Below are 70,073 nucleotides of genomic sequence, written 5' to 3'. Positions count from 1 at the left end.
TGAAAGTAAAGGGATGGAAAAAGATATTCCATGCAAATGGAAATCAAAAGAAAGCTGGAGTAGCAATTCTTATATCAGACAAAATAGACTTTAAAATAAAGACTATTAGAAGAGACAAGGAAGGACACTACATAACGATAAAGGGATCGATCCAAGAAGAAGATATAACAATTGTAAATATTTATGCACCCAACATAGGAGCACCTCAATACATAAGGCAAATACTAACAGCCATAAAAGGGGAAATCGACAGTAACACACTCATAGTAGGGGACTTTAACACCCCACTTTCACCAATGGACAGATCATCCAAAATGAAAATAAATAAGGAAACACAAGCTTTAAATGATACATTAAACGAGATGGACTTAGTTGATATTTATAGGACATTCCATCCAAAAACAACAGAATACACATTTTTCTCAAGTGCTCATGGAACATTCTCCAGGATAGATCATATCTTGGGTCACAAATCAAGCCTCGGTAATTTTAAGAAAATTGAAATTGTATCAAGTATCTTCTCCGACCACAATGCTATGAGACTAGACATCAATTACAGGAAAAGATGTGTAAAAAATACAAACACATGGAGGCTAAACAATACACTACTCAATAACGAAGTGATCACTGAAGAAATCAAAGAGGAAATTAAAAAATACCTAGAAACAAATGACAATGGAGACACGACGACCCAAAACCTATGGGACGCAGCAAAAGCAGTTCTAAGGGGGAAGTTTATAGCAATACAATCCCACCTTAAGAAACAGGAAGCATTTCGAGTAAACAACCTGACCCTGCACCTAAAGCAATTAGAGAAAGAAGAACAAAAATACCCCAAAGCTAGCAGAAGGAAAGAAATCATAAAGATCAGATCAGAAATAAATGAAAAAGAAATGAAGGAAACGATAGCAAAGATCAACCAAACTAAAAGCTGGTTCTTTGAGAAGATAAACAAAATTGACAAACCATTAGCCAGACTCATCAAGAAAAAAAGGGAGAAGACTCAAATCAATAGAATTAGAAATGAAAAAGGAGAAGTAACAACTGACACTGCAGAAATACAAAAGATTATGAGAGATTACTATAAGCAACTCTATTCCAATAAAATGGACAACCTGGAAGAAATGGACACATTCTTAGAAATGCACAACCTGCCAAGACTGACTCAGGAAGAAATAGAAAATATGAATAGACCAATCACAAGCACTGAAATTGAAACTGTGATTAAAAATCTTCCATCAAACAAAAGCCCAGGACCAGATGGCTTCACAGGTGAATTCTATCAAACATTTAGAGAAGAGCTAACACCTATCCTTCTCAAACTCTTCCAAAATATAGCAGAGGGAGGAACACTCCCAAACTCATTCTACGAGGCCGACATCACCTTGATACCAAAACCAGGCAAGGATGTCACAAAGAAAGAAAACTACAGGCCAATATCACTGATGAACATAGATGCAAAAATCCTCAACAAAATACTAGCAAACAGAATCCAACAGCACATTAAAAGGATCATACACCATGATCAAGTGGGGTTTATCCCAGGAATGCAAGGATTCTTCAATATACGCAAATCAATCAATGTAATACACCATATTAACAAGTTGAAGGAGAAAAACCATATGATCATCTCAATAGATGCAGAGAAAGCTTTCGACAAAATTCAACACCCATTTATGATAAAAACCCTGCAGAAAGTAGGTATAGAGGGATCTTTCCTCAACATAATAAAGGCCATATATGACAAACCCACAGCCAACATTGTCCTCAATGGTGAAAAACTGAAACCATTTCCACTAAGATCAGGAACAAGACAAGGCTGCCCACTCTCACCACTCTTATTCAACATAGTTTTGGAAGTTTTAGCCACAGCAATCAGAGAAGAAAAGGAAATAAAAGGAATCCAAATTGGAAAAGAAGAAGTAAAGCTGTCACTGTTTGCAGATGACATGATACTATACATAGAGAATCCTAAAGATGCTACCGAAAAACTACTAGAGCTAATCAATGAATTTGGTAAAGTAGCAGGATATAAAATTAATGTACAGAAATCTCTGGCATTCCTATACACTAATGATGAAAAATCTGAAAATGAAATCAAGAAAACACTCCCATTTACCATCGCAACAAAAAGAATAAAATATCTAGGAATAAACCTACCTAAGGAGACAAAAGACCTGTATGCAGAAAACTATAAGACACTGATGAAAGAAATTAAAGATGATACAAATAGATGGAGAGATATACCATGCTCCTGGATTGGAAGAATCAATATTGTGAAAATGACTCTACTACCGAAAGCAATCTACAGATTCAATGCAATCCCTATCAAACTACCAATGGCATTTTTCACAGAACTAGAACAAAAAATTTCAAAATTTGTTTGGAAAAACAAAAGGCCCCGAATAGCTAAAGCAATCTTGAGAACGAAAAACGGAGCTGGAGGAATCAGGCTCCCTGACTTCAGACTATACTACAAAGCTACAGTAATTAAGACAGTCTGGTACTGGCATAAAAACAGAAAGATAGATCAGTGGATCAGGATAGAAAGCCCAGAGATAAACCCACGCACATATGGCCAACTTATCTTTGATAAAGGAGGCAGGAATGTACAGTGGAGAAAGGACAGCCTCTTCAATAAGTGGTGCTGGGAAAACTGGACAGGGACATGTAAAAGTTTGAGATTAGATCATTCCCTAGCACCATACACAAAAATAAGCTCAAAATGGATTAAAGACTTAAATGTAAGGCCAGAAACTATCAAACTCTTAGAGGAAAACATAGGTAGAACACTCTATGACATAAATCACAGCAAGATCCTTTTGGACCCACCTCCTAGAGAAATGGAAATAAAAACAAAGATAAACAAATGGGACCTAATGAAACTTCAAAGCTTTTGCACAGCAAAGGAAACCATAAAGAAGACCAAAAGACAACCCTCAGAATGGGAGAAAATATTTGCAAATGAAGCAACTGACAAAGGATTAATCTCCAAAATTTATAAACAGCTCATGCAGCTCAATAGCAAAAAAACAGACAACCCAATCCAAAAATGGGCAGAAGACTTAAATAGGCATTTCTCCAAAGAAGATATACAGACTGCCAACAAACACATGAAAGAATGCTCAACATCATTAATCATTAGAGAAATGCAAATCAAAACTACAATGAGATATCATCTCACACCAGTCAGAATGGCCATCATCAAGGAATCTAGAAACAATAAATGCTGGAGAGGGTGTGGAGAAAAGGGAACACTCTTGCACTGCTGGTGGGAATGTGAATTGGTACAGCCACTATGGAGAACGGTATGGAGGTTCCTTAAAAAACTACAAATAGAACTACCATATGACCCAGCAATCCCACTACTGGGCATATACCCTGAGAAAACCATAATTCAAAAAGAGACATGTACCAAAATGTTCATTGCAGCTCTATTCACAATAGCCCGGAGCTGGAAACAACCTAAGTGTCCATCATCGGATGAATGGATAAAGAAGATGTGGCACATATATACAATGGAATATTACTCAGCCATAAAAAGAAACGAAACTGAGCTATTTGTAATGAGGTGGATAGACCTAGAGTCTGTCATACAGAGTGAAGTTAGTCAGAAAGAGAAAGACAAATACCGTATGCTAACACATATATACGGAATTTAAAAAAAATGTCATGAAGAACCTAGGGGCAAAACGAGAATAAAGACACAGACCTACTTGAGAATGGACTTGAGGATATGGGGAGGGGGAAGGGTAAGCTGTGACAAAGCGAAAGAGAGGCATGGACATATATACACTACCAAACGTAAGGTAGATAGATAGTGGGAAGCAGCCGCAGAGCACAGGGAGATCAGCTCGGTGCTTTGTGACCGCCTGGAGGGGTGGGATGGGGAGGGTGGGAGGGAGGGAGATGCATGAGGGAAGGGATGTGGGAACAGATGTATATGTATGACTGATTCACTTTGTTATAAAGCAGAAACTAATTAAAAAAAAAAAGAAATCTAGAAACAATAAATGCTGGAGAGGGTGTGGAGAAAAGGGAACACTCTTGCACTGCTGGTGGGAATGTGAATTGGTACAGCCACTATGGAGAACGGTATGGAGGTTCCTTAAAAAACTACAAATAGAACTACCATATGACCCAGCAATCCCACTACTGGGCATATACCCTGAGAAAACCATAATTCCAAAAGAGACATGTACCAAAATGTTCATTGCAGCTCTATTCACAATAGCCCGGAGCTGGAAACAACCTAAGTGTCCATCATCGGATGAATGGATAAAGAAGATGTGGCACATATATACAATGGAATATTACTCAGCCATAAAAAGAAACGAAACTGAGCTATTTGTAATGAGGTGGATAGACCTAGAGTCTGTCATACAGAGTGAAGTTAGTCAGAAAGAGAAAGACAAATACCGTATGCTAACACATATATACGGAATTTAAAAAAAAAATGTCATGAAGAACCTAGGGGCAAAACGGGAATGAAGACGCAGACCTACTTGAGAATGGACTTGAGGATATGGGGAGGGGGAAGGGTGGGCTGTGACAAGGCGAAAGAGAGGCATGGACGTGTATACACTACCAAACGTAAGGTAGATAGATAGTGGGAAGCAGCCGCAGAGCACAGGGAGATCAGCTCGGTGCTTTGTGACCGCCTGGAGGGGTGGGATGGGGAGGGTGGGAGGGAGGGAGATGCATGAGGGAAGGGATGTGGGAACAGATGTATATGTATGACTGATTCACTTTGTTATAAAGCAGAAACTAATTAAAAAAATAAATAAATAAACTTAAAAAAAAATGGAAAAAAAAAAAAAAAAACAAATACCTCAATTTCATTTCTTTTTATGGCTGAGTAATATTCCATTGTATATATGTGCCACATCTTCTTTACCCATTCATCCGATGATGGACACTTAGGTTGTTTCCATCTCTGGGCTATTGTAAATAGGGCTGCTATGAACATTTTGGTACATGTCTCTTTTTGAAATATGGTTTTCTCAGGGTATATGCCCAGTAGTGGGATTGCTGGGTCATATGGTAGTTCTATTTGTAGTTTTTTAAGGAACCTCCATACCATTCTCCATAGTGGCTCTACCAATTCACATTCCCACCAGCAGTGCAAGAGTGTTCCCTTTTTTCCACACCCTCTCCAGCATTTATTGTTTGTAGATTTTTTGATGATGGCCATTCTGACTGGTGTGAGATGATATCTCATTGTAGTTTTTTTTTTGCTAACATCTTTATTGGAGTATAATTGCTTTACAATGGTGTGTTAGTTTCTGCTTTCATTGTAGTTTTTTTTTTTTTTTTTTTTTTAAGTTTATTTATTCATTTTTTTAATTAGTTTCTGCTTTATAACAAAGTGAATCAGTCATACATATACATCTGTTCCCACATCCCTTCCCTCATGCATCTCCCTCCCTCCCACCCTCCCCATCCCACCCCTCCAGGCGGTCACAAAGCACCGAGCTGATCTCCCTGTGCTCTGCGGCTGCTTCCCACTATCTATCTACCTGACGTTTGGTACTGTATATATGTCCATGCCTCTCTCTCGCTTTGTCACAGATTACCCTTCCCCCTCCCCATATCCTCAAGTCCATTCTCAAGTAGGTCTGCGTCTTCATTCCCGTTTTGCCCCTAGGTTCTTCATGACATTTTTTTTTTAAATTCCGTATATATGTGTTAGCATACGGTATTTGTCTTTCTCTTTCTGACTAACTTCACTCTGTATGACAGACTCTAGGTCTATCCACCTCATTACAAATAGCTCAGTTTCGTTTCTTTTTATGGCTGAGTAATATTCCATTGTATATATGTGCCACATCTTCTTTATCCATTCATCCGATGATGGACACTTAGGTTGTTTCCAGCTCCGGGCTATTGTGAATAGAGCTGCAATGAACATTTTGGTACATGTCTCTTTTGGAATTATGGTTTTCTCAGGGTATATGCCCAGTAGTGGGATTGCTGGGTCATATGGTAGTTCTATTTGTAGTTTTTTAAGGAACCTCCATACCGTTCTCCATAGTGGCTGTACCAATTCACATTCCCACCAGCAGTGCAAGAGTGTTCCCTTTTCTCCACACCCTCTCCAGCATTTATTGTTTCTAGATTTCTTTTTTTTTTTTTTAATTAGTTTCTGCTTTATAACAAAGTGAATCAGTCATACATATACATCTGTTCCCACATCCCTTCCCTCATGCATCTCCCTCCCTCCCACCCTTCCCATCCCACCCCTCCAGGCGGTCACAAAGCACCGAGCTGATCTCCCTGTGCTCTGCGGCTGCTTCCCACTATCTATCTACCTTACGTTTGGTAGTGTATATATGTCCATGCCTCTCTTTCGCTTTGTCACAGCTTACCCTTCCCCCTCCCCATATCCTCAAGTCCATTCTCAAGTAGGTCTGTGTCTTTATTCTCGTTTTGCCCCTAGGTTCTTCATGACATTTTTTTTTTAAATTCCGTATATATGTGTTAGCATACGGTATTTGTCTTTCTCTTTCTGACTAACTTCACTCTGTATGACAGACTCTAGGTCTATCCACCTCATTACAAATAGCTCAGTTTCGTTTCTTTTTATGGCTGAGTAATATTCCATTGTATATATGTGCCACATCTTCTTTATCCATTCATCCGATGATGGACACTTAGGTTGTTTCCAGCTCCGGGCTATTGTGAATAGAGCTGCAATGAACATTTTGGTACATGTCTCTTTTTGAATTATGGTTTTCTCAGGGTATATGCCCAGTAGTGGGATTGCTGGGTCATATGGTAGTTCTATTTGTAGTTTTTTAAGGAACCTCCATACCGTTCTCCATAGTGGCTGTACCAATTCACATTCCCACCAGCAGTGCAAGAGTGTTCCCTTTTCTCCACACCCTCTCCAGCATTTATTGTTTCTAGATTCCTTGATGATGGCCATTCTGACTGGTGTGAGATGATATCTCATTGTAGTTTTGATTTGCATTTCTCTAATGATTAATGATGTTGAGCATTCTTTCATGTGTTTGTTGGCAGTCTGTATATCTTCTTTGGAGAAATGCCTATTTAAGTCTTCTGCCCATTTTTGGATTGGGTTGTCTGTTTTTTTGCTATTGAGCTGCATGAGCTGTTTATAAATTTTGGAGATTAATCCTTTGTCAGTTGCTTCATTTGCAAATATTTTCTCCCATTCTGAGGGTTGTCTTTTGGTCTTCTTTATGGTTTCCTTTGCTGTGCAAAAGCTTTGAAGTTTCATTAGGTCCCATTTGTTTATCTTTGTTTTTATTTCCATTTCTCTAGGAGGTGGGTCCAAAAGGATCTTGCTGTGATTTATGTCATAGAGTGTTCTACCTATGTTTTCCTCTAAGAGTTTGATAGTTTCTGGCCTTACATTTAAGTCTTTAATCCATTTTGAGCTTATTTTTGTGTATGGTGCTAGGGAATGATCTAATCTCAAACTTTTACATGTCCCTGTCCAGTTTTCCCAGCACCACTTATTGAAGAGGCTGTCCTTTCTCCACTGTACATTCCTGCCTCCTTTATCAAAGATAAGTTGGCCATATGTGCGTGGGTTTATCTCTGGGCTTTCTATCCTGATCCACTGATCTATCTTTCTGTTTTTATGCCAGTACCAGACTGTCTTAATTACTGTAGCTTTGTAGTATAGTCTGAAGTCAGGGAGCCTGATTCCTCCAGCTCCGTTTTTCGTTCTCAAGATTGCTTTAGCTATTCGGGGCCTTTTGTTTTTCCAAACAAATTTTGAAATTTTTTGTTCTAGTTCTGTGAAAAATGCCATTGGTAGTTTGATAGGGATTGCATTGAATCTGTAGATTGCTTTCGGTAGTAGAGTCATTTTCACAATATTGATTCTTCCAATCCAGGAGCATGGTATATCTCTCCATCTATTTGTATCATCTTTAATTTCTTTCATCAGTGTCTTATAGTTTTCTGTATACAGGTCTTTTGTCTCCTTAGGTAGGTTTATTCCTAGATATTTTATTCTTTTTGTTGCAATGGTAAATGGGAGTGTTTTCTTGATTTCATTTTCAGATTTTTCATCATTAGTGTACAGGAATGCCAGAGATTTCTGTACATTAATTTTATATCCTGCTACTTTACCAAATTCATTGATTAGCTCTAGTAGTTTTTCGGTAGCATCTTTAGGATTCTCTATGTATAGTATCATGTCATCTGCAAACAGTGACAGCTTTACTTCTTCTTTTCCAATTTGGATTCCTTTTATTTCCTTTTCTTCTCTGATTGCTGTGGCTAAAACTTCCAAAACTATGTTGAATAAGAGTGGTGAGAGTGGGCAGCCTTGTCTTGTTCCTGATCTTAGTGGAAATGGTTTCAGTTTTTCACCATTGAGGACAATGTTGGCTGTGGGTTTGTCATATATGGCCTTTATTATGTTGAGGAAAGATCCCTCTATACCTACTTTCTGCAGGGTTTTTATCATAAATGGGTGTTGAATTTTGTCGAAAGCTTTCTCTGCATCTATTGAGATGATCATATGGTTTTTCTCCTTCAACTTGTTAATATGGTGTATTACATTGATTGATTTGCGTATATTGAAGAATCCTTGCATTCCTGGGATAAACCCCACTTGATCGTGGTGTATGATCCTTTTAATGTGCTCTTGGATTCTGTTTGCTAGTATTTTGTTGAGGATTTTTGCATCTATGTTCATCAGTGATATTGGCCTGTAGTTTTCTTTCTTTGTGACATCCTTACCTGGTTTTGATGTCGGCCTCGTAGAATGAGTTTGGGAGTGTTCCTCCCTCTGCTATATTTTGGAAGAGTTTGAGAAGGATAGGTGTTAGCTCTTCTCTAAATGTTTGATAGAATTCACCTGTGAAGCCATCTGGTCCTGGGCTTTTGTTTGATGGAAGATTTTTAATCACAGTTTCAATTTCAGTGCTTGTGATTGGTCTATTCATATTTTCTATTTCTTCCTGAGTCAGTCTTGGCAGGTTGTGCATTTCTAAGAATGTGTCCATTTCTTCCAGGTTGTCCATTTTATTGGAATAGAGTTGCTTATAGTAATCTCTCATAATCTTTTGTATTTCTGCAGTGTCAGTTGTTACTTCTCCTTTTTCATTTCTAATTCTATTGATTTGAGTCTTCTCCCTTTTTTTCTTGATGAGTCTGGCTAATGGTTTGTCAATTTTGTTTATCTTCTCAAAGAACCAGCTTTTAGTTTGGTTGATCTTTGCTATCGTTTCCTTCATTTCTTTTTCATTTATTTCTGATCTGATCTTTATGATTTCTTTCCTTCTGCTAGCTTTGGGGTATTTTTGTTCTTCTTTCTCTAATTGCTTTAGGTGCAGGGTCAGGTTGTTTACTCGAAATGCTTCCTGTTTCTTAAGGTGGGATTGTATTGCTATAAACTTCCCCCTTAGAACTGCTTTTGCTGCGTCCCATAGGTTTTGGGTCGTCGTGTCTCCATTGTCATTTGTTTCTAGGTATTTTTTAATTTCCTCTTTGATTTCTTCAGTGATCACTTCGTTATTGAGTAGTGTATTGTTTAGCCTCCATGTGTTTGTATTTTTTACACATCTTTTCCTGTAATTGATGTCTAGTCTCATAGCATTGTGGTCGGAGAAGATACTTGATACAATTTCAATTTTCTTAAAATTACCGAGGCTTGATTTGTGACCCAAGATATGATCTATCCTGGAGAATGTTCCATGAGCACTTGAGAAAAATGTGTATTCTGTTGTTTTTGGATGGAATGTCCTATAAATATCAACTAAGTCCATCTCGTTTAATGTATCATTTAAAGCTTGTGTTTCCTTATTTATTTTCATTTTGGATGATCTGTCCATTGGTGAAAGTGGGGTGTTAAAGTCCCCTACTATGAGTGTGTTACTGTCGATTTCCCCTTTTATGGCTGTTAGTATTTGCCTTATGTATTGAGGTGCTCCTATGTTGGGTGCATAAATATTTACAATTGTTATATCTTCTTCTTGGATCGATCCCTTTATCGTTATGTAGTGTCCTTCCTTGTCTCTTCTAATAGTCTTTATTTTAAAGTCTATTTTGTCTGATATAAGAATTGCTACTCCAGCTTTCTTTTGATTTCCATTTGCATGGAATATCTTTTTCCATCCCTTTACTTTCAATCTGTATGTGTCTCTAGGTCTGAAGTGGGTCTCTTGTAGACAGCATATATATGGGTCTTGTTTTTGTATCCATTCAGCCACTCTGTGTCTTTTGGTGGGAGCATTTAGTCCATTTACATTTAAGGTAATTATCGATATGTATGTTCCTATTCCCATTTCCTTAATTGCTTTGGGTTCGTTATTGTAGGTATATTCCTTCTGTTGTGTTTCTTGCCTAGAGAAGTTCCTTTAGCATTTGTTGTAAAGCTGGTTTGGTGGTGCTGAACTCTCTCAGCTTTTGCTTGTCTGTAAACGTTTTAATTTCTCCATCAAATCTGAGTGAGATCCTTGCTGGGTAGAGTAATCTTGGTTGCAGGTTTTTCTCCTTCATCACTTTAATTATGTCCTGCCACTCCCTTCTGGCTTGTAGAGTTTCTGCTGAGAGATCAGCTGTTATCCTGATGGGGATTCCCTTGTGTGTTGTTTGTTGTTTTTGCCTTGCTGCTTTTAATATGATTTCTTTGTGTTTAATTTTTGACAGTTTGATTAATATGTGTCTTGGCGTATTTCTCCTTGGATTTATTCTGTATGGGACTCTCTGTGCCTCCTGGACTTGATTAACTATTTCCTTTCCCATATTAGGGAAGTTTTCAACTATAATCTCTTCAAATATTTTCTCAGTCCCTTTCTTTTTTTCTTCTTCTTCTGGAACCCCTATAATTCGAATATTGGTGTGTTTAATGTTGTCCCAGAGGTCTCTGAGACTGTCCTCTGTTCTTTTCATTCTTTTTTCTTTATTTTGCTCTGCAGCAGTTATTTCCACTATTTTATCTTCCACCTCACTTATCCGTTCTTCTGCCTCAGTTATTCTGCTATTGATCCCATCTAGAGTATTTTTTATTTCATGTATTGTGTTTTTAATCGATGCTTGATTCATCTTTAGTTCTTCTAGGTCCTTGTTAACTGTTTCTTGCATTTTGTCTATTCTATTTCCAAGATTTTGGATCTGGGAAATAGAATCTTGGATCATCTTTACCATCATTATTCTGAATTCTTTTTCAGGTAGACTGCCTATTACCTCTTCATTTGTTAGGTCTGGTGGGTTTTTATCTTGCTCCTTCTCCTGCTGTGTGTTTTTCTGTCTTCTCATTTTGCTTATGTTACTGTGTTTGGGGTCTCCTTTTTGCAGGCTGCAGGTTCGTAGTTCCCGTTGTTTTTGGTGTCTGTCCCCAGGGGCTAAGGTTGGTTTAGTGGGTTGTGTAGGCTTCCTGGTGGAGGGGACTAGTGCCTGTGTTCTGGTGGATGAGGCTGGATCTTGTCTTTCTGGTGGGCAGGTCCACGTCTGGTGGTGTGTTTTGGGGTGTCTGCGGACTTTTTATGATTTTAGGCCACCTCTCTGCTAATGGGTGGCGTTGTGTTCCTGTCTTGCTAGTTGTTTGGCATAGGGTGTCCAGCACTGTAGCTTGCTGGTCGTTGAGTGAAGCTGGGTGCTGGTGTTGAGATGGAGATCTCTGGAAGATTTTTGCCGTTTGATATTATGTGGAGCTGGGAGGTCTCTTGTGGACCAGTGTCCTGAAGTTGGCTCTCCCACCTCAGAGGCACAGCACTGACTCCTGGCTCCTCAAGTTGGGATGATTTGTTGTCTATTCATGTATTCCACAGATGCAGGGTACATCAAGTTGATTGTGGAGCTTTAATCCGCTGCTTCTGAGGCTGCTGGGAGAGGTTTCCCTTTCTCTTCTTTGTTCTCACAGCTCCTGGGTCTCAGCTTTGGATATGGCCCCGCCTCTGCGTGTGGGTCGCCGGAGGGCGTCTGTTCTTCGCTCAGACAGGACAGGGTTAAAGGAGCAGCCTCTTCGGGGACTCTGGATCACTCAGGCCGGGCGGGAGGGAGGGGCACGGAGTGCGGGGCGAGCCTGCAGCGGCAGAGGTCGGCGTGACGTTGCACCAGCCCGAGGCGCGCCGTGCGTTCTCCCAGGGAAGCCGCCCCCAGACCCCGGGACCCCGGCAGTGGCGGGCTGCACAGGCTCCCGGAAGGGCGGTGCGGACAGTGACCTGCGCTCGCACACAGGCTTCTTGGCGGCGGCGGCAGCAGCCCCAGCGTCCCACGCCCGTCACTGGGCTCCGCGCCCCCAGCCGCGACTCGCGCCCGTTTGTGGAGCCCCTCCAAGCAGCGCTCTCAATCCCCTCTCCTCACGCACCAGGAAACCAATAGGGAAGAAAAAGTCTCTTGCCTCTTCGGCAGCTCCAGAGCCCTCCCGGACTCCCTCCCGGCTAGCTGTGGCGCATCAGCCCCCCTCAGGCTGAGCTCTCGCCGCCAGCCCCAGTCCTCTCCCCGCGCCCCGACTGAAGCCCGAGCCTCAGCTTCCAGCGCCGCCCGCCCCGGCGGGCGAGCAGACAAGCCTCTCGGGCTGGCCAGCGCCGCCCGGCACCAATCCTCTGTGCGGGAATCTCTCCGCCCTGCCCCACCCAAGTATGTGGGGAGTTTCTTGCCTTTTGGGAGGTCTGGGGTCTTCTGCCAGCGTTCAGTAGGTGTTCTGTAGGAGTTGTTCCACGTGTAGCTGTATTTCTGGTGTATCCGTGGGGAGGAAGGTGATCTCCGCGTCTTACTCTTCCGCCATCTTCTAGTCTTTTCTAATGTAGCAGTTTCTTTGACTTTTTTTGTTTTGCTTTAATAAGTCTTAGGCAAATCATCTACATACACATCTCACTCAGAGAATATATGTCCATACAACCTAAAGCAATCTACAGATCCAGTGCAATCCCTATCAGAATTCCAATGACATTTTTTACATAAATAAAAAAAGAATCCTAAAATTCATATGGAACTGCAATAGACTTCAAAAGCCACAGCAATCCTGAGAAAGAAGAACAAAGCTAGAGGCAACACTTTTCCTGATTTCAAATCATACTACAAAGCTATAGTAATCAAAATAGTATAGTACTGGCATGAAAACAGACACATAGACCAATGCAACAGAATCAAGAGCCAAGAAATAAATTCACACACATACAGGCAACTAATAGACAGGGATCCAAGAATACTCAACAGAGAAAAGATAGTCTCTTCAGTAAATGGTGTTGGGAAAACTGGATACCCACATGCAAAACAAAGAAACTGGACCCCTATCTTACACCATTTGTAAAAATTAACTTGAAATGGATTAAAGACTTAAATGTAAGACCTCAAACTAAAACTCCTAGAAGAGAACATAAAGAGAAAGCTCCTTAACATTGGTCTTGGTGATGGTTTTTTGGGTATGACAACAAAACCACAAGCAACAAAAACAAAAAGCAACCAATGGGACTACATCAAACTAAAAAGCTCCTGGAGAGCAAAAGAAACAATCAACAAAATGAAAAGGCAACCTAGGAATGGGAAAAAATATTTGCAAACCACATGTATGATAAGAGGTTAATATCCAAAATCTATAAGGAATTCACACAACTCCATAGCAAAAAAAACCCCAAATAATCTGATTCTAAAATAGGCAAGGCAGGGGACTTCCCCGGTGGTCCAGTGGTTAAGACTCCATGCTTCTAATGCAGGGGGCACGGGTTTGATCAGGGTCAGGGAACTAAGGTCCCGCATGCCATGCAGTGTGGATAAAGAAATAAAATAAAATAGGCATAGCAAGACTAGGAAACAGCTAAGTATCCATCAACAGGTGAATGGATAAAGGAAATTTGAGAGAGATATATATAATGGAATTTTATTCAGCCACATAAAAAGAAGGAAATCTGCCATTTGTGACAACACAGATAGACCTTGAGGGCATTATGCTAAGTGCATTAAGTCAGACGGCGAAACAAAAATACTTATGAGATCACTTATATGTGGACTCTTTAAAAAAAAGAAAAAAAACTCACAGATACATAGAACAGATTGGTGGTTGCCAGAGGTGGGAGGTGGGTGAAATAGCTGAAAGTGGTCAAAAGGTACAAACTTCAAGTTATAAGATAAATAAGTCCTGGAGATGTAATGTGTTGTGAAGTGACTATAGCTAACAATATTATTGTATATTTGAAAGTTACTAAGAGAATAGATCTTAAAAGCTGTCGTCACAAGAAAAAAATATTTTGTAACTACGGGTGGTGATGTATGAAAAGCCATGGAAGAAGCTTAAATGCATATTGCTAGTTGAAAGAAACCAGTCTGAAAAGACTACACGCTGGATGATTCCAACCATATGACATTCTGGGAAACGCAAAACTATGAAAACAAGAGGACATGTGGCCCCAGTGGACATCACTGTCTCTCCTTTCAGGAGCCTCCAGATGCTGGAGACCTTCCCTCCTGAGATCCAGATCTTCATGAAGGACTCCAGCAGCCAGAGCAAGCCTCATGCAATTGACCCTGATGACTCCATCCATGACTTGAAAGAGAAGATTGAAGAGGCTGGAGGACCTTACATGGAGGATCAGATACTCAGGTTCCGGGGCCAGAAACTGTGGAATCAATAGCTTCTCAGACCTACACATCAAGGACTGTGACACCATCATGCTCGTTAAGAGAGGCCCCACATCCCCATAAGTGCCCAAGATCAGGCTGTTCATTTTGTAGACTTCTATGGTCCTCTCCTCCTAGCTCACCCCTTTCTACCCAGACCACTGTGCTCTTTCTGAAGCATAAATAGAAACAGAATCCTCTCCTGCTTAAAATCCTCCAATGGCTCCTATTACCTACAGAATCAAGTTCAAGTTCCTTTGCTTGGCATTCAGGGTTCTTGACCATTTAGCTCTTGCTGACCTCTCAGTCTCTCCTCCTCACTCTCAAAACACACCAGACGTGGCCAAACACTTGCAATTCCAGAACACTGAATGCTGGCTCACAACTCTATGACTTTGAGTCAACTGTCCTTCTCCCCCATTTTGTCATCTTTCAAAGCTCAAACCTCTAAGTTATTGACTCTCAAAAGTATGGACCCCAGACCAGCAGAATCAGCATCATCTGGGAACCTCTTCAAAAAAAAATTCTCAGCAACTACACCAGAATTACCTGAGTTAGGTTCTCTGGTAGTGGAACTCAGCAATCTGTGTCTTAACAAGCCTTCCAAGTAATTCTGAGCAAATATGGAAGTTCCAGGGAGTTAACACCTCAGGGGGTAAGCCTGGGCCCATTGAAAGACAGGAACCAGCGAGTGCATACTCCCCTCCTCCACCTCTCAGGTGGATAATTTTGAGGCACGTTCCTCAAAAATTTTTGAGGCATTTGCTCCTTACCCATTGCTCCTTAGACAGTCCCCAGTGGGATCAAAGCTCAGCTGCCCACAGTAGTGATCAATTTCATGATATTTCTTGGACTGGTTTTTCCTCCTTCTCAATCCCCCACACCTGTCCCTTGGGATCATTTCCCAAAATGAGTCTCATGCAAATCCTTGTCTCAGGCTCTGCATTTAGAGGAACACAACCTAAGAGAAAACCCATCTTTATGTACCTTCCTCCTTCCTAAAACCTAGCCCACACCCTTCCTAACCACTAGCTCTTCCCCCACCCCCATAAAAATGTGCCCAACTGGTTGGCATTTCTACAAACCATAAAGCCAATACACAATTGACTGCATGTTCCCTTTTTAAATCTTTTTTTGTTCTTTCTTTGGCCACGCTGCGAGGCTTGCAGGATCCTAAATACCAGACCAGGGATTGAACCCCAGTCCCCAGCAGTGAAAGCCCAGAGTCCCAACCACTGGACCACCAAGGAATTCCCCCTTTTTAAATCTTGAAAGCTGCTGAACTCCCAGATATTTCATGAAAATGAATAATGAAAATGAATCAAAACTAATATGTAAGGTCTATTGAGGAAAGTGGTGGCTACCAGTGGGGAGAAGGAAGGGGGGAGGGCCAAAATAGGAGGAGGGGATTAAGAGGTACAAACTACTGTGTATAAAATAGATAAGCTATAAGGATATACTATACAGCACAGGGAATAGAGCCAATATTTTATAATAACTATTTTTTTCAAAGATTTATTTACTATTTATTTATTTATTTTACTTATTTTTGGCTGTGTTGGGTCTTAGTTGCAAGATGCAGAATCTTCATTGAAGCATGAGGGATCTTTCATTGCAGCGCATGGGCTCTTCATCGTGGTGTGTGTGCTTTTCTCTAGTTGTGGCCTGCAGGCTCCAGGGCTCACGGGCTCAGTAGCTGTGGCGCACGGGCTTAGTTGTCCTGCGGCCTGTGGGATCTTAGTTCCCCGACCAGAGATCGAACCTGTGTCCCCTGAATTGGAAGCAGATTTTTTACCACTGGATCACCAGGGAAATCCCTATAATAACTTTAAATGGATTATAACATGTAAAAATATTGAATCACTATGTTGTACACCTGAAACCGATATAGTGCTGTAAATCAATTATACTTGAAAAAAAATGTTTTCAACTAAGATGTAAGGTCTGAATGTTTATTGTTTCAATAACTTGTATATTGCCTTGAAGCTCATTATCTGTCATTATAAACATAGGGCAAATGTTTGGAATCGCACTTTATAGTCGACTTTGGTTTGTGAAATTGCCACTGCTCTTTAAACAGTTATAATATAGGACTGTTTAAGGACCAGGCACTACCAAACTCTGAAAATATGGAGACTTTTAGAATTTATGTAATTAAAAATGTGATTCTTTCCATTTGGGGTTAGCCAGTTGGAAAGTTTAAATTAAAACGTGTCATGATTGAGGGTTTTTTTTCCCCCAAATGGTATTTAAGACAACAAACACCCTCCACCCCACCACTTCCTCCATCTAACAGCTGGTCTTTCTCCGCCCTTTCACGACAAAGTTCTTGAAAGTGTTATCTACACTCCTGGTCTCCACCCTCCTCACCCAACTTACTCTTCAACCCCGCCCCTAAGATCTGGCTTCTGCTCCCAGCTCTCCCTTACATTTCACCAACAATGATCACCAGTAGCCTCTTGGGTGCTTCTCAGACCTATATTCCTGAACTTATCAGAAGCATTAGACAATGTGGAAAACTTTTTTAAGCTCTCTAGCTTAATCAGCTACCCTTCTAGACCTCTCTGCTTTCCATTCTTCCTTGTATCTTCCTCCCTTTGTTAATTGTACCCTCCATCTGTTATCCAGGTACCCAAGCCACAGAGCTGATAGCCATCCTGTCTTTTCCCTCACCTCCTACTTGTAGTCACCAAGTCCTGTTCACCCTTTCTCCAAGGTAGACCTAGAATCCAATCCCTTCTCCAGTCCAGTCCAGGTCACCTTCCCTCTCACCTGGACCACTGTACAGTGTCCTGACACATCTCCCTATATCTATCCCTGCCCCCTGCAATCCATCCTCCCCACAGAAGCAGCCAGACCAATCTTTCCAGAATGGTAATTTCACCTCTGGTCGCTCCTCTGATTTGCCACTGCCCTCAGGACAAATTCAGCACAGATTCACCTGATATTTGACCCAGTGGATCACTTTCTCTTTCCTAGAACAATGTTTCCACTTGGCTATCAAAACGCACTCCTGATTTTTCTTCCACCTCCCTGGCTACTCCCACTCATTCTTGTTTGCTGGATGCTTGCCTCTCCCCAATCACTTAATATTAAGTGTTTCAGGGCCCAGTCGTTGGTCCTTTTCTTGTCTTGCTCTATACTCACTCACTTGGTGATCTCATCCAGCCTTATGGCTTTAAATATGTCTATGCTGGTAATTTGTATCTCAACCCCAGATTTCCTCCCTGAAATCCACTCAAATATGCAACTCCCTACCCCACTTGGATCTCACTAGACACTCAAGTTAACTTCCAAAACTGAGCTCCCGATCTTCATGCCTACACTGTGCCCTTGCCCAGTCTTTCCCTTCTCAGTTAAGGACAATTCCATCCTTCCAGTTGCTAAGGCCAAAAGCCTTAGAGTGGTCCTTGACTCTAATCTTTCTCTCACATCACACTCTATCCATTAGCAAGACCTTTTTATACTCAAAATATAGCCAGTGAAATGATATGATGTCTGGGATTCACTTCCAAATAATACAGGAGGGGAGATGTGGATGGAGATATCATTGAAACAAGATTGTCTATAGGCTGGGACTCCCTGGCAGTCCAGTCATTACGACTCTGCGCTTCTACTGCAGGGGGCACAGGTTCGATCCCAAGTTGGGGAACTAAGATCCCGCATGCCGGGTGGCCAATAAAAATAAAAATGGGCAGAGGACCTGAAAAAACATTTTAAAAACTGTCTACAGGTTGATGATTGTTGAAGATGGGGGATGGTACATGGAGGTTCATTATATTTTCTACTTTTGTTCATGTTTGAAATTTTCCGTAATAAGAAAATTGAATCATACGCTTCTCCCTACCTTCCACTGCTACCATTCTGACCCAAGGTGCCACATCTCTTGTCTGGACTGTTGCAGTAGCTTCTTAACTGAATTCCTGCTTCTGCTCTCACCTCTACTCCCCACTGCCTGCTTTTAATCTAATCTTCCCACCAACAGTTAGTGTGATACTGTTAAAATGAAAGTACAACCATGTCCCTCTTCTGCTTGGAACTCCCCAGTGGCTCCCCATTTCAATCAGAGTAAAAGTCCAAGTCTTATTAGTCTTCAAAATCCTACACAATTTACCCCCCACCCTTGTACTCAAAACTCATCCCCTCCCACTCTCCCCCCTTGATCATTCCATTCCAGTCACACTGCTATTCCTCAATCCCACCAGGCACACTGCCTCCACAGGGCCTTTGCACTTGCTGTTCCTTCTCCCATTCTTTTTTTTTTTTAATATTTATTTATTTTTTTTTTGGCTGAGCCGGATCTTAGTTGCGGCACATGGGATCTTTCGTTGCAGCGTGTGGACTTCTTAGTTGCCACTTACAGACTCTTAGTTGAGGCATGCGTGTGGGATCTAGTTCCCCGACCAGGGATCGAACCTGGGCCCCCTGCATTGGGAGAGTGGAGTCTTACGCACTAGACCACCAGGGAAGTCCCACCTTCTCTCATTCTTCCCTCTGACATACATACAGCTCGCTCTTCACCTCCTTCATGTCTTTGCTCAAATGTCTCCTTTTCAGACCTTCCCTAACCACCTTCTTTGAGACTGAACCCCTAAACATTGCCACTTCTCACTCCCCACACGTAGTCGGTACCTTTTAACCTCTTTCCCTGCTTTATTTTCCTGATTAGCACTTATCACCATCTTAATTACTATAATGTTACTTATTTATCCTGTTTATTATGTCTCCACCATTAGAGTGTAAGCCCTCTGCAGTCCAAGAATTTTGCCTATTCACTGTTGTATCCCCAGGACACCTGCCTGGCACATAGCAGGCACTAAACAAATGTTCGTTGAATGAACGGCATTCCGAGTTTCAAACCCTGCCCACTTGTCCAGGCACAGCTCTCACCTGTCCCCTCCCTGCCCTCCATGCCAACGTGGATCTGACAGCCGAGTCCTGGCACATACCAGGATGATTCACACTCCTCAGCCTTATCCTGTCTTGTGCCCTCTGTCTCCTGGCTGCATTCCCAGTCTTTTAAGACTCATCTCAAGCAGGTGTCCACTGACACCACAGGTGACCCGGAAAAAACTCTTCTGCCTGAATTTCCACCAGGTTTCTGTGCCCTCTTTTCTCCTAGTACACAGGACACTGGACTTCCTGTGTCTCCTCTGTCTCCCTCACTGCTCTGGGAGCCCCTGGGGCAGCAACCACATCTTATGTTTTCTTCTTAGCACAATGTCTGGCACCCAGCCAGCACTCACTAGATGTACAGTGAACGAATAATAATACTTGCATTTACTTAATGTTTTCTCTGCTAAATGTTCTCACGCTTAATCCACACAACCTATGGGGTAGGTATTATTCTTAAACCCATTTTAAGGATTATTTATGTCTGGCAAAGGGCAGACTGGAATTCCAGAGTTTGTTCTGCGGGACCCTAGAATCCCCACTGTTCAGCCCAACCTCCAGCGAGTCCCTGCTCTTACTGAGCCTGTTTCGGGTGACAAGGTTGTGGGGATGGGATTGGTGGATACCATCCAACTCCCGTCTCTGGGGGAGTTACCTTTCCCGGGGCCATCCTCAAGCCAATCTCAGTTTCCAAGTTGTAAAAGGGAAACTAAGAGTTGAGAAACGAAACCTACAACAGAAAGCGTGACTAAAAGCCCCGCCTGTTAAGGTGGTTTCACCCAGTGTCCCTTGGTGCCCCAGCCACAGCAAACAGCCTCCAGGAAGAGGATCCCCTGGTCAGCCAGACGCGCCTTGTTTCCTCTCCACTCTGGTCCTTTATTCCACAGGGTGCTGGAGGTCAGCTGAGGAGGAGTCCCCTTAAAGAAGAGTGTGTGTGCCAGGAGCTGGGTAGGTGTGTGGGTATATATCTAGCCACCAGTGGTACTCTCAAGACAGAGATGGCAGTGCCCCCGGAGCTGTTTGTCACCCCAGCTTCCGGACTGAACTCCTTCGTGGCTCACTGTCTGCATCCCAGCCAGGAGTGGAAAAAAGAGGTGCTGGAGACAGTGCAGACCGTGGAACAGTTCCTGAGCGAGCAGAGCTTCCAGGGGGAGCATGGGCTGGACCAGGAGTTCTGGGTGCTGAAGGTGGTCAAGGTGAGACTGGTTCCCTCCATCCCCAGGCCAGGGCTGGGCAAAATGCAGCTTGTGGGTCTACATCCCTGAGGATGCTGGAACCTCTTGCCTCATTATCCCTAGCCCCTGCTACTGACATCTCAAGACATTCCATCCCAGTGCACTGCTGCCTTGAGCAGAGCAAGTCCAGTAAGGAAGCTAATAATAATAGTGCACTTTTTTGGATGCACTAGCCTAACCGCTTAACATGTATTATGTCTAATTTGTGTACCCTGTGAGGTAAGTACTATTCTTTTCCCATTTTACTGATGAGCAGAATGGAAACAGTGATTTAAGATCCATAATGACCAAATGCAATGCAAGGTCTCTGATTGGATTTTGGTGTGAATGGGCCATCTGTAAAATATAATTTGGGAACAATTGGGAAAATTTCAATATGACCAGAATATTAAATAATATATATAAGGGAATTGGTTTTTTTAATATTTATTTATTTTATTTATTTATTTTCTTGGCTGCATCAGGTCTTAGTTGTGGCAATGCGGGATCTTTTGTTGCAGCATGCAGGCTCGGGCTTCTCTCTAGTTGTGGCATGTGTGTTTTCTCTCTCTAGTTGTGGCTCGTGAGCTCCAGAGTGTGTGGGCTCTGTAGTTTGCGGCACGCAGCCTCTCTAGTTGAGGTGTGGGAGCTCAGTAGTTGTGGCACGTGGGCTTAGTTGCCCTGCGGCATGTGAGATCTTAGATCCCCCACCAGGGATCGAACCCGAGTCCCCTGCACTGGAAGGTGGATTCTTTACCACTGGACCACCAGGGAAGTCCCAGGGAATTGTTTTTTTGAGACATAATAGTTTTGTGGTTATGGGGGAATCCTCTGTTGGACACAAATGCTAAAGTATTTAGGGACAATAGTCCTTAGTGTCTGTAAGTTACTTTAAAGTGGCTTAGTTGAAGCAAATATGGCAAAGAGTTTAGACTTGTTGAATCTGACTGGGTGGATGTATAAGTGTTCATTGTATTCTCTTTCTATTTTTCTGTTTAAAATTTTTGATAATGGAAAATTTTTTTAATGGAAGCTCAGAGAGGTGAGATCACTTGCCCAAGGTCACACAGCTAGTGGTGAAGCTGGGACTTCAACCAGGATCTATCTTACTCCACTCCAGGCTGAGCTTTATTCCCCCAAGCCCTTCCTGCAGCTGTGTCATGTCACCTCCTGTCCTAGCTAAGATAATAATGCAAGAGGGTCAAAACTAGAAAGGTGTGATGAGAAAAACAACTTTTGAGGAAAACAATTTTGTTTTTCTGAGTGGCTGCCTAGGCATTTTACAGTATGGTGACCCTACTAACACCAAAAGTTCAGAGTCTGGACTTTTAGATAGGTTTCGGTATCCCCACAGGTTCCTGCTTTCCTTTCCGGGTGGAACCTTTTAAAATAACCACTTAGTGGGCTTCCCTGGTGGTCCAGTGGTTAAGACTCTGAGCTTCCACTGCAGCGGGCACGGGTTCGATCCCTGGTCAGGAAAGTTCATGCCGCACCGTGTGGCCAAAATACATAAATAAATAAAATTTTTTAAAAATTTAGAGCTAAGAAGGTTAAAAAAATTTTTTTTAATTAAAAAAAATAACCACTTAGAGTTATGCCTGTGAAAAGTTAGTAACCTCTGCCCCAATCACCTTGTAAGTAAGTACTAGGTGCTTGCTACCTTGCTCTATCTCCTGCTGGTTTGTGACCTGGGGCGGAGAACTGCGCTTCCCCCGGCTCACTGCATCCCTTTGCTTCTGGGATCTGTAAATAATAAATCTTTTTTTTTTATTTTTTAAAATTAATTTTTGTTGTTGGAGTATAGCTGCTTTACAATGTTGTGTTAGTCTCTGCTGTACAGCAAAGTGAATCCGTTATACGTATACATATATCCCCTCCTTTTTAGATTTCTTTCTCATTCAGGTCACCACAGAGCATTGAGCAGAGTTCCCTGTGCTATACAGTAGGTTCTCATTAGTTATCTGTTTTTGAAAGTAATAATGACTCTGCTCTCTTTGTGTGGGTGTATTGAAACTGCACCTTTCCTCCAAATGACCCCATGGGTTTCATTTCCCCACAGAGGGAGTGTGGATGCTGAGGGAGCTACCTGCCCACCGTGTGTGGGCGGCTTGTGCCCCCTGGCCAATGAGAAATTAACACTTTATTTGGGCTTTAAACCCTCCCCCCACCACTGAAAATCTGGTGAGCTGTGCTGGTCCACATGAGTGAATGCTTGTCCTTGGGTTTGAATAGGTTTGGACTGAAGCAAGTCATGAAGCCTGTTCTAGACCGCTCTTCCCTCTCTGCCTGTATCTTACCAGTGGAAAAGGTGGGATGGGCAGTGCAGTCACAGCCTTCAGTGGGATGTGCTCTTCATCTGCACCCAGGGTGCCATTCCCAGCCCTCTCACATGGGGCAGAAACGCTGAGTCCGAATGCAGGTGGAGAAACAAAATGGAAAAGGAAGAGGAAAGAAAAGATGGAGGAATCCTGCACAGAAGCAGGGCCTGTCACATAGACTTGGGTCACAGGGAAGAAAGAGGTAGAACCACCACACCTGGTGTTCTGACCCTCTCTCTGACTGTGACTATCACTCCTGGCTGTGAGTCCATGGCGAGTTGATTAACCCTCAACTGCCTTCCTTTTCTCATCTGTACAATGGGGATAATTATACTAGTCCCCCCACCTCAATTAATGGGGGTGAGGATTAAAAGACACTGTGTGTATAAAGGGCTTTCAGTGGTGCCAGGCACAGCAAGGGCTCAACTGGCGGCAGCTGGGTCATCATCAATGTTCCTTGACTCCACCCACCAGTGGAGGTAGCCGACCTGAGGTCTGATGCATCCCTGGCAATTCCACCTCCCAACCTGGAGTGAGAAAGAGAGAAGGCCAGAGAGTTGGGGGACTTAGTATTCCAGAGGCCACAGCACTGGAGAGCAAGTTTAGGATCTCAGAACATCAGAAAGACCCTTTCAAAATCATCCAGCTCAGGCTCCTTCAATTCAGATGGGGAAGCTGAACTCCAGGCAGGAGAAGAGATGATCTACGTCAAGTAGAGCAGAAGGAAGAGAGATATATTGCTGACTTCCTGTGTGCCAGGCACCACGGCAAGCCCTTGGCACACATTGTCTTATCAAATCCTCCCAATCACCCAGTGACTCATGTGCCGTCATTACTCTGAGGTTCCAGATGAGGGACAGCGTTCAGAAGGATCATGCAACTGAGAAACAGGGGCGTGAGGTGAGGTCAAGGTCAGGCTGCCCCGTTCCCCAGCCCTTGGTTCTCATTCACCAGGCAATCCTATGCCCCCCTTTTTATTTTTATTTTATTTTTTAGGTATTAGTTTCTTCATTTATTTATTTATTTAGGCTGTGCCAGGTCTGAGTTGCCACAGGCGGGATCTTAGTTGTGGCATGCAGACTTCTTAGCTGCGGCATGCATGCAGGACCTAGTTCCCCAACCAGGGATCAAACCTGGGCACCCTGCATTGGGGGGGTGGAGTATTACCCACTGGACCACCAGGGAAGTCCCTGTGCCCCCCTTTTTAATGTCATGATATTATTCAGACATCCGCCCCCCCCCAAGAATCCTCCAACCACCACCCTGTGGAGGATGACTGTTCCCTTGGAGTGGGGATCACTCTGCAGATAAGGCTGAGTCTCGGAAGCGAGGCAGTGGAGTAAATAAGAAGCGTGGGCTGTGGAGTCTGGCTGCCTGGTTGGAAGTGCCCACTGTGTGACCCTGGACGAGAGGCTTGCCTCTCGACATCCCCGCTTTCTCCCCTGTAAAGAAGGGATGTTAATGCTCCACACCCGGACTTCCCTGGTGGCACAGTGATTAAGAATCCGCCTGCGAATGCAGGGGACACGGATTCGATCTCTGGTCAGGGAAGATCCCACATGCTGCGGAGCAACTAAGCCCGTGCGCCACAGCTACTGAGCCTGTGCTCTAGAGGCCCCAAGCCACAACTACTGAAACCAGTGCGCCTAGAGCCCGTGCTCCGCAACAAGAGAAGCCACTGCAATGAGAAGCCCGCGCACTGCAATGAAGAGTAGCCCCCGCTCACCACAACTAGAGAAAGCCCGCGCGCAGCAAAGACCCAATGCAGCCAAAATTAAATAAATAAATAAACAAATTATTTTATAAAAAGGAAATACTCACCGCCCATCCCTCAGGGCGGTGGCGATCATCCGTGGAAAGAGCCTCAGGGATTGCCTGGTCCAGGCAGTGGCCTCGGGGTGATGGGACTCTGTGCTCTGCAGGTGGGCTCCTTCGGGAACGGCACAGTGCTCAGGGACAGCTCAGAGGTGGAGCTGGTGATGCTCCTGAGCGGTTTCCACAGCTTCCAGGAGGAGGCCAGGCACCACCACGACATTCTGATCCTGCTATGTGAAAAGCTCAGGTATTGCCAGGACATCCTGAGCCTCCAGCTCCAGGACCTGAGGCTGGTCCAGGGAGTCCCCTCTGCTGTCGCCTTCACCATCCAGTCCTGGGAGACTGCAGAGCCCATCACTGTCACCATCGTGCCAGCCTACGGGATCCTGGGTAAGGGGAAGCCCACCAGACTCACACGACCGCCCTCCCGGGGGACCCGCAGCTTCCTCACCTCTCCTTCGTGGCCACGTGCAGACACCTGTATTCACCCATTCAACCCATGTCCTGTGCTGGGTGCTGGGTGACCACAGTGCCTGGGACTGATTCAACTCTGGCTGTCCTGTGGCTCAACTTAGGAAACAGATTTATCAAAGAATCACACAGATAAATATATGATTGGAGAGGACGTGAGAGCCATGGAGGGGAAGGCGTAAGAGCAACCCCAGGCGCTTCTGGAACATTTACCATGGGGGTGGGGCCTGTCATTGTCTGTGCTTTCCTGGAAGCAAAGCCTGAGACAGGGATGTGAGGATAAGCAGTCCCAGGAGATGCTGGTGGGGAAGCAGGGGAGTGAGACGGAAGGGGGGGAGCACGACAAGGTGCAGGTTGAACTAGTCACCGTGCTGAGCAGCTGGGCTTGTGCCCTGCAGAGCTCTGGAAGAAGTGCAGAGCACGTCTCCCAAGTGGGTTGTTGAGTGTTTCATCCACCAGCTTCCCATCAGCCATCGGCTGAGGGCTGCTTCCCGGGAGCACCGATGACACTAGTAACGGTATCAGCTACAAGCCCAGATGATCCAGCTTTCATCTGGTGCACCGGCTCCTCTTAACTAGAGTGGCTGCTGGGAGTTGCTCCATGGAGAAAGTGTCAGAATTGGGATCCCATCTGAGCCAGAAAGAGACAGTGGGAGGCATTAGTGGTAGTGATGTATGCCCCACCCTTCAGCAAACGTGCTCTCTGAACCCAGCTTTCTTATATGGAACTGGTCCTTCCCTATAGTGACGGACGCTTCATATAAATTGCTGAGAGAGCCAAAACAGACATTAAGGGAAACTGAGGGTGACAGGCACATCAAGAGAGGACAATAGTCCTTGAGTAGCCTGAGGAATAGAAAACCCACTTTAAAAAAAATGTATTTTATTGAAGTCTAGTTGATTTACAATGTTGTGTTAATTTCTGCTGTACAGCAAAGTGAGTCAGTTATCCATATATACACCATTATGTTTTATCACAGCATATTGAATCCAGTTCCCTGTGCTGTACAGTAGGACCTTGTTGTTTCTCCATCCTATGTATAATAGTTTGCATCTGCTAATCCCAGACTCCCAATCCATCCCTCCCCCCCCACCCTCCCCCTTTGGTAACCTGAAGTCTGTTCTCTATGCCTGTGAGTCTGTTTCTGGAAAACTCACTTTTGATTCTCCAGAAGGACAATCAAGAAGGCAAACTGTTAGTCTCTTAAGCTATGTGGTCCCAGGTCTCCCTAGAGAGATACTCCAATAATTACCAGTTTCTCCCCCATGGACTAGTCAGCAACCTGGGGCTTCCTGAGCCCTCACTCTCTCCTCTTTGCCTCCTCTCTCCTCAGAGCCTTCTGTTCCCAACTCTAATCCCTCCCCAGAGGTCTATGTGAGTCTGATTAAGGCCCGCAGTTCCCCTGGACATTTCTCCCCATCCTTCAGCGAGCTGCAGAGAAACTTCGTGAAACACCGGCCCACCAAGCTGAAGAGCCTCCTGCGGCTGGTAAAACACTGGTACCTGGAGGTGAGGAGGCTGCCAGGCTGGGGGCAGGAGCGGAAGATGGAGGAGGGAAGGGAAGAAAAAGGCAGGAACCATATCTGTCATCTCGGGAAACTGCACCAAGAGGCAGTGGAGGTGGGGTGCGAGAGAAGGCTCACCTTTTTTTTTGCGGTACGCGGGCCTCTCGCTGCTGTGGCCTCTACTGTTGCGGAGCACAGGCACCGGACGCGCAGGCTCAGCGGCCATGGCTCACAGGCCCAGCCACTCCGCGGCATGTGGGATCTTCCCGGACCGGGGCACGAACCCGTGTCCCCTGCATCGGCAGGCGGACTCTCAACCACTGCGCCACCAGGGAAGCCCAAGGCTCACCGTTTAAAATGTAAACCTGGCAGAAGATGCAGATGAAGAAGGAGGAAGGAGAGGAGGGGGAGGAGAAAGAAACAGAGGAGGAAGGAGAGAAATAAGGAACGTACTGTATTTCAAAGAACGAGTGCTTGTAATGGTCCAGCTACAGTCCAGTGCTGGCTAAGGTCAACTTCTCTGGGCTGTCTGGACATTAATCTCAGCTGATTAAGGACTAACAAGAGGAAAAATTTGTTTAATTCCACACTGCACCAATTCCCCCTCCAAATGATTGAGTTCCTGAGTATCATGATCATTACTGAATGAGTACATCCACAGCAGCTACTTTTTAGATTTCACATATGATGTCTGCATGGTACCAGGTATATTTCAAGCTACCCAGATGAACATGTCATCTGAACTTATGAAAGGAAGACTCAGAAACAAACAAAAAATGAGAAAGAAAGAAAAAAGATGCTTACTTATTTTTTTTTAAATGGTAAGGGTCAGATTTTAGAAAGACCAATCCAGTCCAAAAAGAAAAAAAAAGTATTTAAAGATAAAAATCAGGATATTACCAAAGTTAGTTTATAGTTAGTATGTTTGGTGGAAAAGCAGTCATTTTCTTACATGATTATCACTTCTGCCAAGGTTGTGATGTATCTTCAGATGTTAGCATCACCAAAGCCAAGAATGAAATTGGTTTTTTTGGTCAGTCAGTCACTTAAGAGGCATTGATCCAAGGTTTTGTGGATTTGGAGAGCTAGAACTCAACAAAATGATCTTTTTGCTTTGTTTGTCTGTCTGTCTAAGTGTACAAAGTGTTTTCTTCCTGTATATGACTTGCACATTTATAGTAATGTCCACAGAACAACGTATCAGCTTTACTTCTATAGCCCTTTCTTTGTTCAAGTCTCTGCCACTAAGGGACTTCCCTGGCGGTGCAGTGGTTAAGACTCCATACTTCCACTGCAGGAGGCACAGGTTTGATTCCTGGTCAGGGAACCAAGATCCCCGTGTGGCCAAAAACAAACAAACAAGCAAACAAAAAAACCCCAAAAGTCTCTGCCTCTGAGACAAGAATTTGTCTGCATATGGTTTTTTGAAACAGTTTTTTGATTCAGTATTATTATTTATTTGTTTGTTTGTTTGTTTGTTTGTTTGTTTTTGCCTGTGTTGGGTCTTCGTTGCTGCGCCCAGGCTTTCTCTAGTTGCAGCGAGCGGGGGCTACTCCTCATTGCGGTGCGCAGGCTTCTGATTGCGGTGGCTTCTCTTGTTGCGGAGCACAGGCTCTAGGCACGTGGGCTTCAGTAGTTGTGGCTCATGGGCTCTAGAGCGCAGACTCAGTAGTTGTGGCGCACGGGCTTAGTTGCTCCGCGGCATGTGTGATCTTCCCTGACCAGGGCTCAAACCCGTGTCCCCTGCAGGCGGATTCTTAACCACTGGGTCACCAGGGAAGTCCCTGATTCAGTATTATTGATTTGATGTTTTCTTTTATTTGAGAACTTTTATTTAGCTAAGTGTTACAAGATGTGTTTGTTGATACTTAAGGACACAAAGAGATCATATTGTATGTTAAACAAAACTAGAATCCCGTGATGCTAAAAAGGTTGATAGTTCATCTTTGTCTGGAAACGTAACATCACAGGAGTTGTCGTTCACTTTCATGGTTCAAAATTATTTTATGATTCTTACCAACTCATCTACTGGGGTCAGGGACCAAGGAACATGTAAGTGAGCTTCTCTGGGTTCTATCCACCAAATCTTAACTGTAAGAATGTCACTGATCTCAGAGATGCCCAAGTTTGTGCATGCTCATGACAAACCAAAAAGTGTTATTTTGACTATCTATAATTCTGGGCTTTCATAAGCCTTGCAACAGTATCAGTTTCCAAGGGGAACTTATGAGCATCATTTCCGCATGTGAAGAGATGTCCTTGATTTCTTTTGTGTTTTAATTTACCAACAAGCTGATGTTTATGTTCTATCTTTTGAAATATTTAATTCAATGCCATTTTGGGAAAAAGATGGGGCTTTCCCCAGTGTTTTGGCTGAGCTGTCTTTTTTTTGTGTGTGTGGTACGCAGGCCTCTCACTGTTGTGGCCTCTCCCGTTGCGGGGCACAGGCTCCGGACACGCAGGCCCAGCGGCCATGGCTCACGGGCCTAGCCACTCTGCAGCATGTGGGATCTTCCCGGACCAGGGCACGAACCCATGTCCCCTGCATCGGCAGGCAGACTCTCAACCACTGTGCCATCAGGGAAGCCCTTGGCTGAGCTTTTGACATAAGTGTTTTGTTTGGTTGTTTTTTTGTTTTGTTTTGGAGGTTTTTTTGTCTTTTACCATTTTAAGTGTACAAGTCAGTGGCATTAATTACATTCACAGTGTTGTGTAAATATCACCATTATTTCCAGAACTTTTTTTTATCATCCAAAACAGAAACTATACCTGTTAAACAATAACCTCCCATTCTACCCTCCCTCCAGCCCTGTAATCTCTATTCTACTTTCTATCTCTAAGAACTTGACCGCTCTAGGGACCTCTTATAAGTGGAGTCATACAATATTTGTCCTTTTCTGTCTGATCCTTTTTTTCCTTTTTGGCTGTGCCACGCGGCACGCGGGATCTTAGTTCCCCTAACAGGGATGGAACCGTGCCCCCTGCAGTGAAAGGACAAGTCCTACCCACTGGACCACCAGGGAATTCCCTGTGTCTGATTATTAACCGTGGGATTATCATACCTAATTGGATGAGATTTCTGAGATGAATACAAGTTTACATATACATTTGATTTATTCTTTTTTTTTAATTAATTAATTATTTATTTATTTTTGCCTGTGTTGGGTCTTCGTTGCTACCCGCGGGCTTTCTCTAGTTGCGGCGAGCTGGGGCTACTCTTCGTTGCGGTGCGTGGGCTTCTCATTGCGGTGGCCTCTCTTATTGCGGAGCACGGGCTCTAGGTGCGCGGGCTTCAGTAGTTGTGGCTTACAGGCTCAGTAGTTGTGGCGCACAGGCTTAGCTGCTATGCGGCACGTGGGATCTTCCTGGACCAGGGCTCCAACGCGTGTCCCCTGCATTGGCAGGCGGATTCTTAACCACTGAGCCACCAGGAAAGTTCCAATTTATTCTTGATTTATCTAAGTCTAGCATGGTAGGAAGGAGGACAGATTTTTTGAATGTATGTAAACGCTACATATTCCTGAAAAGGAACTTAATAAAGACACTTTGTGAATATTAAGCCATCATTCTGAATAGTTTTATAAGTAAGGCCAATTTATATATGCTATTATTTTACAGAATAATTATCTTTGTTTTCCTGAGGATTTGTTAGCTCATAATCTATAGTAGGAATTTTTATAGGGATTTTTTTTATTCTGAGGTATCAGTTGGAATCATATATCATTTACAGAATGTATCTTAGTTTGCATATGTATTTCCGTATATTGAGGGTAGGAGAGTAAGAAAGAAAGGTTTTTTTTTTTCTCTCTCATATAGTCATCAATAGAACATTAACCTGAGTAATTAATTCTCATTTTGTTAAGCAATCTGCTCTTAAGAAGTTGCCTACTTCTGAAATAAAAGATTCTGGTGAAATTCTGACTCAGTCCCCTTTGGTGGCCATATGAGTCTTTATCCACGAATTTATTACACTTCATAAATTTCCCATAGTGGAGTTGGGAGGAAGAGATTTGCTGGCAGATAGATTATATTGTAATCAAACCATTCTTTTATGAAATCCTTTTTTTTTCATTTACATACATAAAAACAACAAGAATTGGCAGCTGTGATTTTACTATTTTAATTACGGGTCCAAAATAAACACAGCATAAAATCTAACAGTCCCTCAGCTCCTAATTTTACAGGGCTGTCTTCCAGGAATCATATGTGTGTGCGTGCACACACTGCACCCCTACCCCCCAATATCTGAGTGGTTTAAATTCATAATGGCATACAAGACAACAATAACAGGGCTCCCAGGAGATATCTGAATTCTCAAGACAAACAGACCAAAAGAGAGCAAGAGAGAGAGAGAAACACAAAATACAATCAAATTCTCATCGACTGGGCTTCCCTGGTGGCGCAGTGGTTGAGAGTCCGCTTGCCGATGCAGGGGATACGGGTTCGTGCCCCGGTCCAGGAAGATCCCATATGCCGCAGAGTGGCTGGGCCCGTGAGCCATGGCCACTGAGCCTGCATGTCCGGAGCCTGTTGCTCCGCAACAGGAGAGGCCACAACAGTGAGAGGCCCGCGTACCGCAAAAAAAAAAAAAAAAAAAAAAAAGAAATTTTCACTTCCTAGCTCAATGTTAGAGAGGTTCTTTAGACAGGAGGTGACTGGTATCCGTTAAGATGCTTTCTTTTGCAAGTAACAGAAAAACAGAAAAACCAACTCAAACTGGCTTAACCAATAAAGAGAATTATCAGCTCATGTGTGAAAACCCACAGCAGTGGAGAGGAGGCTTCAGGCACTGTTTGATGAATGCTCCAGCTCAGTTTCTCTATAATACTCTCAGCGTCTCTCAATTCTATATGTCACCTTGGTCCACAGGCTGGCTTCCCTCATGGTGGCAAAATGGCCACATCTGTTCCTGCCCTCACATCCACATAGAAGAGAGGATTTCTCTTCTTTCAACCACTGAACAAAAGAATGAGGCTTGACTCAAATTAAGCCAACTTAGATTACAAAGCTTCTCTTGAACCAATCACTTGGCAAGGGGAATAGGTTTATACTGGTGACCCTGTCCAGTCAGGGCCAAGCCTGGAGATGAGGATTGGGTCAATCCTGTCCAAACAGCATGGCTACTATACAATGGGGAAGGAAGAAACGCCTGTTAGAGAGGCAACCTCAGTGTTCACCATGGATTCTCAGCTATTACCTAGTTCTATAGTCCCCCAACACACGCATACTATTTTTTTTTTTTTTTTTTTTTTTTTTTTTTTTGCTGTACGCGGGCCTCTCACTGCTGTGGCCTCTCCCGTTGCGGAGCACAGGCTCCGGACACACAGGCTCCGCGGCCATGGCTCGCGGGCCCAGCCGCTGCGCGGCATGTGGGATCTTCCGGGATAGGGGCACGAACCCGTGTCCCCTGCATCGGCAGGCGGACTCTCAACCACTGCGCCACCAGGGAAGCCCTATTTTTTTTCTCTTTAGCTAAGAAGAGTTTTCTTTAAAAGAAATCTTTCAGAAGCCTAAATAGATTAAAATGGAGCTGCTTAGGCTGGGGTGCTGATTACAGAGGTCAACCTGCTCACTCCTTGGGACACCCCTTTATCCCTCCATTTCCGGGAGTTATGTCAAGCACAGTTTGAAACCAACTGGAGTAACCTAGCTGCTTAATTCTAAAATGGAGAAACCCATTTAGGGCCAGAGAGGGAAAGTGACTTGGCCAAGACTATGCAGCCAGTAGGTAGCAGAGCTGGGACCACAACTTGGATTTTTCTAGTTTCTGGTTCAATGTCATCCTTATAAGGAATCTTGGGGTCTTGCTCTCTCTTCCCATGTCTTTCAACAGTGTGTGAAATCCTGCTGCCTTAGGGCCAAGCTACCCCCTCTCTATGCCCTTGAGCTACTGACCATCTACGCCTGGGAAGTGGGTACTCAGGAGAAGGAATGTTTCGGGTTGGACAGCGGCCTGGCCACCGTGATGAGACTGCTTCAGCAGTATGAGTTACTCTGTATCTACTGGACCTACTACTACACGTTCCAGAACCCGATCATTGAGGACTTTGTTAGAAAACAGCTCAAAAAAGAGAGGTACTAGATCACTGCATGCCAACCACATCTCAAAGAGAAAAGAAAGAGAATTAAGGGAAACACACTTGATATCTCAAGTTGACTGCCTTTCAAAATTGCAAGGAACTTAGGGGCTATAAGCCTTTTCCTTGTTCCTCGAGCCACCACCCCACACTACCTTAGCCCTCTTGCCCTCAGAAGACCATTTCAGAAAAACTAAGCTACCTTAGCTTTTTAGTGACAGCACGGGAAACTGGAAAGAACCGGGGAGACCCAAGTGTAAGCCCAGCTCCACCATTTTCTCATCTCTGTGAGTCTCCATTCCTCATCTGTAAAACAGGAGTAATTGGCACCAAACATGCAGGACTGTTGGGAGAGTCAGATAAAATATTTGTAAAGGGCCTACAGTATCTAGCCTATGGTAGATGCCAGATAAATGTTGTAGCACATGCTGCCTGTACCCATTCGTATCCCCTGGGCCTTTACCGTTTCCAGGAAGGCTGGTTCAACCTCCAGCTGTCAGCACCTGCGTCCCGTTGCCTGTGGGTTTTCAGCTTCCCCCAGTGACTGGTGGAAGTTGGTGTATAAATACCCCAGCTCCCTCCCATCTCAGATGGAGGGACTCTCTTTGGGACACATGTTCTCTACTACTTCCCAGAGTCCACCCTGGGCGACTAACCCCCAGTTGCTCACAGTGGTAATCACCTTGACACATACACTTTACTGGCATCCTTCCCTTCCCTGTCTCACTTTCCCACTCTCTTATTGGTGCTTCCTGGTATCTTCTTCCAAATAAATGACTTTCACTCAAATCCTGATCTTAGGATCTGCCTCTGGGGGAATGCAGCCTGGGACAACTCTTTACATTAGAAGTTTTAGGTCAATGCAAGCAATATCTCAAGATTATTATTCCCTTATGTGAGAGTTGGGTCATTTTTAAAAGGGAGAAAAACCTGGCCTCCTAATGAAAAGAGGATTTATTGTAAGGATGCCCAGAAAATTGACCTTGGAAAACCACTGGGACCTGAGGCAAATCTATAGACTCCCCCTCTCTCTGTTGCTCACTCTCATTGCCCACATGCTCCCTTTCCTCTCACTGCTTCTCTCTCCACACCTGTTCAGCTCCCCTCTTACTCCTAGTTGATGAGGAACCTCCATCATTCCTGGTCCAAAATCCAGAGGGAATCAGTCTGATCACTGGGCACAGGGCCTGCATATCAGGTCACCTGGTGGGTCACTTTGGGTCAGGTGACCCCACCCCATAGGACAGCGTGTTATTACTCTGAATGAGGCAGGACCATTCAGGGAGTCAGGGATGTTGGGAGTTGAGAGCATGGAGCCTAAGGTGTATAGTTCATGTCAGTAGCCTGCTATCACATTGTGTCACTTAGATAAAATCTCAGCTCCCACCTAAGTCAAAAGCTCCTGGAGTACAAGGGCCAGGTCTTGATCATGGGCTTGCCATCCAACACGTGTGGTCACCCCAAGCAACCCAAATAGGCTATTAGACCCCCTTCAAGCCAATATTCTTTAAAGTATTTATTCAACATTTACCTAGAGGAGAGATGCTTGGAGACAGCCCAACCTCTCCTCTGTTGAGGCAGAGGAGATGGGTAAGAATCCCATCTTCAGGTTGGGAGAACCTAGGGAGGTCTGTGCCTCAGTTTCCTCATCTGTAAAATGGGGGGAAATCATCGTCACCATCCTCATCATCATAGTCCCTACCTTATAGAATTGTTGTAGGGATTAAAATAAGTTAATTTACATAGGGTTTGAGCCCGTGCCTCAATAAACATCAGTAAATAGTGGTGGTGGTGTTACTGTCATCCAAAGCGATTCAGCAGCTCTGGCCTTGAACTCACGTATGTAGCCTGGTCAGCAAAATGAAAGCTCTGAACTTGAGGCCCACCTGACTGAGTGGGCCGCTGTTACTGTTCCAGCATGCCTTTGGGGCTCTCACTCTCCGTACACCTCAAAAATTCCTTGCAAACACCTAAAGTACTCTGCCCAAGAGGAATTCTTGGAAACAGAACCCTCTCCATTATGTTACTCTCCGGCAAAGTTTTTGGCCCCTCCTAGACTGACAGTCCTGGGCTCTGGACATAGCAGATGCTCAGATGATTGCCAAGAAGGTTTCTTTCTGGCTTGCGGGCCTCCAAACCAGAAAGAACCTGGGCACCTTCTCTCTGTGTTGCAGGCCTATCATCCTGGATCCAGCTGACCCCACCCACAATGTGGCAAAAGGCTACAGATGGGACATAGTCGCTCAGAGGGCCTGCCAGTGTCTGAAACAGGACTGTTGCTATGACAACTACGAGAACCCAGTCCCCAGCTGGAACGTGAAGGTAATGGCTCCTCTCTGGGCTGCCAGGGGCTTGAAGCTCAGAATGAGATAACTGCATAGTATTTACTTCTGTGTCGATGGAGCCAAGAGGACTTTAGTGTCAGTTTGAGGCCTGGCTGCACCACCTACCAGCTCTGTGAACTTAGGGAAATTATTCAACTGTCTGAGCTTCAGATTCCTTATCTTCAAATTCTTGTTTTCCTGTTTTTTCTTCTTCCCATAACCTACCAAAGAATCACTGGGATTCTTTGCTCTCAATCATTCTCTGCATAAGCTGAGCCCAGGCAAGTCAATTCAATCAGCTGTTTTGTGCCAGCACCAGGCTTGGGGTTGATGCGGGGTGACCAAGGGGGCAACAATGGTTCAGAAATAAGACATGGTCACAACCCTTAAGAAACTTGCCAGATGGAAGCAAACTTGCACAAAACTGCTAAATAGAATTACCAGAGAAGATACTCAGAAAACAAAAAACTGCCATATAATATTATAATGTGATGCCGAACCCACATACAGGTAAAGAACATAATAATCTATTTTATTCACATTGTGCTTCACGATTTGCATAGCACTTGTTCAGGGACAAGTCTGTAAAATAGAAAGGTCAAGTAGTATTATTATCTTTTTCATTACTATCCCCATTTTACAGATGGAGATTGAGGCTCAGAGAGGTAAAGTGAATTAACCAAGGTCACACTGCTAAGAAGCAGCAGAGCCAGAATTCACACCCAGGTCTTTGTGGGGCTGTGGAATTGGAAAATAAATGTCATCATCATAAGTCACCAAGGAAGATTTCTTGAAGAAATTAAGGCATGAGGTGGGCCCTAAAAGCTAAGGACGGATGTAGACACTCAGAACAAAGGGTTCTCCATCCAGGGAGAGGGTCAGGGTAAGGGATGAGGGGCAAGGGACTAAAGTTGTGTGCAAAAGACTGAGGTGCTTAGAGCAGAAGGCAGAAGCCGAATCAGAGGCTCCCTAATAAGGAGCAGAGATTAAAAACTGGGGGCCCACCAGCCATATGAGGCCCACAGATGGGCTGAAAAGTATATGCCTTTGGATTTTTCCTGAATATAAAAACCATCATGAAAAGATCTTTATCTTGACAAATCAGAAGACTTGGCAATGCTGGGCCTATATTCCTTCTTAAAAGGATCAGCTAGAGGTCGGCCCACCATTCCCCTCCCCCAGCACCTTCCAGATGTTGCTCTTCAGACATCTGGGGCTCTCAGGCCCTTGAGTGTGGCCTCCGGTGGTGAAGAACAGACTTTGGAGTCTGGCTGACCTCCGTTCAAATACCCGCTCTTGTGGGCAGAAGACCTAAATAGACATTTCTCCAAAGAAGACATACACGTGGCCAACAAATACATGAAAAGATGTTCAACATCACTAATCATTAGAGAAATGCAAATCAAAACCACAATGAGGTATCACCTCATGCCAGTCAGAATGGCCATCATCAAAAAATCTAGAAACAGGGCTTCTCTGGTGGCGCAGTGGTTGGGAGTCCGCCTGCCGATGCGGGGGACGCGGGTTCGTGCCCTGGCCTGGGAGGATCCCACATGCCGCATGGCCGCTGAGCCTGCGCGTCCGGAGCCTGTGCTCCGGAACAGGAGGGGCCACAACAGTGAGAGGCCCGCGTACCACAAAAAAAAAAAAAAAAAGAAAAGAAAAAAAATCTAGAAACAATAGATGCTGGAGAGGGTGTGGAGAAAAGGGAACCCTCTTGCTCTGTCAGTGGGAATGTAAATTGATACAGCCACTATGGAGAACTGTATGGAGGTTCCTTAAAAAACTAAAAATAGAACTACCATATGACCCAGCAATCTCACTACTGGGCATATGCCCTGAGAAAACCATAATTCAAAAAGATACATGTACTATAATATTCACTGCTGCACTATTTACAATAGCCAGGACATGGAAGCAACCTAAATGTCCACCAATAGATGAATGCATAAAGAAGACGTGTCACATATATACAGTGGAATATTACTCAGCCATCAAAAGGAACGAAATTGAGTTATTTGTAGTGAGGCAGATGGGCCTAGAGTCCGTCATACAGAGTGAAGTAAGTCAGAAAGAGAAAATCAAATACTGTATGCTAACACATATATATGGAATATGAAAAGGCAGTATTGATGAACCTAGTGGCAGGGCAGGAATAAAGACGCAGACGTAGAAAACAGACTTGAGGACATGGGGGGTGGGGAAGGGGAAGCTGGGATGAAGCGAGAGAGTAGCATTGACATATATACACTACCAAATGTAAAACAGATAGCTAGTGGGAAGCTGCTGCATAGCAAAGGGAGATCAACTGGATGCTTTGTGACAACCTAGAGGGGTGGGATAGGGAGGGTGGGAGGGAGACGCAAGAGGGAGGGGATATGAGGATGTATGTATACGTATAGCTGATTCACTTTGTCGTACAGCGGAAACTAACACAACATTGTAAAGCAATTAGACTCCAATAAAGATGTGGAAGAAAAAAAACAAATACCTGCTCTGCTCCTCACTACTTTTGTGATGGTCAATAAATGGCGTAACCCTGCTCAGCCACAGTTTCCTCATCTGTAAAATGGGCTAATAGCAGAACCAACCTCATAGGGCTGCTGTGAGAATAAAATACATTAAGAAGAGGTTGAACGGCACCCAGCACAGGGCCTGGAAGGTGATTGGCACCCCCTAAATGTTTGCAGCTGCTGCTGTCGTTGTAAAGATGAGGACAGGTAAAGGGCACTTTTGTACTCAGACAGAGGGGTGTGGACTTAACCCCTCTTTGTTCTCTCCCTTCCAGGGGGCACGAGACATCCAAGTGACAGTGGAGCAGTGGGGTTTCTCGGATTTCATCATCATGGTGAACCCTTATGACTCCATAAAGAAGGTTAAAAGGAAGATCCAACGGAACCTGGGCTCCACATCCCTACAGCGTCTGTCCTTCCAGGAGCCCGGCGGGGAGCGACAGCTCCTCAGTAGCCAGTACTCCTTGGCTGATTACAGGGTTTTCTCCAACACTCGCATCTGTCTGCTGCAGACCATTGCCCCTGAGATCCAGGTCTTTGTGAAGAATCCCAATGGTGGGAGCCACGCCTATGCCATTTACCCCAATAGCCTTGTCCTGAACCTGAAGCTGCAGATTGAAGTCAAGGAGGGGCTGCTCAGAGAGGAGCAACAGCTAGAGTTCCAAGGCCAAGTCCTGCAGGATGGGTGGAGCTTGAGGAGCTATGGTGTCCAAGACAGCACCACCCTCACGCTGAAGAAAGAAGAAAAGAAGAAGAAACCAGCTAGTTCCTCTGAAAGACCTCTCTGTGCATTTCTGCCATTTAATCCAGACCCCATCAGTTCCACCTAACCTTGCCAGTAGACAGATGACGAGGGATATGAGAGACTAGATATACAAACGAACAATGGTTAGACCATATTCGAAATAGAACTCTGACCCACAAGCTCTGCAGCCACCAGCCCGAAGCCAAACCACAATCCCTGCATCAATCAACCCCAAACCATCGGGATTTGGTCAATAACTGCCAGCTTCCTTATTCCCTCCCTTCCAATTTAGGATCGATGAAAGAAAGCCAAACAAGCTCCCTAACCAATCACATAGGACAGCCTGCTTCTGCTTAGCCCACCTCCAGCTTCCCCATGCAGACAACCTCAGTCAGGGTATGCCTGAAGCCTTCTCTTTTTCCAACTATAAAGCTGTCCCACCGCCCTGCTTGCATTGGAGTCTCTGCCAAAGGCAAGGGATAATGGCTGATTCCCTGCTATAGCAAGTTGGGAATAAATAATCTTTGTTTGTTCTCTTTTGGATGGTCTTCATTTCTTTCCACAGATGCTAAGGCTGTCCTGGCATTATTGCTTAAACATTTGAGCCTCTCAACTCTGGAAAGTGAGGACTGTAGGGAAACTGAGATGAAGAAAAGCAAAGTCTGGGAGAGCGAGGATGATGTGGTGTTAAAAGTCCCCTTGGAGTTCCCTGGTGGCACAGTGGTTAAGAATCTGTCTGCCAATGCAGGGGACACAGGTTCGAGCCCTGGTTTGGGAAGATCCCACATGCCGCGGAGCACCTAAACCCATGCGCCACAACAAGAGAAGCCACCACAATGAGAAGCCCGCACACTGCAACAAAGACCCAACGCAACCAAAAGTAAAAATATAATAAATTTTTTAAAATCCCCTCAACTTATTTACAAAACAGAAGTAGAGTCACGGATGTAGAAAATAAACTTATGGCTACCAGAGGAAGGTGGGTAGGGTGGTGAGGGATAAATTGGGAGATTGGGACTGACATATACACACTACTATATATAAAGTAGATGACTAATAAGAACCTGCTGTATAGCACAGGGAATTCTACTCAATACTCTGTAATGGCCTATATGGGAAAATAATCTAAAACGAAAAAAAAAGAGTGGATATATGTATATGTATAACTGATTCACTTTGCTATACACCTGAAACTAACACATTATAAATCAACTATACTCCAATATAAAAAAACAAACAAACAAAAAAATTCCCTGAACTCCTGCAATACACACACAAACAGTACCTAATGGTCCAAGGATGTAAGGAAAGTAATAGCATCTTTAGCATCAAAGGACATCATGTGATCAGGTTTACTCCAATCAACCCATTACAAAGTTTGCTTTTCCCCCCTCCTCTTTGCCCCACTTTCTAATGGACTACTCACCGTAAGGGGGAAAAATGTACTTTATAATTGGTTCTCAGTAGTCTCTGGGCAATATATCAATAGCAGCCTGTTTCCCACCTCTTTTTGCCTTCAGGGGTGGAAAGAGTGCCTCCTTTCCGTGGAGCAGACAGGTGAGTCCATCCCACACCCTTTGTATCCTTTATAAAGCCTAGTATAGCCCACATTGTAGGTAGTAGACCAATTCTTGTTTAATAGAATGATGAATAAGTTACCTTCCTCTCTTACGTAATAGGAAAGCTGAGGCCAGAGAGTTTATTTTTTTTAAATTTTGACACACTCAGCTTCAAAAATAAAACACAAAGAAAAGCATTCCAAAGACAAAAGTGATTTTGTTCATATTTTATATTGGAATATCTTAACTGTGGAGATTCTAATGTGTCAGTCTTGGGGGGATCTTAGAAGTCAGTATTTTAAAGTTTCCCAAATGTTTCCCATGTGCAGGTTGAGTGAAGTCCTGAGCTAGAAAACCGCAGAATGTTTCCCAAACCATATTGTGCAACAGAATCACCTAGGATAGTGCCTCTCAAACTTTAATGTGCACACAAATCACTTGGAGATCCTGTTTAAATGCAAGTTCTGATTCAGGAGGTCTGGGCTGAAGCCAAGATTCTGCATTTTCTAACAAGCTCTGGAGTTTGCCGGTGCTGCTGGTTCACGGATTATACACTGAGTAGCAGCAAGGCCCTAGGATGTTGGAGGAAATAAAGATTCCTGAGTCCCACTCTCGGAGATTCTGATTCGCCTAGTTTTTAGTGAGACTCAACAATCTGCATTTTAAAAAGTTCCCTAAGGTTCTTCTGATGCCCAGACGGATTTACCAAAACCTGGGAACCAATCCTGGCTCATTAACCCCTTGTGTGACCCTAAGCAATTCTGTCCTCTGTATAGGTCTCATTTTCCTCCTCAAGGATAGATAAGTTGATTTCTTAGGCCCTTCCAGCTTTCACGTTTAAGGAAACCCCCAAAACAGTTTAGGGCCAATGGCGGCCTGAGTCTGAGAACTACAATCCCCACAATGCCCTGTGCTGCTCCGCTCCCTTGTGGGATCTTGGAAGAAGATCGCTCCTGGAGGCGCTCCCCACAATCCTTTGCGGTGCTTCAAGGTGGCGGCGCCCACTGGTGCCATGAGCGATCTGGAGAGTAGCAGCTGCAGCAGCGATGCGGAGGAGCTGGAGCGGTGCCGCGAGGCGGCGATGCCGGCCTGGGGCTTGGAGCAGCGCCCGAGGGGCCCGGAGAAGCCAAGAGTCGGTAGGGAACTATGTTCGGGGAGTCTGGCCGAAGGGCGCAAGATCTTCCCCTGCGGCCTGAGAGGACGGATGGTGAGGAGGGAGTTCCTGGAATTCGACTTCTTTCCCCGAGGAGGCTCTAGGGTCTGGGTGGGGTTCAGAGTCAAAGCGCGGACAAGTTCAGCAGGGAGGGTTGTTCCATTATCCCCGTCAGAGAAACCAAGGCACCTGAATGTCTCTTGACTTTGCTTCCCTGGGTCCACCCTAACTGTCGCACCCTGGGCAGCTCACCACATCTCCGAGGTGACTGCGACCCTTACTGGATTTTCGCATCCAGCCTTTCCCCGCCTCCAACACTTTCTCAAGTGCCCTGGGGCTGCCAGCGAGCTGTGTCCTACACGTCTCTCTGACTGTGACTCCCTAGTGCTCTGGGAATAAATCCAAAACCCCTTAACTTAAGGGTACCTAATCCCGGACAGAATCCAGAGGGTCCGTGAATGTGAATGGGAAAAATATTTCATCTTTACTTTCATTAATCTCTCTTTGAAATTTAGCATCTCTTTCCATCATGCATGTGAACAACAAGCCACAGTAGTTTTGGTAATACCTGTTACTTTATCTTAACAAAAGTCGCAGATTTTCAAATCCCATTACAGATATATCAAAAATATTTTATTCACAATAAAATGTTGAAAAAAAATCATTTCCGCTCATCCCTGCTTTAAAATTACAGTAATTTTTAGACCCATCAGTAGATCTTATTTAATACATTAATGAAGAAGCACATGTATTAATAATATCCCAAATTTGGCTTTTTACTATTAACGATAACTGAATTTCAGTATCATTGGTTTTCTTTGTAATCCTATGTGTTACATTTTTTGCATCTAAAACATTCTGAGAAGGGATCCAGGCTTTACCAGACAGCCAGAGCAGGCCATGGCAAAGAACCCCTGCTTTTGTTGAAAATGACTTACAAGCCCTTTGGTAATCCATTCCTTGCCTGCCTGTCCCTTTTTGCCTTCCTGCCATACTGCACACTTCCCGTAGGTAGGCTGCAGACCATACTGTGCCCTCTCATCTGTGGGCACCATAACTGCAGTTTTCTCTTCATTTTCTACAGGCAGAAATGCCTTTCCATCCCCATCACTTACTAGCAGTAAGAAATTTGGGCAAGGTACTTAAATCTCACTGTACTTAAATTTCCTCATCTGTGAAGTGGGGTTAATGGTAGTACCTACCCCGTAAGGTTGAGAAGGAACTGAGATGATGTATCTGCAGTGCTTGGTGCATATTAAAGGCCCAATAAATAGCAGCAATTATGTGATCGGTCTCTTTTCATGGACTGCTTTCCCCCTCCTGTCTGACTCCCACTCATCCTTTAATACTACAGCTGAGACACCATCTCTTTGGGAAAGCTGGGTTACACGCCTTCTCTCCACCATCATCATACTTTGTGTGATTCGCTTCAAATATAATGCTTTCCTTTCTTCTACAATTGCCTCTTTATTTATCCTTTCTTTTTTCCTTTCATCCCTGCATCCCCAGCACCTAGAGTCAACTCTGGCCTGTACTTGATCCACAAATATTTATTGAGCGAGAGGTTACATGACGTGAACTTCACGAGGGCTGGTATCCCTTCACCATGGTATCCCCAGGGCCTACACAGTGGTCAGGAAAATAGTTCTTAAATAAATGAACTTGCCGGAAAGGCACCTCTAATGAGTGTGGAGGCTGAGACCCCAGCCAGACTCCCAGTCCAGTGATCAACATAACTGAGCCCCCTTCTTCTCTCTCTTCCACAGCACTTAGCACACAGCCAAGCACATAGTAAGCACTCAATAAATGCTGGAATCAAATTACACTTGCTTGTCCAGCACGGTGGTTAGGGGGGGACCTCTGGAGCCAGGTGGCCTGGGTCCTCATCCCAACTCTGTCGCTTATTAGCTGTTTGACCCTGGCTAAGCTATTTTACATCTCCTTGCCTCAGTTTCCTCTTCTGCAAAATGGGGATAATGGTAACCCCCACCCCATTGGGTCATTGGAAAGATTCAATGAGTTATACATGTAAATCACATAAAATAGTGCTCGGCACACAACTGATGCTATAGTCGTTTCTTCTATAAATGCTTTGGTGTTCGTTATTTTCACAGGTGCTGCAAATACTCAGTTGCCAACCACCCAGCCGAGCCTCAGGTACTGTGCACTTCGGGTTCACGTTTCACGCATTCGTTCATTGATATTGCTCCCCTGCTGTGTGCCAGAGGCTATTAGACCCTGGGATGTCAGTGCAAACCAGACACATGTCTTCCCCGCCCTCCTGGGGGCAGCTTCTGAGCTGGCAGGAAGTGAGGTCCTTTTCGTGTGTGTTGTAGACACAATGTGGATGAGCACGAACAAGACGGCAACGAGCTGCAGACCACCCCTGAATTCCGAGCACACGTAGCTAAGATGCTGGGAGCCCTGCTGGACAGGTAACCTGCCCTTATTCATGAATATGAAGAGTAAGGGCTCCCATGGCCTGGAAGCTCAGAGTGTGTAAGTTGGCATCGCGGCAAGCATGTGGCATCTGTCACCTCATCACTTTTCATAATCACTCTACCACGAAGGTCCTGTCATTGTCCTTCTTCTCTAGGTGTGGCAGCAGGCTCCCCTCTGTGAGAGGAAGCATTTGCTTGAAGTCACAGGGAGGAAGGAGCAGAGTGGCTTTGACTCCAAAGGCCCTGCTCTTAACCACTGTGCAGTCCTGCCACCACGAGAGGAAGAGGGGAACCCGAGCTCATTCCCACTGCAAGAGGGCAAAGGACCGACTGAATTCCTATTTCTTGGGTGCTTTCTGTATGCCAGGCACTGTGAGAATACAATCTGTAAAGATCCAGGTCAGCGTTCCCAAAATAGGTGCCCAGAAATGCGAGTCCAGGGTGTGGCTCTTGACAAAAGGGGTCCAACAGCAAAGAGGTGGAGAAATGCTCCACTCTGCATACCCCCGTGCCTGGGAGATTTAGATTCCTAATAGTGTATTCAAGGCCCTGAGAAGTCCTGCAGTAAAGAGACCTGTGTAACTTGGTTTAGCCCAGCATCTTGCGAATTCATTTGGCCACAATGCCTGTGTTCCATGGATGACTGATGGTGTGTCATGGGACGTGTTCTGGGATACGCTGCTCTACATCCATCCCCACTTGACAGAGCCCTCGCAGGGTTTTTGTCGTTGTTGTTGTTTTTTAATATTTATTTATTTATTTATTTGGTGGCACCAGGTCTTAGTTGCCACTCCAGGGCTCCTTAGTTGTGACATGCAAACTCTTAGTTGCAGCGTGCCTGTGGGATCTAGTTCCCTGACCAGGGATCGAACCCAGGCCCCCTGCCTTGGGAACGGGGCGTCTTATCCACTGTGCCACCAGTGAAGTTCCCAGCCTAGCATGTTTTGAAAAGGAGATTGAGGGTGTTCAGGCCATAGTCCTTCAATTTGAAGTAGTCATTGAAAAAGGACAAATAAGCCTTCCCAAAGTGCATACCAGCTGCTCTTCCCAGACAGAATGTTGGGCCAGGCCTCAGCAGCCTGCACCCCCATGGCGTTAGTGCCAGTCCCCCAACCTGGGAGTGTGTTAAACATGTTTAGGAAGGTCAATTAGCATCTCAACCCATGGGAGCGGTTTTTCTCCATATGACCGTTCGGCTTCAGGGTGACCAGGGCCTCCCTGGCATTGCAGTGATCCACAACGGATGCTTCCCTAGGTGGGAGTCCAGCAGGATGCGGGTTACACGCGTTCAGTATATTCCCTGCAGCGTTCCCATATTTCTCTCCAAAGAAGTGATACTCCAGTTGGTCCCTTGTGTTAGATCAGGGTTTCTCATCTTGGCCCTATGGACATTTTGGACTGGATCGTCCGTGGTTGTGCGGGGCTATACCATGCACGTAGGATGGTTCGCAACATCCTTGGCCTCTACCCATGTGATCCTAGTAGCGTCTCTCCACCAGCTGTGACAACCAACTGTGTCTCCAGACATTGCCTGGTGTCCCCCTGTGGACCGACGTTGAACCACTGGGTTAGATACTACCCGGGTCAGGGGCGGCGCCCAGTTGGGCCAGACCGCGTCTCCGCTCCCTCTCCCCAGACCGCGTCCCACACGGGACTTCGGGGAGGCCTCTGGCACCTACAGAAGGCAGTTAGGAGAAGCACCCAGTGCATTGCTGTGTTCGCTGCGAGGATGTTGCTGAGAGCGTCGGTCTCTGCAGTGCGAGGTGACTGCCCCGACAGCGTTCCCCCAAGACCTTCCTGGTCTCGTCAGTTCTCCCCACTCTCTCTGTGCTTCTAGAGGAAGGGGGTCCTGTGAAGCTCATTGCTTATCTTGACAACAGTAGTCGTCTTCAGCGTCGTTGTAGCTGCTGTTTACTGAGCACTGGCTTGCAGCCAGGCTCTGTGCTCAGGGCTTGGTATCCACGGTCTCATTTAATTCTTGTGACAGCCCTCGGAAGCGGGGACTCTTATTACTCGCAGTGTAGAGACGGGTAACACAGGCTCAGAGAGATGAAATCCCTTGTTAGTAAGTGACAAAATCAGGATTCAAAACCCAGGTCTGAAGTCTGAAAAAGGTCGGTGGGTTGTAGCAAAGTCAGTTTCCCGGTTGTGATAATGGACCCTAGTTACACGCAGTGTCACCAGGGGGAGAAACGGGGTGGGGGGAGGAGTCCGTGGATCTCCCCGTATTATTTCTTGGCACTGTAAGTCAATCTACAATTAGCTCAAGTTTTTAAAAATTTAAAAAAACCAAACAACCACAAAAAAACAGGTCTGCCCTGCTCTAGGAGCTGACCTCTGAACTGTTTTTTTCTAGACTGGTCATATTTCCCTTTTCGTGCTCGCTGCCAGGAAGTTCAGAACAAAATGTGTAGCCTCTGTCTAGCAAGTGTGTAGGGCTTCCTGGCCACACTTCTGGCTCTTTCTGTCCTTCCTGCTCTTGTTTTCTCTTTGCCTTATTTGAAATTGCACTCATTTTGTTGTACTGTGAGTATCTTCAAAACTTCTTCAGCACTTTCTGGAATAAAGTAGGGTTTAAACCAGTGTGGCACCGCAGTTTGAGCTGGCACTGTGGACATTTGCGTCCCCATCAGGCCGGGGTGCTCTCCGCCTTTGCACTTAGTATCGCATTACCCTACCCCCTCCACTTAAAGGGAGAAATGCAAGTTTTAATTAAAAAGAATGTCCGTTGTTACCCAGAATCTCATCTTAAATCCTCCATCTCTTCCCTTAGCTCCATTACCATCTCAGAAGCAGTGAAGGAGCCAAGAAAGGCTGAGGTACCGAGAGGCGTCCTGGAGGATGATGGTGAGCAGTTATACTTTCCTTTATTAAGAGCCTCCCATGAGTCTGGAGCTGGGAAATACGTTTTTGGCATTTTATCTTCTTTCATCCCTGCAGCCCCTGTACGAGGCATGTATTATGGTGATCCTGTTCACAGGGGAGAATCGTGAAGGGACTGGGGCTCTGAGGAATGCAGACACTGGCCCGAGGTGACCCTAAGCAGGAGCGCCTAGCCACTGCACCCTGCAGCCTCTCCCACATGAGTCTCTGTCCCCTGCCCAACTCATTAGCCACTCTGCGAGCTGCCTTAGGCGGGAGGCTCAGCTGCTGACTCCCTGAAGCCTCTGAGGGCTTGCTGACTTGATTCGGCAGCTGGCATCCCCTCAAGCACCCCATCCTCTCGCTGCAGCAGGTAGCAAGTGTGCCTCTCGTCCCACGAGGCACCGTTTTATAGTTAGACGGGAGCGCTGCCCACTGGACTGGGAGCCCCTTGAGGCAGAGACAGGGCAGCCTCGGCCCCTGGGGTGCCCCTGGCGGTGCTGACTCCGCCCCTGTGGGTTGCAGGCTTCCGCCTTTTCTTCACGTCCATCCCTGGAGGCCCTGAGAAGGAAGCTGCTCCCCAGCCCTGCCGGAAACGGTTGCCTTCCAGCTCCAGGTGAGATGGCACACCCACCCCTCAAGTTCCCTCGTTGTTGCCTGTGTTCTGTCTTGGCCAGTCCCCCCTGCCCCCCAAATAGCCAGGCCAACTCCAGGCAGGTCCAGGCTCAGAAGGAGCCCTGTCAGTAGCTGGAGAAATAGTACCTCAGTGGGAGGGGGAAGAGTTTCCACTGGGCATTGGCTTTGGATGTTTACTGCTTTCCGAGCACCCATCTTGTGCCTGACACTGCACTCCTGGGACATCCCTGTGAGGCCTGGGCTCTGTTAAGATCCCCATTTTATAGGTGAAGACACTGAGGGTCAGAGAGGTTAAGTCACAATGTGAGGTCACACAGCCGTGAAGCAGAGAAGCCAGTATTGGAACCCAGCTCTGCCTCACTGCCAAGCCTGAGTTCTCCAGCCGCCACCCTCTGTCCATGGCCTCTCTCTGGTGGTTTGGACTGAGGCAGTGAGAGGCGGCTTTGGGGCCCCATCCCGACTCCAGCTGACCTGGCCTGCCCTCCCATTGCAGCAGCGAGGACGGCGACGAGGAGTTGCAGCGCTGCCGGGAGGCAGCTGTGTCAGCCTCTGACATCGTCCAGGAGTCCGCCATCCACGGCCCTGGCAACATGGAGAAAAAGGCAAAGAAGAAGAAAAGGAAGTGGAAAAAGAAAGCCAAGGAGGACAGCACCAACCTTGCCCCCGCGGCCACCACCGCAAGCAAGGCCGCATCTGGGGAGCAGGGAAAGGAGTCCGCCGGGCTCAACAGAGACCAGGCGCCGTTTGGGACCAAAAAGAAGAAAAGGAAGAAGAAGGCAAAGAGGGCCAGTGAGACCTCCCCACCCCCATCAGCAAAGAGCGCAGCAGCCGTGCCTGCAAACTGAGCCCCACCTGTGAGCATGGGGCCCAGCTCAGGCAGCTATGGGGGACAAGGCATGTCCAGGCCCCGCCTCCCTCTCCAAGCACAAGGACTTGGCTAGCAAGTCTAGACTTCGCCCATGACTGGGGCTGGCCCAAGGGTCGGGGCAAAGAAGCGGTTGTAGGGTGAGCAAGGCCTGCCCTTCTGTGCTCCCACTGGGGCTGGGGCAGACCCGTGGTACCAGAACATTCTGTGGTCTCAGGAAGAAGGAGGGGCCTCCCAGTTACTGAAGGCTGATGGCCAAGTGGTAGAGCTTCCGCCGCCTCAGCCTGGTGTGGGAGGCGACCTGAAGAAAACGAGGGAGGGCGTCCCCGAGATGCCAAGCCCCAGGAGGAGTTTTGTGCATCTCCCTCCAAGCCACACAGACCTGATACAACATTGTCTGGAAAAGGAGAGAGATCCCTGCCTCCACCTGGTTTTCCAGAATTTTCTTTCTTCACATTGTGAATACACCATGCATGATCATGTCTCTGAGCCAACCAGATAATTGAAAATAAATTGTCGAGGGACCCAGAATGTAACAGAGAGATTTGGGTGCTGCCCTCGTGTCCGTGCTGCATCATGATGAGCCACTGTAAGTAAGCATCACACAGGAGGGGTCCTGCCTACACCCCCAGAAGTGTTCCCCTACCCCGGCGTCAAGACTTCAGGAAGTGTCACAGCACTCATGGCCTGGGGGATTCATGGACCCATGTATCCTGCAAGAAGGAGCAGAAGTTCAAGGTGAAGGTGAAGTGCTGGCTTCGTTGCCTGGCCTTGGAGATTTGGCAAAGCAAAGAAGACAGAGGTGGGATGTGAGAGTGTGTGTGCCGGCCCCATCCCTCCTTGGGCTCCTGGTCCCCTTCCACCGCCCTCTGCCTGCCCAATCCCATCTGGGCGATGTGTGGACAAGCAAGATGTTTCAACATGTTCCTCATTTACTTTACTAAAAGTTAAATAAATGTACAGGCTCTCCCTTAGCCGGCTGCAAGCTGCAGGGGATGCCAGTTCTCCCCTGGCTCCTTCCTCAGTCCAGGATGGAGGCAGTCCACTAGGGCTGGGTTATCTGCAGCAGCCCCAGGGAGATGAGCCCTGGGTTGGCACGGCTCCCTTGTCCCTCAGGACCTCAGCCTCCCCGGGGTGGGGGGCTGTGAACGCCTCCCGTCAGCTAGCTGGGCTCCAAGCTTCCAGGCGGCAACCTCTCCTCTGGTCTCGCCTCTCTTCTCCCTCTGGGCCCCTCAGCTCTGCCAGCTGCCCGGCCTTACCGCCTTCTGAGCTCAGCAGCTTCTCCCCCAAAGCAGGGAAGAGTCTGCTGCCCCCCTACCTTGACTTGGCACCAGGCACAGAGTCACGGGTCTCCCATAGGAGCAGGGACAACACCTAGGCCTGCGGGGGTGGGGGGCTTTCCAGTAGAGGCGAGATGCCAGGCTGGCATCAGAAGGTGTGATGCGCAGGGGGACAGATGTCCAAGAAAACGGGAGGTCATGGCGGCCGGGGAGAGGGATGGCTCGGGACGAGGGAAGCTGGAGAGGCCTGTTTTCCCCAGGCCCTGGCACAGAGGAACCACTCAGGCGATGCTTATGTGAGGGAAGACAGGTGGGTCCAAATGGGTGTGCGGGTTAAAAGCAGGAAGGGGGGCTGGGTGGAGTGGCCTGATTGGGGCACAGGTGACAGAATGGGGCCACGTTGACCTATGACCTCTCTCCCAGCTACACAGGCTGGTGTCCTGAGAAGTGTGGCCGGCAGTTCCCTGCGGGGTGCCAGGGATCTCCACAGGCCCGGCCTGGGGGTACCAGAGTCCAAGGCTGCCCCCTTCTGTTCCAAGTGACAAGATTTACCCTGAGCAGCAGGGACAGTCCCTCCCGAGTCCCACCAGGAACAGGCTCTGCTTCCGAGCTCTGCATGGTTCCCTCTTGTGCATTGAAGCAGCCCTCCTCGGGTTGGGGCGCCTCAGAACACCCCCCTTTTCTGAGGGGAACGGGGTGGGGACTGAGGCACAGTTTTCCAGGGAAGAGCAGCAGCCTGGGGGCAGTGAAAGTTTTGCAGGCTCAGATGTCTTGGTCACCCCTCCAGCAGGCTGTGTAAGCTCCAGGGCCCATCCCCTGGGGAGGCCGTGTCCATGGTTACTGGGAGGAAGAGGCCATCTGCGTGGAGATGAAGGTCTCAATGACGCTGTGGTTGGACGGCAGCAGGTGACCGTGGCCATTGGTGGAGTCGGAGCTCTGGTACAACACCAGGCTGCTGGAGGACACTGCAGAGGCAGAGGAGGCGGCTGGCTGCCTGCCACGCCCGTCCCGACCCCTTCCCCCGACCCCTCCCCCCCCACCATCCCTAAGGGGTACTCGGGATGGGAAAGTGGCACCTCGCCACCTCCTGAATCTCAGCAGGTGACCGGACCCCAGAGTCACACCTCTGCCCTCGCGCCTTGTTAAACCTCTCCCCCCACCGCCAGGCTCCAGGGCCACGAGGGAGTGGCCTTCCCAGCACATTTTAGTGGGAACATCACAGAAGCGCTGGTGAGCCGGCGTCTTGGTTAGTTTTATGCGTCAGCTCGGCTGCCTTTTAGTACCCAGTCACTGAGCCAAACCCCAGTGCAGGCGTTGCTGTGCAGGTATTTTGTAATGTGGTTAACACCTACGTCAGTTGACGTTAAGTAGAGGAGAGTTCCCTTGGTAATGTGGGTGGCCCTCATCCAATCAGTTGAAGACCTCAAGAGCAAAGGCTGAGGTTTCCTGGAGAAGGAGACTGCAGCATCACCTCCTACCCTGAAGCTCTCAGACTCGCCAGCCCTCACAGTCGTATCAGCCAATTCCTTAAATATATGTGTGTGTGTGTGTATTCCTATTGGTTCTGTGTCTCAGGAGAACCCTCAAGAGAGTATGAATGGGCTTTGAGTTTGGACCTGGGTTCAGGTCCTGGCCCCACTACCTAGTGGCTGTTGGAAGCACCACCAAGTCCCTCTCCTCCTTGAGTGCTTTCTCATCTGTAAAACGGGGATGCCGACACACACCTCATGGGTAGGGCACAGAGCCTGGACCACGGAGCCCTCAGTGACTGTCCCTCTAGCCACCAGGGCTGGATGGAGGATGCTGAAGCTCACACTTAGCAAGTGGCTGCCCTGGGTCTCAGAGCCCGGCAGCCTGCCTCCAAAGTGCCTGCTCTTCACCCTGACTTTGTGGGCTGCAGACTCAGGTCTTCAGGGAATGGAAATGTGTGGGTTGGGTGGGTCGTGGTGGGCTGGAGAGCCCACACTCTGTGGTTGCCATGGGGCAACACGAGTCCTTCCGACTTTGCAAGAGGAGCCAGAAGTCTATGAAAACTCTTAATTTTTAACTGTTGGCAACAAATTCAAAAAAATGCTAAACCCTGAGCTAAAGCAACACATCCATGAGTCACTTCTGGTCCCCAGCAAGCCCAGTTCTCGCCTCCTGATCACCCCCTACCACCTCTTCCGGTTATCTTTTCCTCAACTGGGTTAATAGATGTTCCTGTGAGACAGGCCCATTTCCTGTGGTTTCACACCCCCCTCGGCTCACGACGGGAGCACAGCTGCCCCTTCGCATTTACCCCCTCCCTGCCCCCTGTCTGCTGCCCACAACTTCCTCCCCAGCTATGGGGACGGCAGGGCTGGGGCAGGGAAAGGCCACTCACCAGTGGGGCTGGCGCTGAGCCGATGGGTGGGCTGCAGGTGCTGGATGCCAGCAGGGTCCTGGCTGGGGATGTGGATGGTGGCGGCCTGGGATGCTGGTGTGTGAAGCCCGGACTCACTGGAGGCCTCAGCGTCTGAGGTGAAGACCTGGCAGAAGGGCAGCTCTTGAGCCCCCAGGGTGTGCACTGGGGCAGGACCCAGGGAGGGGCCGGGGCAGGCCTGGGCCTTACCTGCTTGGTGGGCGTGAGGCTGGCCAGGGCGCTCAGGTTGCTGGTGTCGGTGATGAGCATGGTCTGCGGAAGCAGGCCAGTGTGGGTGTACTGGGCCACCTCGGGCTTGTGGCTGTAGAGGGCTGGCCGGGAGGCGGGGAGGAGAGAGGAGGACACAGACTTGGCACCTGGGCTGGGCTGGACCCCTCCCAGGAGGGCCTCAAGGTGGGGGGCTCGGGGGAAATGGGGCGTGGGCCTGGTGAGCAGCCCAGTGGGGCAGTGGCTGGGGACTCGGGGCTGATTTCCAAAACTGGGAGCTCCAGGTAGAGGGGTTGGACGCTCTCCCCAACCGCAGGGGCCTGCTCCGCCTGTCTCGGTGGAGAGGAGCCTGGGCGAGGCCAGGAACCCAAACCCAGCTCCTGCGGTCACCTCGAGAGGACAGGTGAAGGGCAACGGGACGCACAGGTGCTGTTAGGGCACTAAGTACCGGCCTTGGAGGGAAAGGCCAGGGCTCCTGTTAGGGGTTGAGGAGGGGGCAGCATTTCTGCATCTCCAGGACCCCTCTCCACAGTGTAACCCAGAATTTCACCTGCAGTCTCCAGCCCCACAAATATACACACAGATGCCAGTAGAAAACAACGTAAATCACGTATTCTCACATGGACCCAGATGAAAACACAACCACCCACATACATGCATAAATGGTGCCCTCCACCAAATACACAGATGTTCATGTCCACAAGCCCTTATCCAAGAGTCCAAGTTCCAGAAAGGTCTGAAAGCCAACAGGTTTTTGTCTGGTTGGCACTAGAGCTCATTTGGTGGCAAAATCTGACCTGAACCTGATGTGAGGCTGGGTCTTTATTAACCCACTTCGTGGAATTCTACATTTTGCTGCAGGAATCATGGTGTTTGATGACAGGGTGTTGCCCCAAGCCCTGCTGGGAGTGTTGTGTCATTCATGGTGTATGCACCACATTACCTTTCTAAAAGCTGAGAAATACATATGGCCCCAAGGGCACACGTGGGTGTGCACACACAAACACCCACTCACACAAACCCACGTGCGTGCACACGCAGCCACACGGATTCACACACAAACGTATTCCAGCCCACAGACGCTCACCTGAGCACCCGCAGAGCCCCCGTCACAGAAGCACTCACACTTGTATCAGACACACACACACAGACCACAGCATCTGCTAAGCCGCCCCCTTCCCCTGGGCTCAACGACAGCCAGCCTCTCCCACCACCTCTCCCAGCAGGGGGGCCGAGGGGTGCTCACCATGGGGGCTCTGCAGCTGGGCCATGGTGGCCATGAAGGGGCTCTGGGCCACGTGGCTCTGCACGGAGGGCATGAGCGGCTGCTGGTAGGAAGGGTGCAGAGGCTGCGAGAACTGGACGGGCTGCAGGGTAGTCAGGCTGCTGCCCATGCTGTTGATGACCGGCACGCTCTGTGCCTGCGTGGAGGCCAGGCCTGGAGCGGGAGGGGCAGGAGTCAGCCAGACCTCCTGCCGCCTCCATGGCCTCCCCAGGCGCAGCCCTGACCCCCAGGGGCACCATCCCTCTCTCCTAGGGCCAGTGGGTTGGAGGAGGGGACAAGGTAATCAGGAAACAGCCTTGTACTAGGAACCTTCACTAAGTTACAGCCCTGGCAAGTTAACTCCCCCTTGAGCTGCTAGCTCGTCATAAGGGCAGGGGGGGTGTCAAACTAGGGTCCCTGGAGCCCGGGGATTCCACAGCAATGCAAAGGCCCTGGGGCTTAACTCTCTGTACCCAGCTCCCAGCAGCTCCCTGTCTGTCTTAAATATTGAGTTTCTGCATAATAGTTCTGAATAAAGTTTTTCTGGGCTTTTTAAAAAAAAAAAACTGAAACCGAAAACCTAGAAAACTTCAGTCCCCCTTGCTCTGCTCTGGTTTCCCATAGCTGTTTTCCCTTTTAAGGTACTACATAACTTATGAATTGGATTGGCCAAAAAGTTGGTTCGGGGTTTTCTGTAAGCTGTTAGGAAAAACCTGAACCAACTTTTTGGCCAACCCATACTCTGCTTATTGTCTGCCTCCCCACTTGGGTGGCTGAGATTTGGGGCTGTTCGGTCCACTTGTGTATCACCGGTGGAGCACAGAGTGGGCACTCAATAAATACATGAAGGAATGAGTTCCAGTGGCTCGTCCTGCTCCTGGATTCTGTGGGAGCCCCATGAGCCCCTCACCCAGATGCCCCCATCCACCCCACCAGCTTACCAATGACCAGGGTGGAGGCGCCCGTGTTGGTGAACGTGGGGCCCAGGGAGGCAGGCTCACCAGGCCCTATGGCCATGACCCCGGGAAGCGAGGCCATGATGAGGTTCTGGGGCTGCTGGTTGAGGCCCGGGGATGTCTGCTCCAGGCTGTGCAGTGCTGTCAGGGTGCTGACAGGGGGCAGGGGGCCCCCAGTGGCCGAGACCTTGGAGGGGAAGCCAAACTGAGTCAGGTGGGGTCCCACCCTACCTGCCTGGGGACTGCTCCAGAATCTCCCAGCCAAGGGGAGATTGGCCGGGGGTGGGGGATGGGGCGGGACACTCACCAATTTGGCTTCTGTGCTCAGCAGACTGTGACTGGGCTCCAGGCCCGTGGGGGACACTTGATGCAGGGGTGCAGACACTGTCACCAAGGGACCACCACTGCTTGAGGGCACTTCCGCCCCCTCACTGGTTGCAGGCTGTCCATAGCGCACTCCTGGAGCGGGAGCAGTGTCCAGCCTCAGCACCCCACTTCTCTGCCCGCCTCCATGGCCCCCATCATTCCAAACTGCATTGGTTTGCGCAGACCCCTCACCCCATCTTTATGCAGCCAGCAGACTTTGCTTGAGTGTCCACTTCCTGCCAGGCCCTGTGCTGGTTGCTTCCAACTCCTTGAACACAAGTAGGTGCTCAATAAAAGACAACTGAGCCAGGGTCTTTCCTGGCGGTCCAGTGGTTAAGACTCTGTGCTCCCACTGCAGGGGGCATGGGGTTTGATCCCTGGTCGGGGTAAGATCCCGCATGCCGTGCAGTGCAGTGTGGCCAAAAAAAAGACAACTGAGCCAAACTGAATTGACGGTAATGAAATTAAACCACAGCAAACTGAGTTGAATAGAATGAACTGGAATTAGTTGAATGAAACTGAGTATCATTGAATCAAACCAGAAATGAATTGAAACTGATTGAGTCGAATTGGATTGAAATTGAACTGATACAAAATTAACTGAATTTCCTTGAAATACATTTAGTTAAACTGAATCAATTGGGAATTGGGTTGGATCAAACTATTCCAAATTTAAATGAATTAAATTGGATTATAATGAGTTGAACTGAATTGAGTTGAACTGAGCTGAAATGAATTGAGTTGGTTTGATCTGGAATGAGTTGAAGTAACTGAAATCAAGTGAGGGTGGAGTGAATGGAGTGGATGGAATGGAGTACAGTGGGCGAAGCTGAGTGGTGAATGGAATGGAGAGGGGTGGAGTGGATAGAGCAGTACAAATAGAGTGGAGTTGGAGCCGTAAGGAAGTGCTAAGAGGTTTGGGTGGCTGCTGCCACTGGGCTGGTGCTCCCCAACTCTCCCACCCACCCCCATATTCCCTCTACCCACCATCCCAATCCCCCTGCCCACATGGCACTCACCGTGGACCTTACCGGGGGAGAGGGCCGGTGGGGGCAGGCCAGGGGAGCCATGGGCAGGCAGCGCAGGGCCTGGGCCAGGCCCTGGTGGCGGCCCGCTGTACGTGTCCATGGCCAGCTTGTGCCGAAAGGCTTCTTCCTTGCGCCGATTGGCAAACCAGTTGTAGACGCGCACCTCTGTGACGAGGTTGGAGCCCAGCCCCTGCGCCTGTGACGGTGACACCCCCCTCTGGATGCACTCCGCCCTGCAGAAATGGCCACTCATGAGCCTCTGGATCAGGCACAGAAGAACCCTCCCCTGGGGCTGGGGGGAGGGTTCTGAGAAGTAGGGCTCTCTACCTGAGTATTTGCTGAGGCTGGCAAACCTGGGTTCTGAGCCCAGTCTGCTGTGCAACCTTGAGCAAGTGACTTAGCCTCTCTTAATCTCTTTAGTTATAGAGTGAGCCCAGTAAGTGTAGGGTTGTAGTGAGGATTAGTGAGACGAGCAGCCACTCAAGGGCTGCTTGGGTTGGTGCGGGGTGGGTGCCAGGAATGGAGCTAGGTGTCAGACACTGAACAGGAGCTGAGAACGCCTGGGCCAACAGCAGGAGCTCTCAAAACCTGGGGAGCTTCCCTTGCCTTCCCCCAGCCCAGACCAAACCAGCCCTGCTGACCACCAGCCATTCTACCTGTTACACTCCTCCACCAGCGCCTCCCGCTCCTCCTTGCTGGGGTTCTTCTGCCTCTCGTAGGCCTGGAACAGGATCTGCTGGGATGCTGGGCCCCATTTGAAACGGTTTCTCCGACCCTTCTTGGTTGGTAGCTCATCGCCCGTGGGCTCTTCAATCAGCCCACCCTGCCCTGCGTGGGTGAACTCTGTGGGCACAGAGAGCCATTAGCAAAACACTGGCCAATCCCACCTTCCAGCATTGGTTCACCATGCTGGAACTGGTTCACCTAACCATTCCCGTGGTTCTTTCTCATTCCTAGGATGCTGAGCCAGAGGAGCTTACAGCTAGAACTTAGAAATCATCTAATCCAGTGATGACAGACACACAGCACACACACCACCCCTTTCCTAACCTGTGTCCAAGGGAGACATCACTAATCAACCCCTGCATACTTTGCTACTGGGCCAAGATACAATCTCACAGTCCTCAATACAAGGCTCCAGGTAAGCATCAGCATTTGTTCACATTTGACACATATGCCATCCCATTTTATAGTTGAGGCAGCTGAGGATCAGGGAGGTTAAGTATTTTTCCAGAGTCGCACAGTAGAGCAGAAACTTGAACTGTATCTCCTGAGTAGATTCTGTGCTATTTTCAACATTCCAGACTTGAAAATCAAACTTAAAGTATAAGTATTAGCCAGGAGAGAAGAGACCCAGGCACTTTCTCAGCTGGTTCTTTGGTAGGAGGCCAGTTAATGGCGCCTCCAAATAACAGAACAGCTAGCAGCCCTTCAAAGAGCAGGGGAAATATGTATATAGCCAGTATATACATACAGTACCCCTGGAAGGTTACGAATGAGACCGGGAATGCCAGTGGCTGCCTTAGGAGGAGGACACCTAATTTTTATTGTAAAATCTTTACTTTCTTCTATTTTTTTTTTATAAATTCGGTGTGTATTACCTTGAAAACCTGGATAATTATAAAAGAAACATCAAAAACATTTTTTTTTTACACTTAGGCTCAAAAGTGTGGAAGTGCACTTAGGATTTTGTGGGGTATGAGGCCCGGGTAGTGAAACCCAGCATTCCCGGAATAACAGTGCACCTAGCTCCTCCCAGGTTTGCAGTGGAGGATTCCCGAAGCACACACCTCACCTCTGAGCCTCTAATCCTGCCCGCGCTTCTGCCTGAAACCCCATCCCTGCATCTTCATGGGTCAAAATTCAACTCACAGTTTAAGACTTAGTCAAAAGATCATACTTCATACTGATGCCCCTGCCTCCCTGAGGAAGAGATTATTCTCTCCTCCTCCACCAGCTCAACACTTGGAAACACTTTCTGTAGTGCCCTGCCCCGGGCCTGGCGCACGGTGAGTGCTCCATAAACACTAGCTTTTGTTGTTGGCGTTATCACATTATAATACTTGTCTCACCGAATCATAATGATTTGTTCTCCTGCTTCCCCTCTACCCAGGGAGCTCTTGGAAGGCAGGGGCCCAGTTCACCCACCCAAAGAGGATGCCCAAGACCAACCCTCCTCCCCTCCCCCAGAGCGCCTTGCGCAGAACAGCTGATACATGCTGGTTGAATCCTCCCGACTTCCTCTCAGTCTGCCTGTCCGAGGAATGGGGTGGAAGGCTTCCAGCTCCCACCCTCGAGCTGCAGGTAGTCCCAGGCCCTGCCAGGAAGACAGGGCTGCAGTCGGTTATTACTTACGCTGGGCCACCTCTCGCTGCTTGCGGACGTACCAGGTGTACAGGGCGGCTCGCTTCTGCGTCTTCATGGGGGTGCCCTTGTTGAGGTGCTGGGACAGGTGGGATTGGTTGAGGCCGGTGGTGTCGACCACCTCCCGCTGCGGGATGTTGTGCTGCTGCAGGTAGGACTTGACCATCTTAGCCACACGCCATGGGTCCTCCCTGGCGGGGGGCGGGGGGACAAGGACAGGCTGCTCAGCCCAGGGTGGGTGCTGGGAGCCCTGTCCACCCGGGGGGTGAGGATGGTAGATGGAAGCAAGCGTGGAGCCCAGGAGCCTGTACCTAGACTCAGGGACAGGAGGTATGGGCACTCATGCCAGGACACAAGGACATGGGGACAGAGACTTGCAGACACATATACGTGGCAGACATGTGGACACAGGCCCCAACCAGTCCCACACAGACATAGGAACAGATAAATCTTTCGAAACACGACACACAGAGACATGGACACAGATGTAGACACAAAGAGACTCCCCCTGGAAGCTGCACAAGCCAGATGGGGAGGGTGCTCATCTTTGTGCCTCCTTTAAAGATCCCCCGCCATTCTACCTAGAAATGTTATTTGTGGCTGTGTCTTAACCACTGTGAGAGACTATAAACACCTGGAGGGCAGGAACTGTCTAGTTCTCGGCACCCAAAATAGGCCTGACATAGAGTATGCCCTTGGTGAATGCATGAATGAATGAGTGGATGGATGGATGGATGGATGGATGAGTGGGTAATGGGATGGTCAGTGAATTGATGGTGGATGGTGGGTGAGAGGATGGATAGATGGGATGTTGATGGGTAGATGTTAGATGGATGGGTGGATGGGTGGGTGGATGGGTGGGTGGATGGATGGATAGATGAGAGAGATCTACTGGAAAAAATTGGGGTCTGAAAACAAGGAGAGAAACATGATTCTCCCACTTTACATCCAGGGCCACTGAGGCTCAGAGCACTGTGTCACTTGTATCTCTTGCCAAAGGTCACAGGGTCAGCCCAGTAGAGTCCCACCCCAGCTGAAAGGATTTGGTTCTAAGTCAGTCTGTCAGATAAAAATCACATAGCATCAAAACGCCTCCTGAAAATCTGCACTAAACCCTAGATGGTGGCGCAGCCAGTCTCCCCACAGCACTGAGGCGGGTGGCTAATTTCTCAACAGAGTCCCAGGTGAAGGGGTTAGGGGTTGGCATCCCAAGGCCTTGTAAGAAAAATGAGCGTGTCTGAGCACGGAATCCCACTCTGTGGGCTCAATTCTCTCACTCGAGGGATTCAAGGGGACCTGAGGCCACCAGTGGCTCGATCTCCTGTTCTCTGCTCACTGTGGGGAATGGAAGGGGTCAGGTTGCCTGTACAATATAAATTCTTCTCTCTCCCTCTTCTGCTGTGTCTCAACCCTCCTCTCTTCCCTTCATCCTCTCTTGAGCTTCTATTACAACCATGTGTCAGATACAACAGTGCTGAAACAGGCAGAGCTGGGATTTAAACCCAGGTCTGTGCGATCCCAAGCCTGTGTTCCCACAGCCTTGATGCAGCAGTTTGCTTCTAGAATTGAGGCATATGTGACAAATGGCGTGTGTAAGAAGTGATTCATCTCCATGTCGTTTGCCACAGCCAAAGATTGGAAACAACCTAAGCATCCAGCAAAAGGATGCTGATTAACCAAATTGCAGTGCCTCTGTACAATGCAGCCATAAAAACCCACTGAGAAAGCTCTGTACAAGCCTAGATGGAACAGTTTGTGTGGTAGGTCTACTGTGCTATGTGTGTAAAATTTTAAGTGGGATAAAAGATTTCTATGTATTTGCTTTGTTCACATGAAATACCAGAAGTATACAGAATGAACTGGAGTCACTGATTGGATGCTGGGGACAGGATGAGAGGGGAGGGTTTTCTCTGTTACTCTTCTGTACTTCATAAATTATGTATCAATAATATAGTATCATATAATATACTACATATACATATATAATGTTTAAAAGTGACTTGTGAAAAAAAGAAAAGAAAAGAAACCCCCCAGTGCTCTGAAGCCCACCCCACACTGCCTTCTCCCCTGCCCCTTCTCTCTTTCCTCAAAACACCAGCCTCGCCTGCGTCCTTGACAATGCCCTTCTGAGACATGAGGGCACAGAGCCTTTCATCCACTTTGGCCCTCTGACTTCCTCCTTTTTCTTTTATCAGCAGTCCCCATACAGGCAGGGAGGAATGGAAGGTGGGGACAGATATAGTTAATCAGCAGTCGGTCCAGCAAAGTCCCATTTGTGTAGAAATAATAGCCATGAGAATTCATGTTTCTTGAGTATTTATGGTGAGCCAGGTAAGGGCTGGTCATTTAAATCTTACAATAGCCCTGGGAAGTATGCCCATTTCACAGGTGAGAAGACTGAGGCTCAGAAAGGTGAACACTTGTCCAAGGTGACTTTGCTGGGACTCAAGAATATTTCACTTTCCTGAACCCCCCAACCTCTCCCCAAGCCCTATCTCCCTGCTTTGCTAGGAGCCTCTCCTCCCCACCTCCCCCCGGTCCCCGGGTGCCAGTCAGAGCTGGGAGGGAAGGGCAGGACAAAGTCCAGCCTTGTGCTCCGTGGCAAACATGTTTATCTGACTCCGGGGCTGGGCTGCCCGATGGCCTCCCTCCTCCCCCAACTGCAGTCATCACCCTCCTGAGAGATCCTCCCTCCCTGTCTGTTCTCCAGAGAGAAGGAGCCCAGTCTTCCTTCAACAGGGCCTCTCCTGGCTCAAATTAAAGACTTACTGTCTGTCTCTGTCCTTCTGACCCCATGTGTCTCTATCTGTCTCTGTTTCTCTCACTCTCTCTCCTTCCGTCTCTGTGTCTCTCTGTTTTCTGCTCTCTTTCTCTCCCCCCACCCCCACAGTCTCCAAGAACATGGCTCTTTTCAGGACATTTTCCCCAATGCAGAACTAAGAGGCCAGATCTCCAGGCATCTCCTGCTTTCACTCTACTGGGTTTGAGAGTTGAACCAACCTGGGTTCAGATCCCACCACTGCGGCCTCGCGCCCAATGTGCACGTGGCCCGCATCTCCCCTGTAACACAGCGGCAAATTCACGCCTGCCTCCCTGTTCTCTATTGGAAGAACTGAATGAGTTTCTAATAGGAGTGAAATGCTGAGGACAGGGCCAGGCACACAGTAAGTGCTCAGTAAGTGGAACAATATTGTTACCATCATCATCATCATCATCAGCGACCTAGTCCTGGGACGTCCAGCCCTACAGCAGAGGGAAGAGGGTCCAGGAAAGGTGAAGGTCTGCCCACATCCCCCTCCTCCCGCCTCCTGCCAGTTCTAGGGTCAGTCAGAGGTTCGAGGCCTTGGGCCTCTTGCTCCCTGGCCCATGGGGTTTCAGTGGGTCCAAGGCTGCAGAGCTGGGAGACCAACATGAAGGCCACTCATCCGGAGGGGGAGCCGAGTTCTCAGTGTGAATCCCAGCTCTGCCACTCACTCTCCGGGTGGCCCTGGGAAGTTTCTTAACTTCTGTCTGCCTCAGTTTCCTCAACTGTGATAGGGAGCTAATAATATTTCATAGGTTGTCAGGAGGAGAAAACGAGCTTAATGCACTTGTAAGCGCTTCGTGAGTCCTCGAGCACTACGCGGAAGTGGTCGATGGTGACATTAACAGCAAGAATGACCCAGGAGGGTAAAGAGGGAGATAAATGTATCAAGGACAGGCATGCCACTTCAGGGTGCTGTGCAAAGTGTGGGATTAGGAGGACCTGGGTCCAAGTCCTGGCCTTACTTCTTTGTAAGAGTTACTTTGGGCAGGTCACTTTGCCTCTCTGAGCTTTAGTTTGCTCATCTGTAAGATGGGACCACTGATAATAGCAACTGTTCGTTGCATTCACATGCTTACCCTGTGGGTAAGCGTTATGATCAGCTCTGCCTTGCAGAGAACACTGGGACTCAGAAAAGTGAAATTGCCTGCCTGCGCAGAGCTGGGGTTCAAGCCCAGGTAAGCTGGCCTCAGGGATGTCAGATTGCCCCACCTTGGACACTGTCTTCCTGGGTCTCAGTGCCTTGGTGCTGCCCAATGGAGAGGACCAGAGACCCTCAAGATTGAGTTTGAGCTGCTCAGGGACAGGAGGGCCCAGGAGGACACTGAGGAAGGAGCCCTGGGAACGTGTTACTCCCTTGGCCATTGCAGCAGACATCCCCAGGGCTCAGAGATGCCTAGTCCCTCATTCATTCATGCTGTGTGTCAGCACTGGGCTGGATATCAGGGGTCTGAGTGGTGAACAAGCCTCTGGAAGAGCTTCTGTTGTCATAGCAGGAGATAGAAAACAGACAAATAAGGTAATAATAAGTAATGATAAGTTTCAGGGGAAAGTCAATGAAAGTAGTGGAAGAGGGAGTGACTGTGGTGGCATTTGAGCAAAAAGAGGAGAAGGAATTGACCGTGGGAAGATCTGGAAAGGTTTCGGGGAGAAGGTACAACACATGCAAAGGCCCTGAGGTGGGAATCAGCAAAGTGTAGTGTAACTGGAGGAAAGTGAGGGAGGGAGAGAGGTCCCTCAGGAAGAGATCAGGGAATCAGGGCAGGGAGTTTGAATTTTACTCATTGTCCAGGTAGGGAAACAGAGGCAGGAGGAGAAGACACTTGCCCAAGGTCACACTTGGTCACACTTGGCTTCCACGGGAAGCCCTGCCTCTTTACCATCCTTTCCAGCCTCAACCTCCCCCACGGGCCAGGCCTTCATGGGGGTCCCCTACCCCTCTGCAGCCTGTGCCCTGAGGCCCAAGGCCCCACTCTTTCCCCTCGGGGCGTTTTCAGATCCCTTTTGTTACCTGAACAATAAGTAACCCAGGTAGTTAGTTATAAACCCCGCAGGAACAAGGAGCTGGTTGATAATTTATAGCAACATCTCAAATTTAAATGGAAAGTAAATAGCATGCTGTTAGCATTAAAGAAAACCCAATCGGGGCGGGAGGCAAGCACTCCAGCCTCCTCGCAGCTTGGGGCGCCTCGCTCTCTCCCCAGCCCATTCTCCCAGCTGCGCGTCAGCCCCTCTCCCCTCCCGGCTCGTCCGCTCCACTCTGCTTCTCCAGGCCTCTCTCTCCATCTCCCCTGACGCCCTGTCTCTTCCTCCATGTCTCCCCTCTCTCCCTCAGCTTCCAGGTCTCTGCTGGTCCCCAGGGAGCACTTTGACCCCTGCTTCCCGCTCGAGTGCTGTGGATCAAGCCTTTCCCTCCACCCATCATCCCACCAAAGGGGCTGCTGATCAAGAGGCCCCACCCAGCCAGGTAAGGCCTTTGGCACTCCCTGCCCCCACTCCCCCCCAAAGGCCCCCAGTCCCATCTGGGACCCTGAGCAGGTCTGGCCCGGCCCCACCCTTGTCCGGGTTGCCCTCACCCTGGGTCTGGAGATGCCAGACTATTTGCCCCTCCCCTGCAACGCGGCAGGGCCCTTTGCCCTCCTCTTCCTGCCAAGTTAGGGGGCCCTGGCTACTCCCCTGCCTCCTGCCCAGGCCCTCACAAGACCTGGCAGGCCCTGAGAGCTCCCTGAGGCAGGGATCCAGCCCTCCCCATCCCCAAGCTGGGATCAGGACCTTGGACAGAAAAGAGGTGGTCTTTGGGACTCTTCCTCAGAACCCCCAGCCACCCCCAGCTGGCCCCGTCCCCGGTCATGGTGATTGAGGGCACCAAAGAGAGTGGGTGTGGAGCCCCAGCTGGGTGGCCTTAGTCCAGCTCCATCCCCCTCTGACCCTCAGTTCCCTCATCTGCAAAGCAGTTGTCCCCAGGTGCCTCCAGAGGTCATCTCAACATTACCCGAAATGATACCTGTGAAACCTCAGCACGTGCCCACCTGGCTGTTAGGATGGAGGTTACAGAGCCTTAGGGGAGAGGCAGTCCCTGCAGCCCCCAGGTTCCCCTTCCCTCACCTCCAACCTCCCCCACCCCTGCTCCCTGCGAAGTTGGTTGGCTCAGGCTTCCCCAGGCTACCAGCCCTCCAAGTTAATGATCACAGGCCTTATCAGAGCCTTTTGCCATTTATAAATTTATAAAACAAAAGAGAAATAATAAAGCCCGTGGGTAATTAGTAACCAGGTCAGCTCTGCTGAGGAGAGGGGAGGCATCGGGCTCAGACCCACCCAGTTCTCCGGGAGATGGGGAGCCAGCCAGTGGGTGGGGTACAGAGTGGGGAAGCTTCTAATGGTACCCACTGGTGAGGGGCATGGCCTGAGGCTGTGCCGGAAAGGGGAGCAGCTCCCGTCCTAAGGCTCCATTTCCCTCAGGTAAGAAAGACCTGGGTTCTGCTGGCTGAATGCTTGAGTTCCAGGGAGGCCAACTGGGGCCCCCAAAACCTCAGCCTGGGCCCCCCCTCCCCACTGGTGCATCCGGGTGCCTAGCAGGGAAGTTGGGATTGGGGGATTAGAAATGGGCAGGGTAGCTAAAAATTCCCTGCCTCCCCACCCACGTTGTCCAGGGACTAGAATCGTGGACTCTCCTGCTTTGTCCCCATCTTGGGGCTCCCCTGGGGCATGCCCCACTTCCCAAGCACTGGGCTGAAAGCCTTGGCTCATGGAGACTCGGGACCCCGCAGAGGGCCGGGTCAGGGGCTGGAGGCTCCAACCTCCGAGCTAGGACCCCACCCCACCCCCGCTTCCAAGCTCTAATGGGCCCTGTCCCCCTTGCCGACAACCAGCCTAAAGGCTACAGCCCATGGGACTCTGGACTGGCAAGGGCTGGTCAGGAGCCGAGGCTGGGCCCCTCCGGGCTCCTTGGGAGCTGGGGACAGGGGAGGGGTCCTTACTGCAGCAGGGTCTCCACCACGGCTTTCTGGTGGGCTGCCTCCTCGGGGCTGAGGTTCTCCAGCTCTCTGAGAATGGGCGGCGTGAAGTCTTCCCCCTCGTCGTCCGTCTCGTCCTCGGAGCCCCTCGTCTCCCCCAGCCCATTGGGTAACTCGGCCAGCTCCCCTCGACCGCCACCACCGCAGGACTGCCCCTTGTCCGGCGGGCCGTCTCCGGCCAGCAGGTAGGGCCCCGGCTCACCCAACGCCTGGATCAGCGCCTCTTTGCTCAGGCCTGACTCGAGCAAGGCCGCCAGGAGCTCCGTCTGCAGCTGGCTCAGTTTAGAAACCATGGCTCCACCAGCGCGGGCCACGCGGCCCAGGGCCACTGAGCCGGCCGCCTCCCCACCGAGTGGGCTGGCTCCGTGCTGGCCGGCCAGCAGGCAGGCCCAAACCAGGCTCCTTGCGCCCGCTGCCCCCCCAAACCCCACTAGCCAAGCCCTGTGGGCACCCCCAACCCCCAACCCTGGCCCCAGTGGCCAGTGAATCAGGGCCCCTGCCCGCTCTGTTTACATTGGAGCTGGGGAAATTCTCCAAGGTTCATATTTATCCATGTGCTTAGCGAAGGGACTGAACTTTGGACTTCACCCTGCAAAGTGCAGGCCTCATGGCAGCGCAGAGGGATGGGGAGCCGTGGCCTTCCATGGGAGTGGGCAGAGCGGAGGGTGGGGGAGGCAGCGGTGGGGGGCCCAGGACAGCTGGGATGGAAGGTGCTGGGAGCCGGGGAGGCCTTCGGGTGACCAGCATCGGGTCCCTCCCCCAGCGACCTCGTAGGGGGCCAGGCTGAGGCAAGAGAACAAAAACAGCCTTGGGAACAGAAGCAGCAGAGTTCTAGGCTGTCGGGTCAACTCTCCTCAAGGGCAAGGCTAGGACACATCCATTTGAAGACCCCCCCCCCACTGCCAGCCCCAACATCTGGCCTCCCAGGAGGGAAAACGTGTCGACTTAAGTCTACTGTGGGCTGGGTCTGTAACGTGCGTCATTACCTCAGTGTAGCCCCCTAACAGCTGTGAGTAGGTACAGGGATTGTGCCCATTTTACAGAGGAGGAAACTGAGGCTCTGAGAGGGTAAGCAACTCGCTCAAAGTCACACAGCTAGCAGGGACAAGATTTGTGGAGTGGGAGCAGGGTGAGGCCAGTCAAGCACTTGGTGCAGGTGCAAATTTTAAGGGGACGTTGAAAAACTCAAGATGAAATCAAGATGAAAAAATATTTTTATATACTCTATTTAAAATTCAAAATTAATGCAAAACCCAAAAGAACTTAAAAGAAACTTAAAACAAAAACTTGCATGCGAATGTTCTCAGCAGCATGATTCACAAGAGCTAAAAAATAGAAAAAACATAAATATCCATCAGTGGATGAATGGATAGAAGAAATGTGGTCTATCTGCGCAATGGCATATTATTTGGCCATAAAAAGGAATGAATGAAGTCCTGATTCATGCTACAGTAGGCATGAATCTTGAAGATATCATGCTAAGTGAAAGAAGCCAGACACAAAAGGCCATCTATTGTATGATTCCATGTATAGGAAACGTCCAGAATAGGCAAATCCATACAGACAGAAAGTAGATTCGTGGTTGCTGGGGGCTGGGGAGGTGAGGGTGAGCACAGGGAATGGCTGCTTAATGGGTACAGGGTTTCTTTGGAGATGATGGAAATGTTCTAATACTGATGGGGTGATGTTACACAACTCTGTGAATTTACTAAAAACCACTGAAGTTTGCAATTTAAAAGGGCAAATTTTATCTAGAATCAATAAAATATACTTTTCATTAATTTGAAAAATTAATGCCCAAAATCTGTGATGAACAAAAAATATCAAAATGTTAAATAAAGGCAGGTTCCAACCCTCACTCACCTCCCGCTAATGCCAGTCCTAGGCAAAAACTCATCCTCAACCCCCGCCCTTCCCTCTTCCGGTAAGAGCCTGGACAAAAATTCCTGCTGTCTGTCCCGTGGGGTGGCCCTAAGCTCCCAGAACAAGGGGTCTGCGCCATTGCCTGGAGTAGGCAGGGTGGTGCTGAGGGGCTGCCCCCAGGCTGGCACATCTCTCAGGGGTCTGCAGAGCCAGGGTCATGCTTGGCAACGGTGGAAGGGAGAAAGCGCCCTTGGCCAGAAGGCCCTCCCTGCAGGCCAGGCTAAGCCAGCAGGGGGAAAGGGGCTGATCATTTTTGCACTCACCTGACACTCAGCAGCTGTGAGGCCCATGTGGCCAGTGAGCACTCGAAATGTGGCTAATGCCTCTGGCTGAAATGATAATATTTTGGATCTATTGAGTGAAAGTTTTTAATTTTAAAACTAAATACTTTAAAAATTAGAAAACTTAATTTCACCTGTTTCTTTTTACTTTTATAATGGTACCACTGGAAACTTTTGAATTACATATGCGCCTCGCATTCTATCTCTATTGGACAGCACTGCTCTGTAATTTACTTACACGTATGATGTTTATTATTTATGGTCTGTCTGCCTCTGCTAGAATGTCGGGCCCCCCATCCCCGCTCCAGGGCAGGGCTTTTGTCTCTCTTGTTCACTGCTGTATTCGCAGTGCTTAGTATGTTGCCTCATCTGTACTTAGTAGGTGCTCAGTAATATTTGTGGAATGAATAAATTTCATTGCACAGCGCCCAACGTATACTTAGCTCCACACCAGGCTTTAGTAATGTATGAAATGCACAGAGCCATTCTGTGAAGTAGGCACTGTTATTCCCAGAGCCCGGCCCTCTGCACAGGATGATGCTGGCAGTTGCCCCTTGAGAAAGTGGGCCCCCCACATTTCTCTCAGTGCTTCCCTTCTCCTCTAGCACAAGTAGCTTTGGGGTCAGGCAGCTCACTACTGGGGGCAGAATTCTCAAGTCCAGCTAAAGGACAGGGAAGATGCTGCATGTTGTCCCTTTGCGGTTTCATGGCTCTCCTCCTTGCTACCCCATCCAGGAGGCTGCTTGCTGCCTGCAGCTGCCCTCGGAGACTTTCCTCTAGAAGAGGGAGCCAGACAGGGTGGGGCCTGGGTACTTCGCACAACTTTTGGGCTCATTGACTGCTGGGTCCCCCCAGCAGCCAGGTGGCTGAACTGGTGACTCCGGGACTGAAGGTGGATTTAGTTGGGAGAACAGTGGCGTGGGGTGGGGGGAACCTCTAGGCTGTCTAAGGAGAGAGACCCCCCAGGGTCCAACTTCAGCTCCAGTACACAGGCTATTGTCCTGGCCCCCCACCCCCACCCCGACTAGGGCTCCCTCTGAAAATGAGAAGGGTGTCGGTTATTGATACTTGGCAACAGACAACGGAAAGGGCGGTTCCAGCCCCCAGCCTGCACTTCCCCACAATCAGGGGACACATCTAAACAGACTCAGAGGTTGGGAGAGGCATTTTGCCTTCTTGAGAATCACTCAGGACCTAGTGTGGGTTTCACGGGCCCCCCCACACACACACCCCCAACCCCGCACTGGGTGGCCTCAGGCACTGAGTTCGCCTTTCATGACTTATTTATAAAACAGAGGTGTAGATCTCTAGGGTTGCTTGAGACAACTTTGTACACCTAATGCAGAGATTTGTTGGGCTCTACACAGCTGCTCAAACTTTGGAATTAGATTGAACGTGACCACCTTCATTTCCTGTTCCACAATCATTTTTGCATGATACTACTTTTTTTTTTTATTAGAACAACTGCCATAAACCCAGCTTCACAAAGTTATGACATCATCTAACATTCAAACTGCAAACTACCTTGAGCTAGCGCAAGGTGGCCGACAGATGTCACTGTGTTCCTTTCAAAAATCCTCTAAAATATTCTGCGGCTCCCAGAGGCACCTCGAGGCGTAGTTTGGGAACTGCGGACCTAAGGATGGTCTTGGACACAGAGGGTGTTCAGTAAACTGTAGTTGTGAACTTTATCACCAGTCTCGCCTACTGAGTGAGCAAATGTTTGCAAAACCGAAGTTCTGGCAAGGCACAAGTCTTCTCCTTGGCCTTAGGAAGCTGCTCAAGAGGGGTGCCCCGTCAGCCAATCTCAGGGCTCTCTTGGAATTTAATCGCCAACCCTACAACCCCACCACCCCCACCTCGGGGCCCACCTGTATTCATACTTGGACTATTCTTCCTCCCAGCCCCACCACCTTTAACCTTTTAACCTTTATTGAGCAGTTGCTGGTATATGCAATTTTCATGCTTTTTCTCATTTAACATCTCAACAGCCTCATGAGGTAGGTACTTTTATCCCCATTTTACAGATGAGGAAACTGAGGCTCTAGGAGGCTATGTAACCTGCCCAGCTAGTGCTTGGCAGAGCTAGGATTTGAACCCCGATCTCCCTGATGCCAGAATCCAAGCCCTTGACCACTATTCCACACTACCTCTTTCTGTGAGGCAGTTCACTCTCACTAAACACTTGTTACTATTATTTTGTTGTCATCGTTGTTTTGTTGTTCTGGTTAAGCGTAGCTCTGCTCATTGGACTTGTCACTTTTGTGTTGGTTTTACAGATGAGGAGACTGAGGTGCTGAGGGAATAAAAGAGTGATTAAAAGCCAGACTGCCTGGGTTTGAGCCTGGCTCTGACATTTACCAGCTTTGTGACCTTGGGCAACTTGCTTAACCTCTCTGTGCCTCAGTTTGCTCTTCTGTACAATGATAATGAAAATACTATCTGCCTTGTGAGTTGTTAGGAGGATTAATGAAGTAATACACAGAAAGCACTGTGCGTGGCACATTGTAAGCACTCCCCACTACTGAATAATCATTACCTGATTACTAAAGCAGCAGTTCCACTCCCATTACCCAGGCTGAGTTTTCTTTGTTTGCAAAAGTTCTCCACATAAGAGTCCCTGCCACCCACTTTATTTGACTCTTAAGCCCCGCCTACTCTCTATTCAGTCACACTATTTGCCATCTCCAGAGCATACCTGAAACTGTCTCCCATCTATGACTTTTGTACAAGCTGTTTTCCTGGAGACCCTCACCTGTGAACCTCAAGATCCTCAAGATCCTCCTGGGTCTCCTCCTGATCCCTTCTCCTTCCCACAGCAACATGAACCTTCACTAGCCAGCCTTCCTTAACTCACTGGAGCAGGACCAGCAGCAACAGAAAGCCTTGGGTTGAGGATTAGAAACTCAGATTCCTGGCTCCACACTCAATGGGTTCCTTTAGTAGGTCTGGGGTGAAGCCCAAAGTGTGCACACTCTTTGCATCAAAGGGCAGAGAACTGAATAGTGTTCTCTGCAAATCAACAATAAGTGTGGTTGTATGTATGTGTCTGAGAAAGATGTGAAAGGACATACTCCAAGCTGTCAACATCAGTTCTCTTTGGCAGAGAGGTATGCATAAAGAAAAACAAAAACAATAGCAGGAGGAGAGGAAGAGAAATAAAGAAAAGAAACCTCAAAAAAAATTGTAACTCTATGAGGTAATAGATATTAACTAAACTTATTGTGGTAATCATTTCGCAGTATATATGG

The 70,073-nt window shown here is 47.9% G+C and overlaps 3 protein-coding genes across 4 annotated transcripts; 2 read left to right on the top strand and 1 right to left on the bottom strand.

The window, feature by feature from the left end:
• The first annotated feature begins 20,269 nt into the window (after positions 1 to 20,269).
• Positions 20,270 to 38,938, top strand: OASL (2'-5'-oligoadenylate synthetase like). Its single transcript, XM_081252509.1, has 6 exons — positions 20,270 to 20,630; positions 24,889 to 25,171; positions 26,587 to 26,762; positions 32,592 to 32,833; positions 35,010 to 35,157; positions 37,948 to 38,938. The coding sequence occupies exons 1-6, from the start codon at positions 20,433 to 20,435 to the stop codon at positions 38,500 to 38,502; spliced, it is 1,602 nt and encodes a 533-aa protein (XP_081108635.1). The 5' UTR covers positions 20,270 to 20,432; the 3' UTR covers positions 38,503 to 38,938.
• A 2,011-nt stretch (positions 38,939 to 40,949) lies between these two features.
• On the top strand, positions 40,950 to 48,907 carry LOC308627223 (protein CUSTOS). The gene is made up of 6 exons (XM_081253044.1): positions 40,950 to 41,112; positions 43,244 to 43,286; positions 43,466 to 43,564; positions 46,344 to 46,417; positions 46,958 to 47,048; positions 47,562 to 48,907. Exons 1-6 carry the CDS (start codon positions 40,989 to 40,991, stop codon positions 47,911 to 47,913), a joined length of 783 nt encoding a protein of 260 aa, XP_081109170.1. The 5' UTR covers positions 40,950 to 40,988; the 3' UTR covers positions 47,914 to 48,907.
• A 136-nt stretch (positions 48,908 to 49,043) lies between these two features.
• On the bottom strand, positions 49,044 to 65,041 carry HNF1A (HNF1 homeobox A). 2 transcript variants are annotated; one of them, XM_081253042.1, is made up of 10 exons: positions 64,583 to 65,041; positions 57,794 to 57,993; positions 56,095 to 56,281; positions 55,430 to 55,671; positions 54,352 to 54,503; positions 54,030 to 54,231; positions 53,071 to 53,262; positions 51,807 to 51,928; positions 51,579 to 51,723; positions 49,044 to 50,178 (listed from the first exon to the last, which is right to left on the bottom strand). In XM_081253042.1, the coding sequence occupies exons 1-10, from the start codon at positions 64,909 to 64,911 to the stop codon at positions 50,051 to 50,053; spliced, it is 1,899 nt and encodes a 632-aa protein (XP_081109168.1). In that variant the 5' UTR covers positions 64,912 to 65,041; the 3' UTR covers positions 49,044 to 50,050. The 2 variants fall into 2 exon arrangements, with proteins under 2 accessions (XP_081109168.1, XP_081109169.1); XM_081253043.1 differs by having other exon boundaries at positions 55,442 to 55,671.
• Between the last annotated feature and the right edge of the window lie 5,032 nt (positions 65,042 to 70,073).

Source organism: Mesoplodon bidens (assembly GCF_964165515.1).
Source record: "Mesoplodon bidens genome assembly, chromosome: 13".
Lineage (NCBI taxonomy): Eukaryota > Metazoa > Chordata > Mammalia > Artiodactyla > Ziphiidae > Mesoplodon > Mesoplodon bidens.
The sequence above is the reverse complement of the archived record's forward strand: the minus strand, read 5'-3'. Positions and strand labels throughout refer to the sequence as shown.

Excerpts from the sequence above, each read along its gene's own strand:
- OASL (XM_081252509.1), top strand. The coding sequence starts at position 20,433 with ATGGCAGTGCCCCCGGAGCTGTTTGTCACCCCAGCTTCCGGACTGAAC. Across the intron at positions 20,631-24,888 it reads GGGTGCTGAAGGTGGTCAAG|GTGGGCTCCTTCGGGAACGG; the intron begins GTGAGACTGGTT and ends TGTGCTCTGCAG. Across the intron at positions 25,172-26,586 it reads GCCAGCCTACGGGATCCTGG|AGCCTTCTGTTCCCAACTCT; the intron begins GTAAGGGGAAGC and ends CTCTCTCCTCAG.
- LOC308627223 (XM_081253044.1), top strand. The coding sequence starts at position 40,989 with ATGAGCGATCTGGAGAGTAGCAGCTGCAGCAGCGATGCGGAGGAGCTG. Across the intron at positions 41,113-43,243 it reads CCCGGAGAAGCCAAGAGTCG|GTGCTGCAAATACTCAGTTG; the intron begins GTAGGGAACTAT and ends TTATTTTCACAG. Across the intron at positions 47,049-47,561 it reads CGGTTGCCTTCCAGCTCCAG|CAGCGAGGACGGCGACGAGG; the intron begins GTGAGATGGCAC and ends CTCCCATTGCAG.
- HNF1A (XM_081253042.1), bottom strand. The coding sequence starts at position 64,911 with ATGGTTTCTAAACTGAGCCAGCTGCAGACGGAGCTCCTGGCGGCCTTG. Across the intron at positions 57,994-64,582 it reads GTGGTGGAGACCCTGCTGCA|GGAGGACCCATGGCGTGTGG; the intron begins GTAAGGACCCCT and ends GCCCCCCGCCAG. Across the intron at positions 55,672-56,094 it reads CTGGTGGAGGAGTGTAACAG|GGCGGAGTGCATCCAGAGGG; the intron begins GTAGAATGGCTG and ends CCATTTCTGCAG.